Raw genomic sequence first — 72,089 nt, forward strand, 5'->3', positions numbered from 1 at the left:
AAAATGGTATTGCTGGCCCCGCCTACTCGTGTTAGCCCTGCCTTCTGTCAATTTGGACCCACCTACAACAAGGGGCTACTTTAAGTTCCCAGTCCGCCCCTGGCCATGTGTGATAATCGCCTGGCCGGGGTGATGTGATGAGGCTGTGTCCTGAGATATGGCTGTTATATTGGATTATGAATAAAATACGGTCTGGCTGCTGTATGAAGGACCCTGGAGTCCTCCCAATCCAGACCAGCTCTCTCTTGTATCTATCAATCCATATCACATCTATCTATCTATATATCTATCCAGGGGTGTAACGATCGTGGTCGCAGGGAGTGCGACTGCGACCGGGCCCGGCGGGGGCCCGCTGTACTAACATGTAATGAAGCGCTGTGGCGGGGCCCGGCATGAAGTACAGTGACAATGCCAGGGCCCCATCAGGGCGCTCCATTACATGTTTAATATGAGGCAAGGTGGGGGAGGTTTGCGCAGAGGGGGGGGGGGGGGAGGAAGAGGGGGGGTGCGCGCACTCACTCACATACAGTCCGCCCGGCAGTTCTTGTCACTGCCGGGCTGTATCCAGATCATCAGTGAAGCAGGAGCTCTAGCGCTCCCTCTGCAGGCCGCACATCGCGCTGCTGGCTGTGGGAGGAGCTCTGAAGGCCCGGGAAACTGCCATCAGCACAGGCAGCAGCACGATGTGAGTGTGGCAGCGCAACATCAGGGAAGAGGGTAAGTGTGTGTTTTTTTTTTTTTTCCCCCTAACTCTGCAGACTTGGGGCAAAGGGGAAGGGGGGTTTGATTGGCACAACTAGAGTGAGGGGGCACAAAAGTGGGCATCTCTACTGACGGGGGACCTAATATGCCATAACTACTGTGAGGGGGGCACATATAAAGGCATAACTATGAGGGGACACATATATTAACTACTGTGAGGGCGGCACATAATCTGGCATAACCGCATAACCACTGTGAGGGGCACATATGTGGGCATATCTAATGTGAGAGGCACATAATCTGGCATAACCACTGTAGAGGGGCACATATCTGGCATAACTACTGTGAGCGGGCACATATCTGGGCATAACCACAGTGAGGGGCACATATCTGGGCATAACTACTGTGAGAGGGCACATATCTGGGCATAACTACTGTGAGGGGGCACATATCTGGGCATAACCACTGTGAGCGAGCACATATCTGGGCATAACTACTGTGAGGGGCACATATCTGGGCATAACTACTATGAGGGGGCACATATCTGGCAATAACTACTGTGAGGGGGCACATATCTGGTAATAACTACTGTGAAGGGGGCACATATCTGGTAATAACTACTGTGAAGGGGGCACATATCTGGGCATAACTACTGTGAGGGGGCACATATCTGGGCATAACTACTGTGAGGGGGCACATATCTGGGCATAACTACTGTGAGGGGCACATATCTGTCAAATACCGTGAGGGGGCACATATTTGGTATAACTACTGTTAGGGGGCACATATTTGGCATAACTACTGTGAGAGGCACATATGTGGGCATAACTACTGTGACAGGAACAAAGGTGGGCATAACTGCTGTAAGGGGCCAGAAGAAGGACATAACCTTTGTAAAGGGACCACAATGTGGGCATTAGTACTGTGTGGTAGCACTTAGGGGAAATGTCCTAAATTACTCTGCTCTACATTGGCATAGCTCAGTCTACCAGGCCAGCACAGCGCCCCCTGCTGGTTATTTCACAGGGGCAGTCACCATCCCTTCCTTGTGTGATTATTCTTTTTTTCTGTATCACCACAGGGACCTTGTTCTGGATCCAGCGGACATCACGCGGACACCAGTGACACCCTGGATAAGGTAGGACCAGATTTTATTAGGACTGGGTGAGTGTAGCCATGCATTGGGCTTAGGGCTCTTTAACACGAGCAGATCCCGTGCGGGTAATCCGCTGCGTGAAAGAGAGCCAAGCCCCGCTCCGGACAGTAGAGGCACGGAGAAGTAACATGATTGATAATGCTCTTTGCCTATCTATGATCGTTTTGCTACAAAATCACGGTGACAACTTTATAAAGAGATCAGAGAGGCACAGAGCATTATCAGTCATGTTACTGCTCCGTGTCTCTGCTGTCCGGAGCCGGGCTAGGCCCTCATTCACGCAGCTGACTAGCCGCACGGGAAAGAGCCCTTAGTAAGAAAATCTGCAGCATCTTTGTAAAAATGGGGGGGGGGGGCGATCCAAAGTTTGCACTGGGGCCCATAACACTCTAGTTACACCACTGTATCTATCTATTATCTACCTATCTGTTATCTAATCTGCCTATTAATCTATCTGTCTCATATCTATATATCCTATCTATTTATCATATCCATCTATCTAGTCTGGCTATCTACATATCTATTTGTTATCTAATCTATCTGTCTCATATCTATCTACTTACAGATCTAATATCTGTCTGTCTATAGTATATGTCTATCTATCATATATCTATAGATCGATCTATCTAATCTATCGATCTCATAGCTATCTATTAATCTATCTATCCCATATCTATCTTTCTAATATTTGTATCTATATATTAATTTTTCTATCTAATATTGATCTATTAATCGATCCCATATCCACCTACCTACCCATGTACAGTATCTCAGTATCTGCCTCCTCTTCCAGTATATGTGCCGATCACCACGTGTAGTGATGAGGTGAAGGCACTGGCAGCTATGTACTGGGAGCTGCAGCCGTCCAGTGTCTGATGGAGGAATCAGCTCCGCCCCCAGCACAGCCCCGGCTCCACCCCTCAGCCTCTGCGTCACTCTGATCCCGGAAGTGTCTGCAGACTGTGCTCAGCAGCACTGAGGTAGAGGGAAGCTCGTGCAGAGACCTGTGTGCCAGGCAGGTAATGTACCACACGACCAGCTGCAGCTTCTGCAGTGCCATATGTCTCTGTCCTCAAGTCTTGTGTGAGGGGTGAGTGCTCTCTTGCCCTCAGTGTGTATGGTTATACCTCTGTGACAGGTAGGGTGGCCACTGGCTTCTCGCAAGACAGCCGGACCTCACCGGCCACGCCCCCAACTGATAAACCACGCCCACATAAGACATTTCTGCGGCGAAGGTGAGCTGGGGGCAACCGGGGCGCTCTCTCCCCCTCAGGGAGCCATGTCTGCGGCTCTAGTGACTGACTGGGGGTGAGAGAAGCCTCGGTCGGTTGCTGCAGCTCACCTTCAGACAGTACAAAGTCTGTAGAGGGTTAATAATCCACATGCCTCCCAGTGTTTATGTTCCCTCAGTGAGCTGGAAGGACTGCAGGGGTTAAACCTGTCCATGTTCTCCTGATCCTGTGTGATGTAAAACCGGGGGCTATTTGTCTTCTAATGTACAAGATAGATGTGTATGTATATATATTTATTTTCTTATATAGTGCCGCCATATTCCATAGCGCTTTACATCCAGGAGACCATATTTGAAGTATGTATAGATGGTCTAGGGACTAGGCAGTCATCTTTGTGTCATAGATGCATTATTATGGTATGTACAGTATGACACCTATTTATATATTCACTTGTAAGGCCTGATCTGCACCATAAAGCCGAGTGTATGTGTGTGTGTATATCCGCTAAAGGAATCCGCACCGGCGCATTTACAATCACGAAATTTGGCACACGGGTACATCAGGTGTCCGGGAAGGTTTAGGATATACCGTTCCTGAGATATTCCCACAAATGCTAATATGGCACATCACATGACCTACATTGGCCAATAGAAGCCTGCAGGTCTTTCTCTTAATATCCCAACTGCCATACACATGGTCACATGACCCTTATCCGCCAATAAAAGCTTGCAGGCCATTAGTCTCCACATACATACAGTTTTACTCCAGGTTTCCATAACAACCCAGCCATTTTTTTTTTCACTGCTGTAGGTCACATTTAAAGGGGCAGGGAGCTGTGGATGACAGAGCAGAGTTTGTGGAGGTCACAGTTCAGGGGCAGGTAGTGTGGCCATTCATGCCACCCTCAAAAAACGGACTTAACCCCTTAAGGACTCAGCCCTATTTCACCTTAAAGACCCGGCCATTTTTTGCAAATCTGACCAGTGTCACTTTAAAAGGCTTTGACTTATCCAGGCCATTCTGAGATTGTTTTTTCGTCACATATTGTACTTCATGACACTGGTAAAATGAAGTAAAAAAAAAAAGAATTTTTATTTATTAAAAAAATACCAAATTTACCATGTGTAAAAAATTGCAAATTTCCAAGTTTCAATTTCTGCGGCGATCGCCGACACGGGGTGGTCACGGGACCCCCCAGCGCATTTAGCCAAACTCAATGATTTGAGCAGGCACCGGGTTCCGATCACCGCCCGTGGGTCCTTAACCACTTCAGCCCCGCTAGCTGAAACCCCCTTCATGACCAGAGCACTTTTTACACTTCGGCACTACACTCCTTTCACCGTTTATTGCTCGGTCATGCAACTTACCACCCAAATGAATTTTACCTCCTTTTCTTCTCACTAATGGAGCTTTCATTTGGTGGTATTTCATTGCTGCTGGCATTTTTACTTTTTTTGTTATTAATCAAAATGTAACGATTTTTTTGCAAAAAAATGACATTTTTCACTTTCAGCTGTAAAATTTTGCAAAAAAAACGACAGCCATATATACATTGATAAAAAAAAAATGTCTTTGATAAAAAAAAAATGTTTGGGCAACAAAAAAAAATGGTTTGGGTAAAAGTTATAGCGTTTACAAACTATGGTACAAAAATGTGAATTTCCGCTTTTTGAAACAGCTCTGATTTTCTGAGCACCTGTCATGTTTCCTGAGGTTCTACAATGCCCAAACAGTAGAAAAACCCCACAAATGACCCCATTTCGGAAAGTAGACACCCTAAGGTATTCGCTGATGGGCATAGTGAGTTCATAGAACTTTTTATTTTTTGTCACAAGTTAGCGGAAAATGATGATGATTTTTTTTTATTTTTTTCTTACAAAGTCTCATATTCCACTAACTTGCGACAAAAAATAAAAAATTCTAGGAACTCACCATGCCCCTCACAGAATACCTTGGGGTGTCTTCTTTCCAAAATGGGGTCACTCGTGGCGTAGTTATACTGCCCTGGCAATTTAGGGGCCCAAATGTGTGAGAAGAACTTTGCAATCAAAATGTGTAAAAAATGACCGGTGAAATCCGAAAGGTGCACTTTGGAATATGTGCCCCTTTGCCCACCTTGGCAGCAAAAAAGTGTGACACATCTGGTATCGCCGTACTCAGGAGAAGTTGGGGAATGTGTTTTGGGGTGTCATTTTACATATACCCATGCTGGGTGAGAGAAATATCTTGGCAAAAGACAACTTTTCCTATTTTTTTATACAAAGTTGGCATTTGACCAAGATATTTTTCTCACCCAGCATGGGTATATGTAAAATGACACCCCAAAACACATTCCCCAACTTCTCCTGAGTACGGCGATACCAGATGTGTGACACTTTGCGCATCTAGGCTGCAAAGGTGCCCAAATTCCTTTTAGGAGGGCATTTTTAGACATTTGGATCCCAGACTTCTTCTCACGCTTTCGGGCCCCTAAAAAGCCAGGGCAGTATAAATACCCCACATGTGACCCCACTTTGGAAAGAAGACACCCCAAGGTATCCAATGAGGGGCCTGGCAAGTTCATAGAATTTTTTTTTTTTTCGCATAAGTTAGTGGAAATTGATATTTCTTTTTTTCTCACAAAGTCTCACTTTCCGCTAACTTAGGACAAAAATTTCAATCTTTCATGGACTCAATATGCCCCTCAGCAAATACCTTGGGGTGTCTTCTTTCCGAAATGGGGTCACATGTGGGGTATTTGTACTGCCCTGGCATTTGAGGGTCTCCGCAATCATTACATGTATGGCCAGCATTAGGAGTTTCTGCTATTCTCCTTATATTGAGCATACAGGTAATGAGATTTTTTTTTCCGTTCAGCCTCTAGGCTGAAAGAAAAAAATGAACGGCACAGATTTCTTCATTCGCATCGATCAATGTGGATGAAAAAAATCTCTGCCCAAAAAAAAAAATGGAGGGGAAAGGCGTCTGCCAGGACATAGGAGCTCCGCCCTACATCCATACCCACTTAGCTCGTATGCCCTGGCAAACCAGATTTCTCCATTCGCATCAATCGATGTGGATGAATAAATCATTGCCGGGATTTTTTTTTTATATATATATATATATATATATATATATATACAAAGTGTTTGCCAAAGCATAGGAACGCCGCCTCCTCCTCAGCTCGTATGCCTCGGCAAACGTATCTGTCACTGCAGAGGAGAAAATCCCGTCTTGCAGCGCCGCATACACTGACTTGCGTGTAATCTGACAGCAGCGCAATGCTTCTGTCAGAATGCACATCGGTGCTGCAGCTAGTAGATCGGTTGGTCCACCTGGAAGGTAAAAAAACTAAAAAAAAGAAAAGAAAAAACCAGGCCACAACGCAATAATTTTATTAACTTTGGAACAGAACATGTAAACTTTAACTTTTTGAACTAAACATTAACGTGTTTGCTTACTGGTGTTTTTTTTTTTTTTTTTTTTTTACCTTTATAGAACAAACCTCTCCTTCCCCATGGGTCAATGTGCAAAGCGCAAATCGCCCAAAGATGTGGCGAAGTGCGTTATGCACTTTGTCCCATGTGAAAGGAGACGTTTGCAGCAGCTGTGAGTGAATGGGCCCTAATAGCCCTGTGTGCCTATCCTGGTGAGATGATCCCTATGCTAGGTGTACCTGTGTGTAGTACTTTCGGAAACACTCCCCTAAGCATAGGGCAGGGTGGTCAGGACAGTCAGGACAGAAATAGCGGGTGTCACGCCTTATTCCACTCCTGCTACAGACACGACATCTTTTTCGGGGTGACGGGTGGGTTGAGGTACCAGCAACGACATTGGGGAAATGTCGCTCGTGTAGACGGCTAACTACACTGGTGGATGGGGCCACGGAACCTCCTGGATACAGGAGGATCTCGATGATCTCTTCCTGAAATTTGAGGAAGGATCCAGTTCTCCCAGCCTTACTGTAGAGAACAAAACTATTGTACAGAGCCAATTGAATTAAATATACAGACACCTTCTTATACCAGCGTCTGGTTCTGCGGGAAACTAAATACGGAGACAACATCTGGTCATTGAAGTCCACCCCTCCCATGTGAAGGTTATAGTCGTGGACTGAGAGGGGCTTTTCAATGACACGGGTTGCTCGCTCAATTAGTATTGTCGTGTCTGCGTGAATGGAGGAGAGCATGTAAACGTCACGCTTGTCTCTCCATTTCACCGCGAGCAGTTCTTCGTTACACAGTGCGGCCCTCTGCCCCCTTGCAAGACGGGTGCTAACGAGCCGTTGAGGGAAGCCCGCGCGACTAGTTCGCGCGGTACCACAGGCGCCAATCCGTTCTAGAAACAAATGCCTAAAGAGGGCCACACTTGTGTTGAAATTGTCCACATAAAGATGGTACCCCTTGCCGAATAAGGGTGACACCAAGTCCCAGACTATCTTCCCACTGCTCCCCAGGTAGTCAGGGCAACCGACCGGCTCCAGGGTCTGATCTTTTCCCTCATAGACACGAAATTTGTGTGTATAGCCTGTGGCCCTTTCACAGAGCTTATACAATTTGACCCCATACCGGGCGCGCTTGCTTGGGATGTATTGTTTGAAGCCAAGGCGCCCGGTAAAATGTATAAGGGACTCGTCTACGCAGATGTTTTGCTCTGGGGTATACATATCTGCAAATTTCAGGTTGAAATGGTCTATGAGGGGCCGAATTTTGTGGAGCCGGTCAAAAGCAGGGTGGCCTCTGGGACGGGAGGTGCTGTTATCACTAAAGTGCAGGAAACGCAGGATGGTCTCAAATCGTGTCCTGGACATAGCAGCAGAGAACATGGGCATGTGATGAATTGGGTTCGTGGACCAATATGACCGCAATTCATGCTTTTTTGTCAGGCCCATGTTGAGGAGGAGGCCCAGAAAAGTTTTAATTTCGGAAACTTGGACTGGTTTGCACCGGAAAGGCTGGGCATAAAAGCTTCCCGGGTTAGCGGTTATAAATTGTGTGGCATACCGGTTTGTCTCTGCCACAACTAAGTCTAAGAGCTCCGCAGTCAAGAACAGCTCAAAAAATCCCAGGGCCGAACCGATCTGAGCTGTCTCAACCCGAACTCCAGACTGGGCGGTGAAAGGGGGAACTACAGGTGCGGCTGAAGTTGGGGACTGCCAATCAGGGTTTGCCAGCACCTCTGGGATTCTAGGGGCTCTACGGGCACGTCTTTGCGGTGGCTGCGACGGGGTCACTACTGCACGTGCCACCGTACCAGCTTCAACTGCCCTTCTGGTGCTCGCTACTTCACCATGTTCTACGGCAGTGCTGGTACTAGGTCCAGGAAGGGCTGGGCTGCTGGTGTATGCCTCACCACGTAATCCGACAGCACCAGCCCCACTCTGCTGCTCTTGAAGCGGATCCTGCGCAACCTGCGGTCTAGCGACACGGGGCCGGGTACGCCTGCTGCTATCAGGGACCTCAGCCTCCTCGTCCGAACTTTGGGTCAGAGAGCCACTGCTTTCTACAGGTTCGTATTCTGACCCGCTGGATTCATCAGATGAGGGTTCTCACTCCTCATCCGACTGGGTCAGAAGCCTGTAGGCCTCTTCAGAGGAATACCCCCTGTTAGACATGTGGGCAACTAAATTTAGGGGTATTCCCTGAGACTACCCAAGAAAAAAAAAGCAAGCCTGTCTTACAAATGGGAGGCTAGCGAAGTACCGGAGGCTGCTGCGGTTGATAAAAAATATCAAAACTGATTTTTTTATCGCCGCAGTGCGTGTAAAGTGAATGTGCAGCGATCAAAAAAAATTTTTTTTTTGTCACTGCGGAGGGGCGGGCGTGGGCGAACGCACGTGTGGGCGACCGATCAGGCCTGATCGGGCAAACACTGCGTTTTGGGTGGAGGGAGAACTAAAGTGACACTAGTACTATTATAGATCTGACCGTGATCAGTTTTGATCACTTCCAGATACTATAAAAGAACAAATGCTGATTAGCGATACGCTAATCAGCGAATAACGGACTGCGGTGCGGTGGGCTGGGCGCTAACTGATCCCTAAACTACCTAACCAAGGGGCCTAAACTATACTGAAACCTAACGGTCAATACCAGTGAAAAAAAAAAGTGACAGTTTGCACTGATCACTTTTTTCCTTTCACTAGTGATTGAAAGGGGTGATCAAAGGGTTAATTGGGGTGATCTGGGGGCTAAGTGTGGTGTAGTGGGTACTCACAGTGATGTGTGCTCCTCTGCTGGAACCAACCGACCAAAAGAAGGAGCAGAGGAGCACAGCAGCCATATAACCCCATCATATTTACTAATATGTGGGGTTAAATGGCTGCTGATTGGATTTTTTAAAAATCAGCAACCTGCCAGCCAATAATCGTGGCCGGCAGGCTGCTGACGAAATACTCTGCTGCGAAATGCCGGCCCGCGAGATGACGCGCCGATGCGTCCAGGAGGAACAAATCAACCACCTCCCGGACGCATCGGTGCGTTAGGCGGTCGGGAGGTGGTTAAGGACTTGAAAACATACCGTACCGGTATGTCCTAAGTCCTTAAGGGGTTAAGAACTCCGCCACCAGGTCCCACTAAGCCATGCCCTTTCCCACTCCGCAGCCGACGGGGATTGAAAAAATGAAGGTAAAAATCTACTTCTGTCAGCTGCAGGGGTTTGAGGGAGGGTGACTTTCTCCCTGCAGCTCACGCTCAGACAGCACAGTGCTGCTGTCTGAGAGTGAGTTGTTCAAAAAAACATCCCTGTGTTCGTCTAGGCCCTGCGCCAGAAGGAGGACAGGGAGACTGAAAGCCAGACTGTCTGGCCTAAAACCAGACCTCTGGCCACCCTAGGGGCATGCTGCTGTGGAGGTCACAGTTAAGGGGGCGGTCCGCTATGTAGGTCAGTGTTAAGGGGCAGATTGCTGTAGAGGCCACTGTTAAGGGGACGGAGTGTGGTGGAAATCACTGTTAATGAGATGAGGTACTGTGGAGGTCACTAATAAAGGGGCAGCCGCTGTGGAGGTCACTGTTAAAGGGGCGGGCTGCTGTGAAGGTCACTGATAAGGGGTCGGTATGCTGTGGAGGTCACTGTTAAAGGGGCGGGCGCTGTGGAGGTCTCTGTTAAAGGGACAGGGAACTGTGGAGGTCACAGTTAAGGGGGCGGTCCGGGGAACTGTGGAGGTCACAGTTAAGGGGACGGTCCGCTATGGAGGTCAGTGTTTAGGGGCGGGGTGCTGTAGAGGCCACTGTTAAGGGGACGGGGTGTTGTGGAAATCACTGTTAAGGAGATGGGGTACTGTGGAGGTCACTAATAAAGGGGCAGCCGCTGTGGAGGTCACTGTTAAAGGGCCGGCTGATGTGGAGGTCACTGTTAAGGGGTGGGATACTGTCAAGGTCACTGTTAAAGGGGCAGGCTGCTGTGGAGGTCACTGATTAGGGGTCGGTATGCTGTGGAGGTCACTGTTAAGGGGTGGGATACTGTCAAGGTCACTGTTAAAGGGGCAGGCTGCTGTGGAGGTCACTGATTAGGGGTCGGTATGCTGTGGAGGTCACTGTTAAAGTGGCGGGCGCTGTGGGGGTCTCTGTTAAGGGGACAGGGAACTGTGGAGGTCTCAGTTAAGGGGACGGTCTGCTATGGAGGTCAGTGTTAAGGGCCGGGGTGCTGTAGAGGTCACTGTTAAGGGGGTGGGTGTTGTGGAGGTTACATTTTAAGGGAACTGAGCTTTGTTGAGGTCACTGTTAAGGGGGCGGGTCATTGTGGAAATCACTGTTAACGAGATGGGGTTCTTTGGAGGTCACTAACAAAGGGGCGGCCGCTGTGGAGGTCACTGTTAAAGGGGAGGGGTACTGTAGATGTCACTGTTATAGTGGATACTGTCGATATCTTTTAACGACCCACACAAACATCAAATGAAATAGATGAAATATACCCGTGCCAAGCTGGTTCTTCTGCTAGTGCTATCATATATGCTGACTTTGCCATAGACTTTCATGGGCAAATGTATGTCAAAGAACAGTCCATTTGGCACGTGTTCCGAGTCCCAGCTGTATTATGAACAGCTTGTTTCAATACAATGATATGCAAAAAAAATAAAAATAAAAGTTTTCAGTGTGTTTGAAGCAAAACAGTCTTCACACTCAAAAGGTATTCTGGTTATGGGGGGATAACTGTTAGACCGGTGGGGGTCCTACCGCTGCCCATCCTGAGGCTGATTGATCTGTACAGCCATCACAATACGGGCTTGTGCACATGACCGTTGCCTGTTTTGCGGTCTGCAAATTGCAGATCTGCAAAACACAGATACCGGCCTTGTGAGTTCCGTATTTTGCGGACTGGAACGTCTGGCCCCCGTTTTTTTTCTTGTCCATAATGCGGATTACAATAGGACATGTACTGTCTTTTTGCGGAACGGTCATTTCCATTGTTTTTGCTCCAAATTCTGGAAAGTAGCTATGTTATAAGCTGATTAGGCTCCATTCACACGTCCGTAACTGTTTAGTGGCCCGCAAATTGCAGATCCACAAAACACAGATTCCGGCTGTGTGTGTTACGCATTTTACGGACCGCACATGACCGGCCCCATGATAGAAAAGCCTATTCTCAACCTCAATTGCGGACAAGAATAGGACATGCTCTATCTTTTTTGCTGGGCCGTGGAGCGGAATTACAGATGCGGGCAGCACACAGTGTGTTGTCCGCATCTTTTGCGGCCCCATTGAAATGAATGGGTGTGCACCCGTTCCGCAAAATTGCAGAAAGGATGTGGACCCAGAACTACGGACAAATGAATGGACCCTTTTTCTACATTTATATCCATTCCCTTTCTGGACATTCACAGGTTGGTAATATCTAAATCAATGGGTAAGCATGCTTTCCACAGAAAATGCAGATACCACACGTCTGTGAAAAACGTAAATGTGAACGAGGCCTTAGGTTCTACACAGTCACGTGTTATTTGCATCCTGTCTCAGACAAATCACGTGGGAAAAAAATCGCGTGTGACTATTTTAGAGATTGACTGTAAAAAAAAAAAACATTGCAGAGAGGTTACAGAACCTGCAACCACAAATCTAACAGGGTTGGATTTTTGGTGACTTTTGCTGTAATTGGTGCCATAAACTCATCCATAATGGATTTACTAATGCGTTTGTGCCTAGAATCTGTCTAGAAAATGGTGCAAATTTCCACAAGTTTGGTGCAGTGTGGCGCATCAAGGGTTTCTCCAGTTTTATTCACCAGTTGCTTTCATTTTGTTCCTTCTGCATAATAATAAACCATGTTGTGAACGGTATGGCCTCCTTCTCTCCCTATTCCTAATTCTTCTTCCCCTTTGTTTATTGCTCGCTGTCAGGAGTTACGGCCACCGCAGCAGTGCTACAGCTGTAGCCGCGCTTGCGCAGTGTCCTCCGTTCCTTGATCTGGGCTGTGGTGGCCGGTACCATGGAAGCGAGCATATTCACGCATGCCCGCCACCTCTCTGCTTCTCTATAGAAACCAATTAATCAGAAAATGACTTAAACGTGTCATCGCTTAAACATATAATTGACTGCATTTATCCTACTATGACTCAGTCCATCCGAAGGGAAATAAGATCCTACAATATCAAGTTCTTGGTACCGTGGTCTGTAAGAAAATGCATCCAAATTAAAAACATATATCAGATTAAAATGACATTACCTCATAGTCCCTATTTAGGCCTCTTGGTTGCAAAGTATCCAAAGTGTGGATCCAGAAGGCTTCTCTTCTAAGCAGAAGCTTCTTTAAGTCACCTCCCCTTCTTGGCTGATACCCGTTCTATCACCTGATATTTTTACTGAGCAATTGAATGTTTTTGAGTGTGGAAATGGCGCAGGATCGGTAGTAGCTGATTTTTCTTACGTATATTGGATTTGTGTTTACTGATACGGTCTTTTACCATCTGCATTGTTTCCCCTATGTACAGCAGGCCACAGGGGCATTTTATCAAATAAATCACATTTTGGGTATCGCATGTGTAGTAACCCTTGATCTTATGTGGATGATAAAAGTATTGGCCCTTTTGTACATTACTACATTGCATACAGTGCAGACAGGGAAATGTTCCACTTTTTTGACATCTTAGGGTTTGCTGTATTCCTTCTTTTTTTGTACTACCTATATCCGCACATACCAACTGGTCCCTCAAATTGGGGCTACGCTTGTTACAAATAAGTGGTGGATTTTTAAATTCTTCCACCATTCTCAACTGCATGATACTTCTCTGAGAAAGAACAATCCCAACGTATATCGGTTGTGGATGAAGGTGAATAGAGAGAAGGGACTATGCTAAGACTGGCAGATATGGGTTTGCGATTAAAAAGTAACTTTACCCCTCCTAAAAGCCATCATCTCGTGGAAACTTTTGTACATCTAGTAACTATGGAAACACAACATACGCTGGAGATGGCTAGAAAGGGTGACTTACAAGTAAAACAAAATATAACAATGGAAGAAAGACAGGCTATACATGCTTTGATGAGTGATACATCATTGATTATTAAACCCGCCGACAAAGGCGGTTCCATTGTAATAATGGATAAAGAGAAATATGTATGTGAGCTTAACCGCCAACTCTCGGATACTGCCACTTATAAGATGCTCGATCATAATCCTATATTCCAGATAAAAAAGATCATGGATGTGGTGATGGGTTATAGACATCGGGGAGTTGTTGATGAAAAGTTATGTGATTTTTTTTTTTTTTTTGGTCAGCCGTTCACCAGTGACGCTGGTGCTTTATATCCTTCCGAAGGTACACAAAACCTTGATAGACCCCCCCTGGACGACCGATTGTGTCTTCGGTCGATTCTGAGTTGTCACCTTTAGCGATCGCTTTGGAGAAAGCACTAACGCCACTTTCTTCTTGGATACTTCACATTTCTGACAAGTGATCAGGGAATTGGGGAATGTCCCGAAAGATTGCTGGCTTGTGACTATAGAAGTGGTCAGTCTGTACACATCTATTGAACACAGTAAAGGTATAGAGGCGGTGATATCGATGTTACAGTTGAGCAATTATTCTGTTGAACAGCAATTTTTTGTTGACTTATTGAGGTTGGTCTTATATGAAAATTACTTTGTTTGGTGAAAGGTTTTCCTGCAGCAACGGGGTACGGTGATGGGCGCGAATGTGGCCCTGCCCTACGCAAATATCTTCATGTCATCTTTTGAGGAGCATTATGTTTATACTTATGAGTACTTTCAAGAGTCTGCAGTAGTCTGGAAAAGATTTATTGATGCCGTTTTATTTGCTTATGGGCAGGGCCACTCGCACCCCTCTTGCTATTTTTCGAATATTTGAATAACATATGGAGTGAGTTGAAATTCACGATCACTTATGACCAGAATTCTGTGCATTTTTGGGATGTAATGGTGAGGAAGCAGAGGGGTGGATATTTATGTACCGACTTGTACAGAGTGCGCATCTGATTTCTCTTAAAAAAGCCATCCCCAAATCACATTCATGAGGATTAAAAGGATAGTCTCAGATCCCGACACGCAGAATGTGAGGATGGAGGAAATGGAAACCAGGTTTTTACAAAGGGGTTACCCTGAGAAAGTGCTGTCAGAGGCTGGAAATAATATGAAGGATCAGTCGGTTCCCAATGTAAAGAATAAAAAGAACAATCGAATAGCATTTGTACATAAGTACCAGCCTTACAATCACCATTTCAACAATATTGTACATAAACACTGGCACCTTTTAGGCAAATCATATCCAATGGTGGAAGAAATTAAAAATCCACCACTTATTTGTAACAAGCGTAGCCCCAATTTGAGGGACCAGTTGGTACGTGCGAATATAGGTAGTACAAAAAAGGAATACAGCAAACCCTAAGATGTCAAAAAAGTGGAACATTTCCCTGTCTGCACTGTATGCAATGTAATGTACAAAAGGGCCAATACTTTTATCATCCACATAAGATCAAGGGTTGCTACACATGCGATACCCAAAATGTGATTTATTTGATAAAATGCCCCTGTGGCCTGCTGTACATAGGGGAAACAATGCAGATGGTAAAAGACCGTATCAGTAAACACAAATCCAATATACGTAAGAAAAATCAGCTACTACCGATCCTGCACCATTTCCACACTCAAAAACATTCATTTGCTCAGTTAAAATATCAGGTGATAGAACGGGTACATCAGCCAAGAAGGGGAGGTGATTTAAAGAAGCTTCTGCTTAGAAGAGAAGCCTTCTGGATCCACACTTTGGATACTTTGCAACCAAGAGGCCTAAATAGGGACTATGAGGTAATGTCATTTTAATCTGATATATGTTTTTAATTTGGATGCATTTTCTTACAGACCACGGTACCAAGAACTTGATATTGTAGGATCTTATTTCCCTTCGGATGGACTGAGTCATAGTAGGATAAATGCAGTCAATTATATGTTTAAGTGATGACACGTTTAAGTCATTTTCAGATTTTCTAATTGATGATCTCATGATTAAGTGATGGGGATTAGGTGTTTATATAAATGTATATGCTGTTATTCAGTATCATGCAGTTGAAGAAGGCTGGACGGGCCGAAACGCGTCCTGTATATCTACTTTATTATATGGCATAAAAGAATATCATGGATTGAAAAATCAACACGTCTGCTGGGATTACTCTTTGAATTATTTGATGGGGGTTGCCCCTTCCCGTGCAACGTAATTGGAGGATCGCGAGCTGTCTGATTTGCGTTTTGATTTTTTTAGCCTTAGGCCTCGTTCACATTTCTGTGTACATTTGGCATCCGTGAAAAAAATCAGTCCATTTTTTTTATCCGTGAAGATATACGTGTTTGGTCCTTGTGTACGTATTCCCATACACTGCTCAGATGAGAGTGTTTCCTATTAGTGGCCAATGAAAAACAGACCAAACACGGATGCAACATGGATGCCATCCGTGGTTTTTCAAGGACCCATGACTATAATGGGCTTTTTTGGTCCGCTTCACAGACCAAAGTAGTGCATTTCTCAGATTATTTTTTTCACTGTCCCATGGTCAATAAAAGAATACTGATATGTCAACAGACACATTAAAATGAATGGGTACGTTTTCTTAATTTTGAACAAGGCCTTACACTGTTTTTAATGATATATGAATAGTAAATCTACCCGCTGTCTTCAGTTATTACAGAAAATAGATCTATTGTATGTTCAGTTCATAAAATTCTCCATTTCCAAACACAATGTGGAGGCAGTAAACACATTTCTGGCCGTGTATGATTGTAATAGATCAGTAAATCCAATTTTACATAGTTGGGGCTGATATCGCTGCCATAGAAGCCAATAGAGCTGCCATGGGGCATGCTGTGTTGGTGGGCACAATGGGATCCGGACCATGGCCATGTGGGTTATTCTACATGCCTTTCCTTGCATACAGGGAATACTAGCTGGAGCTAATCACTCTGCCCCAAGCACTCACATACGCATGAAGCTGGCACTGGCAGCGCGGCACCCTGAGAGGCATGGCATGTTATCCCTCCAGGTAATTTTCAGCAATCTAGAAATAGCATAATCCATTACCGGAATGTGCCGCAGGATCTACAATAGAGTGATTTCAGCAAACCCCTCGTCTTCCCCTTTTCTCAAGTCTTAATGCACTTAGTGACATATTCTGTGAAAAGAGGTGTCAAAAGCCTACTCAAAGCAAAGTTACTCACGTGCATTACATATTGTTTGAAGAGAAAAACTACTCGTAAAGGATTCATGAAAAATATTTAAATACTTTAATTATTGTAATGGGAGAATTAAAAGCCCTTTGTACTTTCTAGCGTGCACACATGAACTAGTTATTGGTAGGTGGTGTCCTGGCCTGGAGTCCATGTACAGTACATAATGACTCCTGCCAGAATAATAGCAGCAACCTGTCATTATTCTTCCTTTAGTATGCCATGCAAAGAGCGGGTCTCTCAGGTTACATAGTTAATACAAATGAAAAAAGACATACGTCTGTCAAGTTCAACCAAGGGATAGGTGGGGACGCGAATCCCAAAAGGAAGTGAGACTCAGATTTCTACACGTTTTCATAAGCATTTATGTTTTTTACTTTTACAAATTCGTCTAAACCCTTTTGAAACTGTCCACTGTTCCTGCTGTGACCACGTCCTGAGGAAGTCTATTCCACAGCTTCACAGTTCTTACAGTAAAGAAGCTTTGACGCTTTGGAGAATGAACTTTTTCTTCTCCAGTCGGAGGCAGTGCCCCCTTGTCTTTTGAGCACATTTTACATGGAACAGCTTTTCGCCGTATTTTTTGTATGGCCCATTTATCTGCTGGTATAGGTTAATCATGTCCTCCCTTAGACGTCTCTTCTCAAGACTAAATAAATTCAACTCTTTTAATCTTTCTTCATAACTAAGACCCTCCATTCCCCTATCATTTTAGTTGTTCTCCTCTGTACTTTTTCCAGCTGTAGTGCGTCCTCTCTATGGACTGGTGCCCAGAAATGAACTGCATATTCCAGATGAGGTCGCACCAGCGCTTTGTAAAGTGGTAGTATTACATCCCTCCCCTGCGAGTCCATCCCTCGTTTAATGCATGACAATATCCTGGTGGCCTTAGAAGCAGCTGATTGACAATATGCTGTAATTGAATCTACCATCCACAAGGACACTCAAATCCTTCTCTATAAGTGACTTTCCCAGTGCTACATCACCTAGGACATATGAAGCACAGAGATTATTACTTCCAAGATGCATAACTTTACATTTGTCCCAGATGCTCTTCATGTTTCTTCAAATACTCCCACAATGGCTCTATCCGGTCACTTCTGTAAGAGTTTCTAAAACAGCCGAGCATGTACAGTACCTATGGAGAAGTCCATTCTCTTCCAGCTCCTTGGCTTCCTTCATTGTTCTTCCAGTTCCTAACTGTATACCTGTGGACAACTGGTGTCACATGCACTGCCACAGCCAATGACTGGCCTCACTAGTAACGTGTCCACAAGAAGAGTGTCACTGCTGGGTCACTTGCCACTTGGAGACACATGACCTATGCGACCAGTCATCAGCTGTAGTAACACACGTGACCCTGTATGTCCTAAGGTTTACAGACTGGGATCGGAAACCGAGTGAGTTGAACCAGAACATTGGGGAGCAGGTGAGTATGATTTCTTCCACAGGTACAGCAGGCTGAGGTTGAAATAAAAAAAAGTAAAAAAAAAAGTTGGGAAATCTTTTAAAGGGGCTGTGCAAGAATGGGGGTGGGGGATTTTGGTAACCCTTCTACTTGGCTGGACTTGTATAGGGAATCTTACTTGCCTGCTTCCCAGTACTGGTTCCTCGCTCCTCCTTCCAGCCTGTGATGCTCCACTGGGCTCCTATGCTGTAAAAATTCAGTTTGACATCACCACAGCCAATCACTGGCCGCAGCGGTGACCGGCTTCCCTTACGTCATAACAGATGGTCGCATGGCGTAAGGGGATCCGATCTCTGTTGCAGCCACACATTGGCTGTGGCGAAGTCAAACCGGATGTTTATAGCAAGGGAGCTCATCACCGTTTCTCCTTTCCGTTCTCCGGCTCCCTTGAGGAGCAGGAGAACGGAAAGGACGGACTCTGCAGATAACTGAGACCTAACTGAGCGTAACGCATGACAGGTGATTTGCTTGGTCACATGACCCTCCATCAGCAGCCATATTATGGACAGGACCTCTGTGTGGACAGCACAAGACTTTCGTCTCCGCTCAAAAATCATGTTCTGAGCGGACACCAAACGGACCCCATCATTGTACATGGGGTCTTTAGGCTCCGTTACGCTCAGTTAGGTCTACGTTATCTGCAGAATCCGTCCTTTCCGTTCTCCTGCTCCTCAATGGACCCGGAGAACGGAAAGGAGAAATGGTGATGTGAACGAGGCCTTAGGTGAGTATTTTACTATGATAACAGCTGTTACCACGTGTTCATGTAATAATGGTTAGCAGCCTTGTTTCTTTAGAGTAGAATATTTTGTCTCCTCTTAGTTATATCCCGGCTCCCAGTAAGGACGCAGTGCAGTCTGTAGTGTCCCATCCTGACCAAGCTGCTGACATGGATTTGGTATCCCTGCAGAAAGCTGCTCGTACCCATTCATTGCCCGGCCCTTGTTCCACAAATCTGTTTGTACTGAGAAATTTCCAAAATAAGCCATAATAATATACATACATTATAATACATGGAGTGGAGTGTACAGACACATGGAAGCATGAAAGAGGTAGGACAGTGCAGAGACACGTATGGTGCGATACAATAACAAGCGCAATACCCGGTATTATATGGTTACACTGAAGATAGAAAGCTTATTCAGAGGTGCCATAGCTTCAGACGCTGGTCCTCTGTTTCCTCTTCACTACTTGCCAATTCCTCTTATCGAGCCCCTGTGACTTGTGTGGAAAAGTCCTGTCTTGCCAGAGGAAGGAGGCATTTTGGTGCAGTAAGCAGTGCTGTAGGAATTTTTCTGGAAGCAGGCTTTATCCTGGCACTCTCTGACTACTTGTATATAACATTTTCTATATTTCATAAGGTATGCCCCCTTGTTTGCCAAGTCTTTTGTGCTGTCCAGAGGACTTGTCCATAAAATGGCCGCTGATAGAGGGTCATGTGACTAGGCAGATCTTGTCCATGTGATGCCTCCTCCATTCTGACACACTGTATCTGCACTAAACTCCCAACAGTGCAAGTGCACATGGCAGCTACAGTATTTGAACACATGGCATGGAGGTTATTTGCTTGGTCACATGACCCTCCGTCTTGTGGACAGCACAAGACTTAAATAAGGGGGCATACCTAATGAAATATAGAAAATGGTGCTGAGTTTTAACCAGGGCTGTGGAGTCGGTAGATAAATGCTCCGACTCCGACTCCTCAGTTTTTTGTACTTCCGACTCCGACTCCCCGACTCCGACTCCCCGACTCCTCTGTATTTAATATGCGAATGTATTTTATACATTCCTTGAAGGAAAGAAAGAAGTTCTTCTAAGCTCTTCTAGCACAGAGAGGTAGTTGGGCAGAAGCTGCTGCCTTCTCCTTTGTGTGCTGATCTTCTGCTGAAGATAGGGCAGTGGGAGGATCCAGGAAGGGACATTTATTTTAAAACATGATTTCCCTAGAACAGTGATGGCGAACCTATGGCACGGGTGCCAGAGGCGGCACTCAGATCCCTCTCTGTGGGCACTTGCACCCTGGAAAAGTCTATGGTGTACCAATATGCCTTAGGCCTCCTGCACACGAACCCCGTGGCCGTGCTGCGGGCCGCAATGCAAGAACACTGACCATGGGGCAGCCGCAGTGGATCACGGACCCATTCACTTTAATGGGTCCACGATCTGCAAAAAGATAGGACATGCTCTATCTTTTTTCGGAACGAAAGTACGGGATGAAACCCCATGGAACCTCTCCGTAGGGTTCCGTTCTGTGCTTCCGTTCCGCACCATTCCGCATCTCCGGATTTGGCGGACCCATTAAAGTGAAAGCGTCCGCATCCGTGATGCGGAATGCATTTGGAGCGGTGCCCATGTATTGCGGATCCGCAAATGCCGTCCTCAATATGGCAACGGGACACCTACAGTCATGTGCAGGAGGCCTTAGACTTTTCCTGCCATTCATCAGCGCAGGCGTACTATGAACACCACAGGCAGCGCACTGAGTGTAAACAGGCTTTTATAGCGAAAAGTACATGGAAGATATACTATACTGGACTGTAGTATTCAGGGGAAATTCCCATGTTGGCACTTTGATAAATATGTGGGTTTTGGGGTGCAGTTTGGGCACTCGGTCTCTAAAAGGTTTGCCATCACTGCCCTAGAAGAATCCCATAGTCATGTTTAAAGTTTAAGATAACATTCTGAGTTTACACGTTTTATAGCCTTAGCTGAATGACAGCAGTTTTTCCAATGGTTTACAGCTTCAGTCTTGAACTATTGACCCTCCATTCCCTTCACTTATACAAGTGTCTCTAGTCCTGCAAAACACATATTTACTTAATCCCTTATCAGTGAGAGGCTAGGTAAACCATGGGCATTGTGTTCCCTGTAACATCAGAACACAACACAATGGAAAGTATATGTATTGCCACTCCTAATTGTGCATTGCGTGCCATATAGTGAAGCATATGAAAAGCATGCTTCTTCACATCACTGAACGCGTTTGTTTTGCGGTTACGTGAGGCACTGCATGCATTGGCCTTCATTCTTACAGTAGAGAAGTCATTAATTATAACTGTTTATGAATTCGGACATTTAAACTTGCTTTTTTTTTTTTTTTTTTTATTATTCCAATTTAAATGTAGTAGGAGTCGGAGTCGGTTCATTTTTTGCCGACTCCGACTCCAGGTACCCAAAATTGACTTCGACTCCGACTCCGACTCCACAGCCCTGGTTTTAACAAAGGCTATATTAGTAAGTGCCATATAGTCATCCTACATACAAATTGGTCAGCAGTAACCAGAAAGTGGCCAACCCCTATAAAGAATCAAGATCTTCCTTTAAGTCTATGGCAACTCTGTGCTGGAGTTTACTATAAGATGTTCATGTAATGTGCATCTTTGGTCTTTGCGTCTTTTACAGCCTAGAATGAATGGAGCGGTGCCATCATGACAAGATTCCGTAGAAGAACCTGTATCACCTTAGCAGTTTTTATTTTCATTGTTTGTGCTGTTATGATGGGCTTGAAGTCACTGAGACCAGAAACATCTACTTTTGGAAATCCTTTTGGACTCGGCCTCTTACCAGAACGCCAGAAAGGCACCGCATTAGATAAAAATTCAGGCAGTAAAATGACTAGCCAACAACACACCAAAGAGCACGAAGATAGAATTCCTTCACCTAAACCTGGTGACCTGGACACAGACTTACCTGCTCCTAATTATGACTTTCATGTTTTTTATTACACCTGGTATGGAAATCCTTCATTTGATGGAAAATATATTCACTGGAACCATGAGAAGCTGAAACATTGGGATGCCAAGATTGCGAGCAATTACCCAACTGGAAAACACAATCCTCCTGAGGACATTGGATCTAATTTCTATCCAGAATTGGGCCTGTACAGTTCTAGGGACCCTAGCATTCTTGAAGCCCACATGAAGCAAATGCGATCAGCAGCTATAGGTGAGGTCGTAAACCTATGATGTGTGTGTTTGTGTATATCTATATATATATTTATGTGTTAATGTTCTTCAGGGTTTTGTTCTCGTTGTAGTAACATATTTCTAATGACCTACTCATTACCAGTACAGTCGTTGTTCTATACATTGGCATGTGCTCAGTACAATGAATAGGGAGCAGATTTTTCTAAATTTCCTGTTCTTTTTCTTGCATTTAGTCTAATAACAGTTTGAGTTCTACCAGATGTTTGTTTTTGGTGCTATTAATTTTAGCAGTTGTTCATTTTGAATATAGTCAGATTGGCACATGAAGTAAGGACAATAGATTGGCACATGAAGTAAGCACAATAGATTGGCACATGAAGTAAAGGACAATAGATTGGCACATGAAGTAAGGACTATAGATCAGGGAGCTCTTCTGTGCCATTTTACATGCCTGCATATTGTAAGTTTGTTTATAGGGAAACTGCTTAAGGCTATGTTCACATCTGCGTTCAAGCTCTCCGTTCCTGTAGTCCGTCCGGAAGTAGAAAAAAAAATCTAAAAACGTATCCGTTCAACCTCCCATAGAAACTAATTGACGTATGTATGCATACGTTTGACTCCGTTAGTTGGTAATACGTTCGGAATACGTTTTTTCAGACGGAAAACAAAATCCTGCTTGCAGGATTTTTTTCTACGTTCAGAAAAGCGGATTCTTGACGGAGCGTCAATTCACGTTCATTGTAGTAAATGAGAAACGGATTGTTCAATTTTTATTTCGCGGACATAGCGTTCCTAAAGTACGTTTTTTTTGTTGCTGAACATGCGCAGAACAAACAGGAACTTACAAACGAAGACAGGAAAACAAGGGAGTGTCATGTGACAGTCACGTGAGCGCTACTCCTCACCATTTCTGAAGGCTGATGTGCAAGTTGGAGAAAGTCTCAAGAAAAGGGTATGAATTGATGCAATTGAAAAGTATTTACTTCGATCATCTACTGGTGCATGCTATTTGGCTACTGGGGGCTAAAAATGAAGACTGGAAAAACTTTCACCACTAGCCAGAAACATACAAAAAAATTAAATAAAATTTAACATAATTGTTACACAAATACTATTCACAATAAAAAAAACTGCAGCAAAACAACTTTTTGGATTGTCCCACAAGCAATTGGATGTCACAATATGGCACAATTTTTATATAGCATGCAGATAGGGGAGGGACAACGGAAAAAAAAAAAAAAAAGGAAAAAAACGGATCCGTTATCGGAGTAACTAAACGGATTGAATGGACATTAACTGACATTTTTAATCCGTTTATTAACGTATCCGTTAGATGGTATCCGTTTAAAAACGTAGCAAAATATGTCCGTTACGTTCCGTTATGAATGAATCCGTTTCAATTTTGAAACGGACGCAAGTCAGAACGGAGAGCCGAACGGAGGACTGAACGCTGATGTGAACGAGGCCTAAAACTGATATTTGCAATATGTCCCAGTAAAGTTTTTCATGTGTCAGCATGATACAGACTTGTCCTTTCTTACATTATCTCTTTGCTCAACATATCCCCAAATCAAGGTGCGAGATGACCAGCTTTTTAAAAAAGATAAACATAATTTTGTCACACTGTGTCACAAGATGTCTATCCTAACTGTTTGTGTGTGGCCACCCAGGGGTTGTGATCATGAGGACAGGGGCCCCATACTCTGTGAAGCCCTCACCCTGCTGAATGAACAGAGTAGCAGGTCGGACATGCTTTCAGCTGCTCTATTAATTTCTATAAGAGTTCCCGGAAATACCTTAGTACTCGGCCATCTCCCGAACTCCCATAGAAATTAATGGAGCAGATGAGTGCATGCCTGACCAGCTGCTCTGTTCATTTCGGGAACCTCCACAGGGTACAGGGCCCCCGTTCTCATGATCAGTGGGGATTCCACCAATATTAATATAACCAGAATACCCCTTTAATATGTTTTGTGTAAATTTGGAATCCTTAAAGTGGTTGCCCGGGGCTGTTATTATTGATGACCTATCCTTCCCTTCACACAGCTGAGCGGCAGGGATGTTGGACCCCTGCCGATCCGATATTGGTGACCTATAATGAGGATAGGTCATCAATATTAAAAGCCTGGAGAACCTCTTTAAAGCGGTTTTCCGAGATTTAAATACTGATCAGTGGAGTTACACCGAGGATCCCCCCTCCCCCAATCAGATGTTTTGAGCTCAGTAGCGCTGCAGCCTTCTCACAGCTTAGCCTAGAGGCCATTAGATGTCACGTTCATCTGTCACGTCGCCTAGGCACAGCTCAGCCCCATAGAAGTGAATGGGGCTGAGTACGATACCAAGCACAGCCGCTATACAATGTACGTCGCTATGCATAGTAAGCACAGAGATGGCGGGGGTGCTCACAGGAGTGATCTCACAAAATCCTGACCAAATTCAGGTAAAGGTGGGGACATCTGCCTCTATTATTAAGTATGAGATCCACCAAACTGGGGCTGTTGCATAGCAACGCTCTGAATCAGGCCCTGGTGACAATGCCACCTCTCCATGTACCTATGGGGATACCTCTGTGTCAGGACTTCCTGTATGATGTCACTACAAGCTTTAGCCTCAATGTCACTGTCCCACGCAGTCTCTGACCGTCTTATTGTTCTTCAAATAGAATTTTTATTTTATTTTTTACCAATAGTGAGTCCTGGTTTTGTAATGAGAAATACAACTGTACATTGAGATATGTTCATGAAAATCCCATAGCAACTAGCCAAACTACGCCTGTCTTGCTACAAAATGAAGAAATGATCTGATTGGCTGGTACGGGCGCCAGGCTCAGATTTCTCAGCGCACTCGTTTTCATTTCTGTAAATCGTAAATGAACGGTGAAGAATTATAATATGAATGCCCATAAAACCCATTCCACAGGCCTGCAGAGTGAACGGCTGGCATTAAACTCCTTTCAAACCATAGATTCTGCTTCTGCATTTCAGTCTACAGTCACTGGCGCCTCCCGTCATTGGAACAGTATGAGAAATTTTCAGGGCAGTTGAACATTGTAAGGACTTCCATTAAAACAGTGTGAAGTTATAAAGTGCCACTGGAACTGCAATTGTGATGCATTGTTAAAATTAAAAGAGTTCAATGGCCCATGAGGGAAGGTCTGTGAGAAGAATACTTGGATGAAATACAAGATTTGGTCTCTGCCTACAGACGTAGCGCGACTGCTTTCTGATCTTTACCACTATTGACAAGCACTGCCGGGTTAGGAAACCTTAGAAATGGCCTCTGAAGTGTGTTTGAAAGAGCCATCCTGTATTTCACATCAGGCATGCTTAAAGGGGTGGTTCACCTTTTGTGGAGCTTTTCTATGCACCGCACAGTGTGGCCAGACCCACGGTAGTAATCATACTTACCTGATTCCATCGCTGCACCACCAGCTTTGCAGATCTCCCCACATCAACATCTGGTGCCTGCTGCAGTCACAGCAATGCATCGGAGATCAGGTAAGTATAACTACCACCACGGGTCTGGCCATGCTATGGGGTATGTAGAAAAGTTCCACAAAAATGAACTACCCCTTTAAGAAAATGTACAGTATTTACATTGTATAACAACTGCCAGTTTAATAAGACCTGCTTCTTAGAACTCTGTGTCGTGCAGGCCTCTGGTACTCCTCTGAGAAATGTAGGAGTGAATTGACAACCAGGTGTTACCAGTTGGGAGTCTGTCCCTGTGTAGTCAAGGCTGCCGGTCCTAGATTGCGTAGGGGCGCACCTCTTTGACAAGGGGAGCGTTAACCCTCCGTTATCAATTCTGTCACACAATTCCAGAGGGAATAACAGAAGAATTGCAGAGGTTTAAGAAAGGATGACGTGTTATGTCATATGGGGAATATAAGTATTTACTAAAGCAGACATGTCGGGAGCAGTGACAGGTCGGCTTGAAATCTGTAAATGAGTAAAAATAAATGATATCTCCATGCTGAAATCATAGCAGACTTCAAGTAATTGTAGTAAGATGTAGGGAAATGTGGTTGTTTCCTGGGAAGAGTAAAAAATGGTGCCTCTGCTCATTCGCTAACAGTGAAGGTAGAAGAAATAAGAATTATTGATGGCTTCTGTGACAGGAGGATCAATGCCCATTTCAAGCCTTTCCTATATTTACAGGAGTGATCTCCCTGTCCTGGTATCCACCACAGACGAGTGATGACAGTGGTATCCCGGCTGAGAACTTGGTACCAACTGTTTTAGATATTGCTCAGAAATATAGCCTAAAGGTAAGTGGGGGGGAGTGGTGGAGCTGTTGTGACCACTAGGGGAAGGGGCCCTGGCGGAAGAGGGACTGAATTTGGGTCCCTGTGCAGTTATCAGACAGTATTATTATTTCATGCCATAGTTCCACAAGCTGTAGCCACAGAGGTAGAATCACACAGCTTCATTTTATACTCCTGCCTTGCCTCCATGGACTGTCAAGCATTACTCACCTTCATGGATCCTCCACCGCTGACATACTAGTGCTGCTGTTGTCCCCACTGCGCTGAAAAGGCCCGCTTAACCAATCGCTGACACCTCAGCCAGTGATTGACTAAGTGGGCCTTACTTGGCATTTTCTATCATGTTAAGTGGGGACGGAGCAGCATGAGAATGGCAGTGACAGGGGATTAGTGAAGGTGAGTAATGCTACTTTGTTATATTTAAGGCTAGTTTCACACTAGCGGTAAACAGATCAGACAACTACCTGAATGCCCGCAGCAGTATTTGTCTGGTCGGCATATTTGCTCGGTTGCAGTCTGATCTCTGATAAGGCTTCATCCAGTGGGCGTTTAGAGAGCTCCAGCAAGCTGTTGCCTAGTGTGAAACTAGCCTAATATTGTGTAGCTTTTTTTTTTTTTTTATAAATGTTTTCCCCTGGAAAATCCCTTTGACATGGGATGCATTTATTTTATTTTGTCCTATTATTACTGTAAATGCCAATGTTCAGTCAGCATTTCCTGTAGTATATGGGTGTTTAGCCGGTGAGTATGCAGTGACTGCGCACAGCTGATATCAGTCTCTAGACGTATTTCCAGACTTGACTGGCCTCTAACACATAAAGACCCCTTTCACACGAGCGAGTATTCCGCGCGGGTGCAGTGCATCATGCGAACGCATTGCATCCGCACGGAATCCTTACCCGTTGGTTTTCACGCGTCACTTGTGCGTTGCGTGAAAATCGCAGCATGTTCTATATTCTGCGATTTTCACAAGACACTGACCCCATAGAAGTGAGTGGGGCTGCGTGAAAATCGCATCCGCAAGCAAGTGCGGATGCAATGCGTTTTTCACGGATGGTTGCTAAGAGATGTTGTTTGTATACCTTCAGTTTTTTATCACGCGTGTGCAAAACTGATTAAATCGCATTGCACCCGTGTGATAAAAACTGAACGCAATCGCAGACAAAACTGAATGACTTTGTTTGCAAAAACACGCATTTTTCACTGAACGCATTCGCAACGCCTCCGGACTAAATCCGCACACTCTCGTCTGCAAGGGGCCAAACTGCTCTGGTCTCCAACTTTAATCTTTTACATTCATGATTGTTTTAATACAGATTTACTTTATAGGTTACATTTCACATTGAGCCCTACAGAAATCGAGATGACCGCAGTTTACATGACGATGTAATATATATTATTGACAAGTAAGTTTTTATTTAACTTTACCTCCAGTTTTTTTATCTGTTTTATTTTGTCCTATTTGCAGTTATTGTAGCCTCATTCAACATATACAAAGAATTAGATTATGAAACTAATAGCTGTCAGCCTTGAAGAGGACATGCATAAATGGTACCCAGGCAAAACTTGCAGAGAGTTTTCTGGAATTTGAAATTAAGGGCTCATGCACACTGCCATATGTATTTTGTGGTCTGCAAAACACGGATCCGCAAAAAATACGGATGACGTCCGTGTGCATTCCGTATTTTGCCGAACGGAGCAGCTGGCCCCTGATAGAACAGTCCTATCCTTGCCCGTAATGCGGACAATAATAGGACATGTTCTATTTCTTTGCAGAACAGACATATGGAAAAGGAATGCACACAGAGTAACTTCAGTTTTTTTTGCAGACCCATTGAAGTGAATGGTTCCGCATACGGTCCACAAAAAATGGAACGGACATTGAAAGAAAATACGTTTGAGTGCATGAGCCTCAATGGACTATCTTTAAAGGGGTTTTTCTTCCTGAAGGTATTAATGGCCTATCCTCAGGATAGGCATCAGTATCAGATTGTCGGGGGTCCAACAGCCGGCTCCAGCACCCATCAGCAGCTACTGGCACTGGAAACTAAACAGTTGAGTGATTCGTCTGCTTCCGGCTCTATCCACTGTTTAAGTGCCAATGGCGGCTGAAAACAGCTGATCGGTGGGTGTGACAAGTGTCAGACCCCTCTGATCTGATGTTAATAACATATCCTATGGATAGGTCATCAATATGTCCAGTCTGGAAACCTCTTTTAAAGGGGATGTCCAGCCTCAAAGCCTGCAACTCCATAGGGACTCCCACACAAATTTCTATTCTCTGACCTGTTGGAAAGGTACATGATGTAAACTGTAATGAAGGTAATCTTCTTACCAGTGACTGCATTTGTGAGTTACACCCTCCCTTATGATGCTCAGCTGTGTCATGTGACCAATACTCCGGATCGTGGGAAACGAGAATGGGTGTGTTCATTCTTGGCTCGGTTTCCATGCGAAATGGGACTAAGTCTGTAGACAGATCTGTAGCACATAAACTCAAAATCTGAGCTAGAAATCCGAGGGGCAGCCCTGTGCCAGACTTTACTATGCATGCCGTTTCATTGGAATTTGCGCACTTACTCTTTATGTACAACACTATAGAAATCTATTTCACTCCTAAATGCAAGCTTAGAAAGTGTCAGCAAAGGATTGTAGGGGTTAAAGGCTTTAAATGGGTGATGTGATAATGATGATTTAAGATCTGTATTAAAGGTAGTGAGGTGTGAGAACAGCAAGATGAGCGGCGATGTAGATGGAGCCTAAGCAATGCTGACAGACTTCATAAGTTTATGTAGCAACTAAATAAGGTTCTTCGGCCTAAAATAACTTCCAGTTAACAGATGGGAGAAAATCTAATGACACTAGTGATTGTTACTTTATGCCTTTGCTCTGTGTGAAAGTATTATCCTGGAAACCCTAACCAGCCAAATCATGTGTCAGTATCAATCTAACAGTTTTACATGAAATGAAGCAGAATATGAGGAAATGATGATAAAACTGTGTACTATCAACAATGGAGCGAATTTCTTTCTGTCCCACTCAATAGACGTATTTAAAGGGGTTCTGCAGTTTGTTTTAACTGATAATCTATCCTCTGATCATTCAAGTGAATGGAGCTTAGCCGCGCCCAGGCAGTTGATCCTAGTCGTGACGTCACTGGGCAAGCAGTAAACAGTGAGAAGGCCGCGGTGCTGCTGGAGCGCCGCTGCCTTTTCAATCAGCTGATTGGCGGGGGTCCTGGGTGTCGGACCCCACCGATCAGATGCTGATGATCTATCGAGAGGATAGATCATCAGTTAAAACGAACTGGAGAGCTCCTTTAATTTCTGTGCCCCTTCTATACACAGATATTGTTTTATTATTTGCTTTATATCAGGACAAGAGTTTAAAAATGACCATCTTCAATGATTATTTATTTAAATGTGTATCCTGAGACTGATGATTTTTATTTCAATTCCCCCCCCCCCCTATTACTGCGTTTACTAACCTTTTAACCCCTTCACGTATTATGACATACATGTACGTCATAATGCGTGAGGGGATGTATGGAGCGGGCCTCTACAGCAGGCCCACTCCATACGCGGCGGGTACTGGCTCTATCATACATCCGGCACCCACACTGACAGGGAGCGGCAATCGAGCCACCCCCATTTAACCCCTCAGGTAAGTGAAGGCAGATGGATGCGGCTCCCTCTGCCTTCCAATCTCAGCCCATGCAGTGAAATTGTGGGGCTCCGATCGATTGCCATGGCAGCGTGGACACTGCTGAAGTGATCCAGGCCTGTCATTGCATTCTTCATACTGAGCTATGCATGAGGCATAGCTCAGAATGGAGAGTGTAAAAATCCTATTCAACCTAATAGTAATTAGTATGCCATGACGATAGCTCAGGAGCTGGGCCCATGCCTTTGCCTACAGATGTCAGCTTTATTATACATTTGCCACTCAACTCGCAGTGGCATCTGAGAGTTTAGACAGAGGGAGAGAGCTCCCACTGTCCTCTGATCAGCCCCCTGCAAATGCACTTGTGGCGAGTTGAGTACTTGTCATGGTGGGGAGTAGGAAAAACTCCCCACCGTACGATGATGGGTGTGTGGGGAAGCAGCTAGGCCAGGATGCCGGGATCAGGGAGCAGGTCACCTCCTAAAGCGTCCCTAATCCTCACCCTAACTCCTCACTGTATGAGCGGACCTGGATGGTAGGACATACCTAGAACCCTAAGTCGCCCTGATAATCCCTCACATAGGTGCAGGGGAGAGACGACCCGTTCGTCCAAGACACGGAAGAGCAGGAGTCTCTGCAGGCCAAATAGCAAGGAAAGGAAGCAAAGTGGAATGGCAGGTAAGTATCCAGTGGCGGGGATAACCACTGAACCAAGAACCCAGGAAGGCATGGTAACTTACCTGCCACAACTGCTGGACAGCACAACAGAAGACCACACCAAGGTAAACTGGAACCCATGCAACCGTACTGCAATCCGAACACCATACCGGACTCAGTATGTACAGACACACATAGGAGCCAGCACTCCAGCAACAGCTCACTGACTTGACTTTTGGTTCCCCCTCCGGGGAACCATGAGACCCCCTTCAGGAGGACACAACAGACAGGGGAAACGTCAAGCAACAAACAGGGTACGACTTGCATACATGCCGGACATATAACACCAACTGACCAGACATGTAACAACAGCAAGACAAGACACCACACCCTGCACATAAACCCTAACCAAACACCAACACAGGGAAGGAGGGGGAAAAAGGAGGAGAAATAATGAAAACATCGCTGGAGACATTGATGTCCCATTAGGTGGACCTTACACTGGAAGATGGAACATTCAGACAAGGAGCATAACTCCAACACACACCAAGGCTGGAGTACAACTGACTCCTGGCCATAAGCCACAGGTATAAGAAGCGCCTAGTGACCACACCCAGCAAGGTAGTTAACCCCTCCAGCACCAGACAGAGGAGGATCCAGGAGAAGGGGAGAAAAGCACATACAAGCCGACATCAACGCGTTGCCCCTGGCAACCGGCATACACGGCAAACGTGTCACAGCGCACAACACCGAGGCCGTAACACATGGCAGACGGGGGGTTTTGGAAGTCCTCCAGGCATGCCAAGTCCCAGCCGCTACTACCACCTGCCTGTCAAAATGACAATGCACCGTAGGGAAATTGCATACCTTGAGGCTCTACGCTGCATAGCTCCCATACTCTGCAGAGTGCCAGCCTACTCTGCCTTTTCCCTGGTGGGTTCCCAGTGAGATGGGACGACCCCTTTAATACCACGTACTGTTGATCGTGAAATAACTTGGAGGGAAGAAATTTTATGAAATGAGTTGTTACAATGCTGGCATCCTATTACAATACCACTCTGGAATTCACTGAGCTCTTTAGATTGACCCCATTCTTTCTCAATTGTTTGTAACGGTAGACTGCATGGTTATTTGCTAGATTTTATACTCCTGTGGCACTGGATAAAACACCTGAATGCAGTGAATAAGAGGGGTGTCCCCAATACTTTTGTCCAAATAGTGTATCTTTAAATGCTGTTAGCAGCGATCAGAAAAAAAAAAAACGGATTAACAGATATGTACTGTATAGGCGAATCATTCCCTTTAAGAACTTCTAAATTGCATCTACGGCAATTTCTTGATATAAACTTCTATCTCCAGCACTGTCAATTGAATAGAGCCCCCTTTATTATGTCAGTGGAGAATGAGGGCTGTATTGTGCTGATCACAGAAGCCCTTCTGTATTGGAGGTTGGTGACTTTAGAGAGAGCAGCTACAGATAATTTGATTTCTCTGCACCTTCTCTCCCCTATTATCCTTGTTATTTGAGTTAGGGTACTTTCACACTTGCGGCAGAGTGCAAACCGACAGTATTTGTAGACGGATCCGGATGCGGATCCGTCTGACAAATTCATTGCAAGAACGGATCCGTCTGTCCGTTTGTCATACGGACAAACGGAACCGTTTCTATTTTTTTTCCACATTTTTAAAGGTCTGTGAATGCGCAGACCGGAAGGACGGATCCGGCATTGTGGTATTTTTAATGCCGGATCCCACACTATACATTTCAATGTAAATTAATGCTGGATCCTGCATTCCAGCAAGTGTTCCGGAATTTTGGACGGACATAAAACCGCAGCATGCTGTGGTATTATCTCCATCCTGAAAAGTCAAAAAGACTGAACTGAAGACATCCTGATGCATCCTGGACGGATTACTCTCCATTCAGAATGCATGGGGATAAAACTGATCAGTTCTTTTCCGGTATAGAGCCGCTAGGACGGAACTTAGCGCTGGAAAAGAAAAACGCTAGTGTGAAAGTACCTTATAGTTATACATTACGGAACCAAGTTTTACCAAAGAGAAACACATTTGTATTTCGTAGTAATGTTATTAGGACGGAATTCAATATCTCCTTTGTTTTCATAAAAAAAGAAAAAAATCATAAGGGGTTGTCCGACTTCCAGATATAATGGGTTAATGGTGGGAAACACAATAAAATAATGAAAAAGCACTACTTACCAATTCGATCCTGCTGTGCTGCTCCAGGGATTTGTTTACCTGGCTGCAGCAATCACGTGACTGCTTCAGCCAATTACTGGCCTCTGTGGTGAGCCGCTGAGACCAGTGCTTGGCTGCAGTAGTCATGTGTTGTTGACGTAACGTCCTCCCTGCAGCCAGGTAAACAAGGCTAGGAGCGTCATCACAGGATTTAATTGGTAAATTATGCTTTGTTTCATATTTTACTGTGTTGTCTGCCATTGTCCAGTTTTGACTTGAATCCAGGAATATAGTCATGAGGAACAATGTGCATTTTCATTTTCAGATACTCAGAGGGTCATTTATTCTGACCAATGTTTTAGACACCAGTCTTAATAAGGCCCTGCTCTGGCAGTGCATCCGCCGAAGTTATGTAGAGCTGCCGGATCCACCGCCATTTCTAAATGTACGCCAATAGCTGGCGTAGATTTAGACCATTTTCTACACCTAAAACAGGCTTAGAAAATGATGTATGAGACAGGCCCCTTTACCCGCCCACTTTTTTAGACCTGGCATGAGTAGGGAAAAGTCGCAATCTGCTCAAGAAATACGCCTATTCTTTTAGTAAATAGCCCCATTACTGTATGTATTTCAATGTTTTTTGTCTTCTGACTTGTATTTTTAACACGATTTTATATTGTAGATATGGGGAGCACCCGGCCTTTTACAAATACAAGACAAGAACCGGTAGAAGTCTGCCAATGTTCTACATTTATGATTCCTATATAACACCACCTGATGCATGGGCTAAACTCTTTACAGCTTCGGGATCCCACAGCATTCGCAATACCAAGTATGATGGCATTTTTGTGGCCTTGCTTGTAGAGGAGAAACATAAGTTTGATATCCAAAGAAGTGGTTTTGATGGAATATACACTTATTTTGCCACAAATGGTTTTACATATGGTTCCTCTCATCAACACTGGCAAAGTTTGAAAGATTTTTGTGATTCCAACAATTTGATATTCATTCCAAGCGTTGGGCCAGGCTACATAGACACCAGCATACGTCCATGGAACTTCAAAAACACCAGGAATAGAATAAATGGAAAATATTACGAGACTGCGCTAAATGCAGCATTGCTAGTGCGTCCTAGCATTATTTCCATCACATCATTCAATGAATGGCATGAAGGAACTCAGATTGAAGCAGCTGTACCTAAGAAGAATGCTGAGATGAAGTATGAGAACTATTTACCTCATAAGCCAAACATGTACCTGGAGCTCACTCGGAAATGGGCCGAAAAATATATGAAAGAGAAAGAACAATGGCTTGTTTAAGGGACAGGGACGTTGTTCAGTTTGAGTTTTTATTACTTGGTATTGAATATCTTAAATGGTAGTCAATCAGCTTATATCCTATCCAAAGGGGGAACATATTCTCGTGATCGGCGGGGTCCCATCTGCCGATTTGACACTTATCTTTTATCCTGTGAAGCTGTTATGGGACAGTCACAACCACTTTTTATACACTGGAATTGAAAGTAAAGTTGACTAGTTTACTTATATGACACTTTCACCCTTTTCATAGGCTAATCTGGTCTTAGGGTACTTTCACACTAGCGTTATTTTTTTCCGGTATTGAAATCCGATAAAGGGTCTCAATGCCGGGAAAAAAACGCTTCAGTTTTGTCACAATGCATTCTGAATGGAAAGCAATTCGTTCAGTATGCATCAGGATGTCTTCCATTCTGTTCTTTGTACAGTATTTGACCGGACAAAATACCGCAGCTTGCTACGGTATTTTTTTCTTGACAAAATTCCGGAACACTACTGCACTTGCCAGATCCGGCATTAATTTCCATTGAAATGTATTAATGCCGGATCCGGTGCCAAGTGTTCCGGAAATTGCCACATCCAGTATTTCAATGAATAAGTCTAACAGATCCGGGGGAAAAAAAGATATCCGTTTGCATACAGATTTCCGGATCCGGCAACGAAACTGCCTGCCGGATTCTAGCAGCGCTAGTGTGAAAGTACTCTGAGAGTTATGTCTATAAGATTTTCTTTTGGAAATTCAAACTGAAGCATGACTATTATGACACGTTTAAACTTTAATCTCCTCTTCTGGTCTATACGTATATTGCCAGCGAAATTGCTCTTATAGAGTTTCTAGCAGTCTTATGGTAGCCATATACATTAAATAATTATGAGGCAAACCCACAGATTTTTAATATGGCACATTTCCACTCTGAGAGGTATCTGGTGAAAGACGGATCAGACATGTTGCATTTCAACATGCTCAAAACTTTGTCCCATGGGATGCACTGGATTGGTCCCTCTTCCCACTTTGAAAAAAACAGGCTGCTCAGCTGGCATATTTCTGGTCACCCGAGAGAGCATTCAACCTACAGCTATATCTTCAGCAGCTGACTTGTCTGCAGATAGGCAGTAATGAGTGGGCAAAGCCCTCGCTGAAGCTCCACCCCCTGGACTCTTTCAGAGACAGGACTACCTGTTCGTAATATAACATTCATTGTAATGTTGTACGGCTCTCCGCGGATTGTCACTTGTTCTCAAAATTTAAAACTCTGAATAATCAGAATATATATTGGGAAATAATTGATAATGCCTTTCGCTTTTATAGTGTCTCCCAACGGTTTGGCTTCAGTTTGAGTGGTAGTAATAACGGTTATGTATATTGCTCCAACATATTCTGCAGCACTTCTCTCAGGGGGCGCAGTTTACATGCAAGGCGACAAACAGCACTTCCTAAAAAAATGAAATATATAGGCAGGTGAAAATCTGATGTGACTGCAGCAAAGAATGAGAGAAAATAAGACCCTTTTCATCCGCGCCTACATTCTCAGGGCAGGTGCACAGGGCTGATTGTTTTCCTTTCGAAAAATCCACTGGGGGATTCACAGTAGAAGTGAGGCTGACCTTTGGATTTCTGTCATGGATTTGAAGTTGTACATGGCACAGATCCAGATTTATCACCATTTAATCCATGCAGAAAGATCTGTAAGACTGAGCATGTAAACAGGTTTTTTTTGTGCAATCCATGCACGTAAAGATCTGTGCCGTATGACCTATGCCGGGGATTACCATAGACGACATTGAGAGTTGGATCCTGCACCAGAAATGCTTTTTAAATTGTCAGTTTAATATCCTTCAGAATTTTCAACTACAGTCCATACGTTATATTCTGATTCAATATGAAAGTGCAAACATAAGAAAATGCTTTCAGCACAGAAAACAAGTTATCAGGTCCACACGGAGCAGGTAAATCAGTTAGCACATTCATTTATCTGAAGCAGTGGAGAAACTGAAAAGTGAGATAAAGTCCAACAGTCTCTCTACATAGATATGTATGCTCACACTAGCCTTAGGTTACCTTACACTAGTTTCATACCCCCCAGCTGCTATAATTCAAATCCATTTTCTGGGCACAGTTCAGACATCAACTAATGACTTCATTCTGTACGCAGAGAAAAAACTGTTTATCTGAAATGCTCAGCTGTTGGATTATTTGTTGCTCTGTGGACTCTCCTGATTGTGCTTTTACCGTTTTTCAATCTTTGAATTACTGTCAGTTTATGAGATTTTTCATATTGAACTTCCATTAAAGTCCACTGCCTCGACCCGTTCAGCATTGCTGGCCTTTTTCCGACAAGCTGGAATTATCTGCTGGTTTGTGTTAGGCTACTTTGTACACTTGCGTTGTTAATTCTGGTATTGAGATCCGACAGAGGATTTCAATACCGGAATTAAACTGATCCATTTTGATCTTGCACATCAGGATGCATCCGTTCCGTTAGGATGCGGTTGTGTAAAATCAAAACTGAAAAATCCGTCACTAAATATATTGGGCTCCTAAAAAAGTACGGATCTGTCACCATTGACTTACCATGTTTTCAGAGCTGATTTTTTTTTTTTTCCGTTTTTACGACCGGACACAAAACCGCAGCTTCCTGATGCATCCTGAACGGATCTTTTTCCATTCAGAATGCATGAGAACTAAACAGAAACATATTTTTCTGGTATTCTATCCTCTGCAGGATCTCAATACTGGAAAAAAAATAGCCTCAAAGCCTGTGAAAATAGCCTCAAAAGTGATTTACTAATCGGAAGAGAGGGGAACAAGGTGACTTATTCAGAATCGTGAATTTATTAGGTAATCATGTTTAGAGATGGGCAAATCGATTCTATTTAATCAAATTTTTGATTTTCCCCAAAAATTCGGATTCTACTCATAGCTATACATTGTCACTTTACATTACTAGGGCAATTCAGGTAAAATTAATTCTTACCCAAATGGAACCTGTCGATCATTTTGTACACATTGGACCTGAAATGAGTTTCCAGATAACTACTCGTCTCTAGTTGTGTGACATGGATGTGTTTAAAGGATAACTGTCATATTTTAACTCAAAATTCAATTTTCACATATGTAGTTACTACTGAGGTGATAATCCATAATCACTCATTTTTTTTCTCACATACCCTATATTTAAGGAGATTCCGTCCATAGCAACCGTTATTCACCAGACTTCATTCTGCCTCTCCTCTCAAGATGGCCGCCGAGCCCTCACCCCGAGGCTAAGCCCGCCTTCCCTCACTACCCAGAATGCATTGCGCTAATCTCGGGAACGCGCTGCCTGAGTTGTCCACACTTCACATCCTCTTCCTCCTTAGAGCCCATACATTTTAGCAAGTGGCTGTTCAGACACATAAAAACAATGGTAAGCATTAACCCAGGCATCTAAACGGGTGCTAAAGACACCAGAGCTGTCAGGGTACCCGGCAGAGGAGCAATCACATCGGTCCCTGCCTTTGGACTCTGATACCCTCATTGAGTGTTTTGGAGATAGGGCTATGCTGTTGTGTTTCTGTGCCCTTATCTCCCGTTCAGCATGGCCGAGCCGGAGAAAATGTTTATTTCAGACAGGGAGGCAGTCCATCCCCCCACCCCTCCTCTCCCCTGCAATTGAACAGGATGGTCGAGTGGTTCAGTAGATTGTCAGCTGTATGTCATGGTAGGTAAGATAAGGGAAGGAAACCGAACACGGCAAAGCAAACAAAACAACTGACTAGGCCCCAAATGCTAGGGAACAAAGGGGTCACCTCCTAACAATCCCTAAAACACTTTCCCTAAGCTGCTATGCCCATGTGCATATGTCAATGGTAGATATGCACATGCCCACGTACCTAAGACTATAACACACTGAACCAAACCCTCAGCTGTAGGTAAGAGGGAAAGAGGCACCCAGCTCCTTCAACAACTGAAGGAGCTAGCATCACCCTAGAGGCCTAGTCAAAACAGACACAGAAGGAACAAGGGAAAAGGACTTATCTAGAGATGTGTTGGAGCAGATGATTCACCAAACTTCCAGAGCTCACACAAGGCAGAACTATAACCCGCAAAGACTATAGGGAGAGGGAGGAATAAATAGCCTCACCAATTACCTAAAGAGCAACACCTGGGAGGAGGTGGGATTCTGCTCAAACCCACAACAAAACAAACTGTCAAATCGAGTCACATGCAGAAACTCTGACAGATCTCCTCAGAACACCCACAGGGCAGGGCGTGACACTGTAACATACAGCTGTCAATCTACTGTAACTGCGGACTTCAGTGGATGTCTGCCGTTTAACCCCTACCTTGCTGCGGTCTGTAGGGACCGCTGTATGTAAGAGGTTAACTGTGAGAAAGGTCCCCCCTCCCCTCACTTCCCAGCACTTGGCTTCTCTGCTGCAGCAGGCTCCGGATTCTACATAACAAGTTGGGAGCTCCCTCCTTTCCCCCTCCCATCAGAGGCTGCTCTGCTGTGGCAGCGTGTGATGGTTACCATGGCAACTGGACGCCATGCACAGGCTCGGCCATCCTGAACGGGAGATCAGGGCACAGAAACACAGCAGCACAGCCCAATCTCCAAAACACTCACTGAGGGGATCGGAGCCGTGCTGCTGAACGTCAGTGCAGGGGTTTATGTATACTTCCTTTTTTTACACGTGGCTGGGTACCTAGTGTAATGCTTAGAATGTGATTTACAGCTCTCTATGCCTGAAGTAACTTCCTGGTTCAGACGGGAGTGAGCATGCAGGGTGAGGGACTGCCCACTTCTACGTCCTCCGTCTTCTGAATAAAGAAGCTGGGAGACGGAGGACACCTAGCAACGCTCTTTTAGCAGCAAAGCTAAAATGCCAGAGGGAGGACCAGACATGCAGGAATTACATGGTAATTTAGTACCTAGCCAAAAGTATAAACTAGGGAACTAATGTAAACACAATGAGACAAATCCAATTATCTAAAAAAAAAATATATATATATATATATATATATATATATATATACAGTACAGACCAAAAGTTTGGAAACACCTTCTCATTCAAAGTTTTCTTTATTTTCATGACTATGAAAATTGAAGATTCAAACTGAAGGCATCCAAACTATGAATTAACTCATGTGGAATTATATACATAACAAAAAAGTGTGAAACAACTGAAAATATGTCATATTCTAGGTTCTTCAAAGTAGCCACCTTTTGCTTTGAATACTGCTTTGCACACTCTAGGCATTCTCTTGATGAGCTTCAAGAGGTAGTCACCTGAAATGGTTTTCACTTCACAGGTGTGCCCTGTCAGGTTTAATAAGTGGAATTTCTTGCCTTATAAATGGGGTTGGGACCATCAGTTGCGTTGTAGAGAAGTCAGGTGGATACACAGCTCATAGTCCTACTGAATAGACTGTTAGAATTTGTATTATGGCAAGAAAAAAGCAGCTAAGTAAAGAAAAACGAGTGGCCATCATTTCTTTAAGAAATGAAGGTCAGTCAGTCTGAAAAATTGGGAAAACTTTGAAAGTGTCCCCAAGTGCAGTCACAGAAACCATCAAGCGCTACAAAGAAACTGGCTCACATGCGGACCGCCCCAGGAAAGGAAGACCAAGAGTCACCTCTGCTGCAGAGGATAAGTTCATCCGAGTCACCAGCCTTTAGAAATCGCAGGTTAACAGCAGCTCAGAATAGAGAACAGGTCAATGCCACACAGAGTTCTAGCAGCAGACACATCTCTAGAACAACTGTTAAGAGGAGACTGTGTGAATCAGGCCTTCATGGTGGAATATCTGCTAGGAAACCACTGCTAAGGACAGGCAACAAGCAGAAGAGACTTGTTTGGGCTAAAGAACACAAGGAATGGACATTAGACCAGTGGAAATCTGAGTGAAGGCAAAAGGGCCAACAAGTGCTAAGCATCTCTGGGAACTCCTTCAAGACTGTTGGAAGACCATTTCAGGTGACTACCTCTTGAAGATCATCAAGAGAATGCCAAGAGTGTGCAAAGCAGTAATCAAAGCAAAAGGTGGCTACTTTGAAGAACCAAGAATATGACATAGTTTCAGTTGCTTCACACTTTTTTGTTATGTATATAATTCCACATGTGTTAATTCATAATTTTGATGCCTTCAGTGTGAATCTACAATTTTCATAGTCATGAAAATAAAGAAAACTCTTTGAATGAGGTGTGTCCAAACTTTTGGTCTGTACTGTGTGTGTGTATATATATATATATATATATATATATATAGAAGTAGAAAAATAGTAAGCAGCACTCCAGATTAGCAAAGAAAACTTGTGGTTTATTGACCCAAAAGTCAAGCGACGTTTCAACAGCTTGTTGCTGTCTTTATCAAACCTAGTGCACATGTGTTACAAGCATGTTTTATATAGGTACATCAATGAACCAAAGATTAACATTAATTAAAAAAATTGCAGTCAAAATCAATAGATATAGTGATACATATGATTACATGAATACATATAAACAACCACCACAACCTGGCAAGTATAGTGCATATAAATAATAAATAATTAATATAACCTCCTTTACATTATGTGAAAAAGATCATAATGAGTGCAGGTGAATACATTAATCACGTGAAATTAAAAAACTCACTGTCAGCTGGGTGACTGTATGTAACTTGAATCGCGTGCTCGACAGCGTTCCCATTCACTCACCGCGCATGCGCGGGAGTGAAAACCACACGTTTTCTTTTCTAATCTGGAGTGCTGCTGGCTATTTTTCTACTTCTAGTTCATTGGACCTAGGTGCTGGTCCACATTGGCCGGACGTGCACCCCTCGTGTTCATAGTGTGCTGCATCCTCATTTTTCAAGGTTCATATATATATATATATATATATATATATATATATATATATACACAAACCGGATTCCCAAAAAGTTGGGACACTATACAAATCGTGAATAAAAACTGAATGCAATGATGTGGAGGTGCCAACTTCTAATATTTTATTCAGAATAGAACATAAATCACGGAACAAAAGTTTAAACTGAGAAAATGTACAATTTTAAGGGAAAAATATGTTGAATCATAATTTCATGGTGTCAACAAATCCCCAAAAAGTTGGGACAAGGCCATTTTCACCACTGTGTGGCATCTCCCCTTCTTCTTACAACACTCAACAGACGTCTGGGGAACGAGGAGACCAGTTTCTCAAGTTTAGAAATAGGAATGCTCTCCCATTCTTGTCTAATACAGGCCTCTAACTGTTCAGTCGTCTTGGGCCTTCTTTGTTGCACCTTCCTCTTTATGATGCGCCAAATGTTCTCTATAGGTGAAAGATCTGGACTGCAGACTGGCCATTTCAGTACCCGGATCCTTCTCCTACGCAGCCATGATGTTGTGATTGATGCAGAATGTGGTCTGGCATTATCTTGTTGAAAAATGCAGGGTCTTCCCTGAAAGAGATGACGTCTGGATGGGAGCATATGTTGTTCTAGAACCTGAATATATTTTTCTGCATTGATGGTGCCTTTCCAGACATGCAAGCTGCCCATGCCACACGCACTCATGCAACCCCATACCATCAGAGATGCATGCTTCTGAACTGAGCGTTGATAACAACTTGGGTTGTCCTTGTCCTCTTAGGTCCGGATGACATGGCGTCCCAGATTTCCAAAAAGAACTTTGAATCGTGACTCGTCTGACCAAAGAACAGTCTTCCATTTTGCCACACTCCATTTTAAATGATCCCTGGCCCAGTGAAAACGCCTGAGCTTGTGGATCCTGCTTAGAAATGGCTTCTTCTTTGCACTGTAGAGTTTCAGCTGGCAATGGCGGATGGCACGGTGGATTGTGTTCACTGACCATGGTTTCTGGAAGTATTCCTGAGCCCATTCTGTGATTTCCTTTACAGTAGCATTCCTGTTTGTGGTGCAGTGTCGTTTAAGGGCCCGGAGATCACGGGCATCCAGTATGGTTTTACGGCCATGACCCTTACGCACAGAGATTGTTCCAGATTCTCAGAATCTTCGGATGATGTTATGCACAGTTGATGATGATAGATGCAAAGTCTTTGCAATTTTTCGCTGGGTAACACCTTTCTGATATTGCTCCACTATCTTTCTGCGCAACATTGTGAGAATTGGTGATCCTCTACCCATCTTGGCTTCTGAGAGACACTGCCACTCTGAGAAGCTCTTTTTATACCCAATCATGTTGCCAATTGACCTAATTAGTGTTAATTGGTCTTCCAGCTCTTCGTTATGCTCAAATTTACTTTTTCCAGCCTCTTATTGCTACTTGTCCCAACTTTTTGGGGATTTGTTGACACCATGAAAATTTGAATCAACGTATTTTTCCTTTAAAATTATACATTTACTCGGATTAAACGTTTGATCTGTCATCTACGTTCTATTACAAATAAAATATTGACATTTGCCATCTCCACATCATTGCATTCAGTTTTTATTCACAATTTGTTTAGTGTCCCAACTTTTTGGGAATCTGGTTTGTACAATAATAAAAAAAAATAAAAAAAAATGAACATATTAGATATTGCTGCATCTGTAATGACCTGCTCTATAAAATATCTCATGTTCTTCCCTGTCAGATGTAAAAATAATAAATGAATACTGTGCCAAAATAATGATTTTGTGGTCACAATGCCTAACAAAAAGTGTAATAGTGATTGATCAAAAAGTACTATGTACCCCAAAATGGTACCAATGAAAACGTCAACTTATTCCGCAAAAAAACAAGCCCCCACACAAGAGGATCGTTTAAAAAATTTAAGGAAATATGGCTCTAAGAAAATGGCAACACAAAAACAGGATTTTTTTTCAAAAAAGATTTTATTGTGTAAGATTACAAAAAAATAAAAATAGACAAATTATGTATTGTCGGATCCATAACGACAGCTATATAAAAATATCACATGATCTACGCCGTCAGATGAACGCCGTAAAAATAAAAAATAAACTTTGTTAAAACAGTAATTTTTTGTCACCTAGCCTTACAAAAAGCGTAATAGCAAATGATCAAAAAGGTCTATGTACCCCAAAATGGTACTAATAAGAACATCAACTCATCCGCAAAAAAATGAGCCCCCATGCAAAACGATTGGCAGAAAAATAGAAAAAAACATGGCTCTCAGAAAATGCTGGGTAAAAGTGGCAAAATGTAAAATAATATATATATATATATATATATATATATATAATTGGTATCTCTTTAATCGTACAGACCAGCTGGATATGAAATGTATGATTGTCAGAAAATTACTGTACTGGTCTCCAGAGGCTGATTAATGGCAACATGGCGCCTGTAAACCTTTCCACCAAAATCTGCCCTCCAAAAACCATATGGTGTTTTTCTCTTCTGATCCCTGCCGTGTGCCCAAACAGCAGACCCACATATGGGGTGTTGCCGTGTTCAGGAGAAAATGCTTACCAAAATCTTGGCTGCTTTTTCTCCTGTTACCCCTTGTGAAATTGAAAAATGGGAAGCTTATGCAACATTTTATTGGAAGAAATAAAATAAAAAATTCCACAGCCAGGTGTTTCTAAATTCTATGAAACAACTGTGAGATCAAATTGGTCAGTACATCCCTCAATACATTCCTTGAGGGGTGTAGTTTCAATAACCCTTAGGTTCTCTTCAAATATGACATGGCACCCGAAAACCATTTCAACTTCATGGTGATCCTTTCCTTCTGCGCCCTGCTGTGTGCCCATAGAGCAGTTTACAACCACATACGGTGTGTTTATGTAAATGGCAGAATCAGGGTAATAAATATTAAGATTTGTTTTGCTGTTAACCCTTGCTGCCTTACCGGAAAAAAACAGTAAAACGGGCAAAGATGAAATTTTTAAATGTTGTCTTCATTTTCCTTTAATTCTTGTGAAAATCAGCTTTGATTAACTTGAGGGTGTCGTTGGGTGGTTTCTACTACATAAGGCCCACAAAGTGACTTCAAAACAGAATTGGCCCTTAAAAAAGTAAGTTTTTCTATAAATTTTGGATTTTTAAAAATTATAAATAAAAGTGAAACATATTGAATCAAATTTACCACTAACATAAAGTACGATATGTCATGAGAAAACAGTCTCAGAATGGCTTGGATAAGTAAAAGTGCTCCAAAGTTATTAACACATACAGTAAAGTGACACGTTAAATTTCCAACAAACGGTCTGGTCCTTAACGGGTTAGAGTTTGTCAGGGTCCTTAACGGGTTAGAGTTTGTCATCGTCCCCAAATCCTGTTAAGGCCTCATTCACATAACCGAGAAGCCTCCATGCCTGTGTTGCTGCTCATTGCAATGCTCGAGTGCTCAAGTATAATTTAAAACAATGAAAGTCAATGGAGACCCGAGTATCAAACCAGGCATCCCCTGCTCTGAAGAAGGTTAGAAATTGATGGAAACCCCATCAAAAGGGTTTGGAAACAGCATTAAGAGGATGGTTAGATGTGTCTTGGACTCCTATTATCTATGACATACAATAGACAACCACACAAAGGCTATATGCCAAAAGTCAGGTATCTGGCAGCCAGCAATCTATCCATGAGACAGATAACAGTCCGCATACCCTACAATGGCTGCCTTGTGCACTATGAGACATTCCAAACCAGCTCTCATCTGACTGGCAACCAGTAAGCCTCAAAGTTGCTTCACATTTGTTGGATGGTTTGGGTGGACATGCACACAGAGATCAATACCATTAGGGTAACAAAAAGTTTTCTGATTGTCCTAACATAATATTTAATAACCTTTCTATACAGTTTTGTAATGTAAAAACTAATTTGCATAAACATGGGCATGGGAAAGACATGCAAATGAGCAGAATCTGCTTTGTTTTTCATCTGAATCCATTTGCATGGAAAATTCTAAACAACTCATGAACAGCGCCATCTATTGGATTCATAGTCTTGTCTTGGTGCTGTTTATTAGTCATTACAAGCAGGGCAAAAGTCCTCAAATACACCCTAGCAAGCTTATATTACCGAAGATAAAGTGCTAGAAGATGTGTGAATGATAGCAGCAATACGATATACACCACAGTGTTAGCGCAGGCTATTATAGGCTGAATGCTACACGGTGTGTGGACTCTGTGGAGCAGGGTGCCTCACTTACTGTCGCCCCAACAAGATGAACAGCGCCATCTATTGGTTTTATAGTCTTATGACAAGACTAATAGTCTTGTCATAAGACTATGAAACCAATAGATGACGCTGTTCATGAGTAGCGTAGATCGCGAATTTTCATGTCTTTCCCATATGCCCATGTTTATGAAAATGAGTTTTTACATTACAAAACTGTATAGAAAAGTTATTGAATATTATGTTAGGACAACCGGAAAACTTTTTGTCACCCTAATGATATTAATCTAGGTGCGCATGTTCACCCAATCCATCCAACAGATGTGAAGCAACTTTGAGGCTTACTGGCTGTCAGTCAGATGAGAGCTGGTATGGAATGTCTCATAGTGCACAAGGCTGCCATTGTAAGGTATGCTGACTGTTATCTGTCTCATGGACAGATTGTTGGCTTCCACATACCTGGATTTTGGCATATAGCCTTTATGTGGTTGTCTATTGTATGTCATAGATAATAGGAGTCCAAGATGCAGCCAAACATCCTCCTAATGCTGTTTCCAAACAATTTTGATGGGGTTTCCATCAGTTTCTAACTTTTTTTATATGCTAGACACACCCTCTTCTCTTCCAAGCAGGGGGTGCCTGGGGTTCTACCATTGACTTCCATTGTGTTCGGGTGCTCGGTAGAGCACACGAGCATACCGATGTGTTCGGCCAGAGCACACAAGCACTTTGGTGCTCTATCAACACTAGTAAGGACTATCCACCTATTATTTAGTTATCTGGAGCAAGTGCCTGCAGTACTACTTGTGGTCACGTGCTGTATACCTGTACATTACTGCTGCAGTCTTGTATACAAAGAACAGAAGGAAAACCATAGGTGCAGGGGAGAAACCAGCATTTAGTGGCATGGGGCAAATTTGGACAACATCTTTAATAGTGTTTGGGGGAGATGACATACTTACTTTAACACATTACTATGAATGAACTTTTCTTACCCTTACTACTTTTTTCTTACTGGATTTCTCACTGTGTGTTGTTTATTTTAGATATTCCAACTTTTCTTTCACTAATGAACGTATATTGAAGGACAGCAGATGGTTTGTCTAATGATAGGAATGCATTAAACAGCATCTTCTGAATGCAAAAGGATTTCTAGGTACTGTGCAAATTTCAAGTAATTTAGTTTATGAGGCACACAGCTGAATAATTCTTTCTATACATGTTTATCCTTGTCTTTTTATTTCTTAGTCATAATCCCAATTTAGAAAACTAATTCCGAAAGTTGGGGCTATTCTTAAGAATATTGTTTTTATTTATTTTATGTTTCATTTAGCATTTTCTATTTTACATTATTATTTAAAGACTTCCTGTTCTGTACAGATAAATGTTCATCAGTCATCTCATTCTCATCACATGCAGGATTACAATAACAGATATCACCTGTGTATAGATTACACAGGGTGTACCAATTACCACCACTGACAATAGATGATGTCACAACTTATCTACTCCCTTCTGAGCTTTGCACAGGTCACAAAGCATGTCTAGAAAACTCTCCCATAGAAGTCAATAAGGTTATCTGTATTCCATTGTGTCTATGGCCTAGTGACTGCTGTCAAATAACATGAAGCAATAATATATCTTGGGCCTAGTAGGCTGCGTTAAAATCACGTGATTATAGGGGACATAAACGTTTACTGAAAGCAGAGAAGGAGCAGCAGTACTTCGTAGACCTCTCTGCGCCTATCACATCGGCTCTGCTTTTCCAGAATGCGGAGTACAGATCCATAGAAAGTTTATAGAATATGTACTCTGCATGCTGAAAAAGAAGAACAGAACCGATCCAAGCCCAAGGTGCAGATCACTTTGATAAATGCTGCTGCACCTTCAATTCTTTCAGTTAAGGTTTAGGTCCCCTTCAAATGTAGATACTCACTTGGAAAATTGGAAAAAAATAATCTAAAACATATTTAGCTTCATTTAAACAATAGGTCATTTTCTTTCATAATTTTCCCCTCACCCATGACGGCACCCTGTGCGACTCAGGACCTCCCATCAGGACAGGAAACCTGAGAAGATAAAAAGGACACACCTCCACCCAACACCAGTTCAGGTTTCCTGTCCTCCAGATGGGAGATCCTGAGAAGCAGCGCAGGTCGCTGCAGAAGACATACCTCAGAATAGACACCAGAGCTGGGGAAGGTCTGTGGCTAAGTGCCGTGGGAAGTCCTATCCCTGGGGAGCGGTAGTTCTGTGGCTGCGCCAGAAGCCGCTCCCCACAAGTCTGCCTGCGCCTGCCCTCTCTCCGGCCCTGCGGGGAGCCGCTGTGGCCGTGTTCAGGCGGCTCCCCACGCTCTTCCTCGCTCTTCCCAGTTCCAAGATGGCACCCGCGCGTCCGTGCGCTTATGGGGCCATCTTGGAACTGGGAAGAGCAAGGAAGAGCGTGGGGAGCCGCCTGAACACGGCCACAGCGGCTTCCCACGGCTCCCCAAGGGGCCGTCTCTTGGAGATGATGTCAGGGGGCAGGGCTTCGCCAGTGCAAGACCCGGAAGTGGAGTGCCGGAGCGCGTCCTTTAAAATACAAATACGGCGGCAGGTTCAGGCAGCCAGCTGGGGCACAGTTTTGGATATGCTGGGTAGCGATACTGCTTTCAAGCATGTCGGAGCCTACAGAGGGATGCGCTGAACCCCAGGAACCCTTCAGGCCTGCAAGTCCGGTACTGGTCGGAGGATGGGGGAAAAGGAAAAACTTCAATGGGTGAGAGCGTTCCTTTTTATTGCTAATGTGGTGTTTCATATGATTGTTTTTAGATCCCCAAGCCACCTAAAAAGTCGTCTTCCAAGACAAAACACAGGGAGTGTGCGGAATGTAAAACGTCCCTATCTGCATCTTATCAGAAAGCGTTATGCTCAGCGTGTATAGATAAACTAGTAGCAGAGCAATCCCAGACCCTTACTAAATCCATGAAGTCTATTATCAAGGCATCCTTCAAAGCATTCAGTAAAAGCCGTGCCAGGTCCCCAGATAAACCAGGGAGAGATACAGAGTACGACAGTATAGAGTTGGACTCATCCGATGATGACGGAGAATCCGGACAGCTATTTGCTAGTAATTCGGACTCCTCGGACCAAGATTATTCAGGGAGATCCTTCTTTTCCCCTGAGGATACGCAGCCGTTACTAAAAGCGGTCAGAGCAACCATGCAGTTGGAAGACGTTAAGCAGACCAGATCAGTTGCGGAGCAGGCCTTTCAGGCATTAGGCCCTAAAAAGCATAGGGTCTTCCCTATTCATGAAAACATGCAAGCGATTATTAATAGAGAATTGAAAAATCCTGACAGGAAATTTTTCCTACCCTCCTCGGTGAAAAGAAAATATCCTTATGAGGAAAAAGTCTCCTCCAGCTGGGATAGGGCCCCTACGGTAGATGCTCCAGTCGCTAAGATAGCAAAGAGATATGCCCTCCTCTTTGATGATCTGGGTTGTCTTTCGGACCCGTTAGATAAGAAAGCAGACATATACCTAAAACGGGCGTGGGAAACTTCTGCTACTTGTCTTAGACCCGCAGTTGCAGCCACTTGGGTATCCCTGTTCTTGAGATTGTGGATTGAACAGCTAGAGGCACATCTTAAAGAGAAAAAGCCTAGGGAAGAAATCTTAGCTTCTCTTCCCACCTTTGCTAAAGCGGCGGATTTTTTAACGGATGCTTCTACGGATGTTATGCGTTTTGCCGCCAAATCCTCAGCTATGACGAATGCGGCAAGAAGAGCCATTTGGCTTAGATCATGGAAGGGTGACCAGGGGTCTAAGGCCAGACTCTGTGCCCTTCCGTGTGAGGGCGATAGGTTGTTTGGGTCCTCCCTAGATGACATCCTGGAGAAGGCATCCGACAAGAAAAAAGGATTTCCTGTCCCTCAGAAGAACCCCTTTTTTCGTAAACCCCAGCAGGGTTTTAGAAGAATGAGGGGTAAGCCAAACGATAGGAAGGAGAGGGATAGGTTTCAAAGAAAAACTAGCGGCTTCCTTTTTAAATCCCAGGATAGCAAACCAAAGGACAAGCAATGACGCCAAACTCCAGGTTGGGGGAAGACTCTCTGCTTTTCTCCCGGCTTGGTCGAACGTCACCCAAAACAAGTGGGTTTTGGGAGGGATAGCAGAGGGATTCAGTTTGGAGTTCCGCTCCTATCCCCAAGTTTTTTTCACCCACACTCCAACGCCGAAGGATCCTCTAAAGTCCACAGTTCTGGAGGGAGAGGTTCAGTTATTGTTGGACAAAGGAGTTGTTTGCCAAGTCCCAAAGAAGGAGGCGGGCAAGGGGTTTTACTCCCCACTCTTTTTAATAAAGAAACCCAACAGTTCCTTTCGGATGATTCTGAACCTAAAGCGTCTAAACAAATTCCTGAGGTACAAGAAGTTTCGGATGGAAACTATAAAGACGACTTTAGACCTGTTATACCAAGGTTGCTGGATGGCAAGTATAGACTTAGAGGATGCCTATTATCACATCCCAATTCACTCTTCCTCCCAAAAGTATTTAACAACGGCTGTTCAAGTAAGGGGCCAACTTCTGCACCTGCAATACAGGGCCCTCCCGTTTGGGGTCTCTCAAGCCCCGAGAATTTTCACCAAGGTCGTGGCGGAGATGGTGGCATTCCTTCGATTGTCTGGGATAGTAGTAGTACCCTATCTGGACGATTTTTTGTTCGTAGCCCAAACAAGGGAGCAGTTACAAACAGAGCTTGTCCTGGTGTGCTCTCTGTTGAAGGATCTGGGGTGGAAGATGAATCGGGAGAAGTCTTGTCTAACCCCCTCTCAAATTTGCACCTTTTTAGGAATGCAGCTAGATTCCACGGCTCAGAAGACATTCCTCCCTCAGAAGAAAGTGTCCTCAACAATAGAGCATGTTTGGTTCCTTTTCCGGTCCTTCCGATGTTCCATCAGAGAGGCGATGGCAGTACTGGGGCACCTGACTGCTACAATTCCAGCCGTACCATTTGCGCAGATCCACGCAAGACCGTTACAGTCGGACATCTTGAAGAATTGGAATGGTCTTCCACAAACACTAGAGGAAAAGTTTCATCTCTCCTCCAGAGCAAGGTGTTCCCTTCTGTGGTGGACGTCCGAGAAGAACCTTTCAGTAGGAATGCCTTGGTCCTTCATGGAGCCCATGCTGATAACGACAGCTGCCAGTCCGTGGGGTTGGGGAGCTCACTCAGAGGGAAAATACTGGCAGGGAAAAACAGGAAGACAAAGAGATTCTTCTCCCTAAATTACTCAGAGAATCTTACAGCGGTAGACAGTCTGGCTCAGGATTGGAGCCAGGAACTCGGCTATGCCTTCCCACCTATTTCCCTAATTCCGCAGGTTCTGAAGAAAGTGCGGAAGGAGGGAGCCACCATAATCATGGTAGCCCCAAAGTGGCCCAAGAGAGTCTGGTACTCCACCCTCTTAAGTCTAGCCAGAAGCCCTCCCTGGGTGATCCCTCCAAGGGAGGATCTACTCTCCCAGGGGCCCGTATGGCATCCCAATTCGGGGATTCTTCATTTGGCAGTATGGAGATTGACAGGGACATCTGGTTGAAGAGAGGGCTTTCTAGCAAAGTTGTTTCCACCCTTCTAGGTAGTAAAAAAAACTTCAACAGCCAGGAAGTATAATAGGGTTTGGAATGTCTTTTCTTCCTTTCTAGGTTCTAGCCCTGATCCATTTAGTCCTCCAGAAATCCCTAAGATTTTAGACTTTTTACAAGCAGGGTTAGACAAAGGGCTCAAGGCCTCCACCTTAAAAGTTCAGGTGTCGGCTTTGAGCTACTTTTTTGACTTCCAATTAGCAATCCACCCGTGGGTCAAGCGTTTCCTTTCTGCCGCTGCCAGAATCTGTCATTCTGTAAGACCTCTTTCCCCTCCTTGGGACCTGAACAGGGTCTTGACGGCCCTAACCGATAGACCCTTTGAGCCCTTATTAGAGATCCCAATTGACATTTTGTCCATTAAAATGGCAGTCCTCCTGGCTATTACCTCTGCTAGGAGGATCTCGGAGATCCAGGCCTTCTCGGCATATCCACCTTATACTATCATCTAGGATAACCAAATAGTTATCAGGCCCCTGCCTTCTTTCCTTCCCAAGGTTTTCTCTGCCTTCCTTTTTTCCTAACCCCTCCAATAGCTCGGAAGAAAGGTTTCATTGCCTGGATGTTAAGAGATGCTTGTTGGTCTACCTAGATGTTACGGCTCCTTGGAGAAAAGACGAGAACCTCCTGGTCCAGTATTTAGGAGGGAATAAGGGGAAAAAAGCATCCCGCGGGGTTATTGATAGATGGGTGAAGAAGGCCATAGCTAGAGCTTATATTTCCCTGGGTCTCCCCCCTCCTTCAGGTTTTGGGGCCCATTCTACTAGGGCAGTGTCTACTTCGTGGGCTGAGAGAGCTGATGTATCTTTAGCTCAGATTTGCAGGGCGGCTACCTGGAGCTCCCCGCATACCTTTCTCAAACATTACAGATTGCAGCTCCATTCTGATGCCCTTTTTGGGGAAAAAGTCCTTCAGGCTGTGGCCCCCCCCCCAGGTTCTACTTATAGTTTATCTCGCACAGGGTGCCGTCATGAGCTTACCGGTAATCGTTTTTCTCGATACCCATGACGGCACCCGATATTTCCCTCCCCATGTAGATATATATATATATATATATATATATATATATAGCAAATAAAGGTTCGCAGCACTCCTTGAAAGATAAAATGTGCTCTTTTATTCATACATATCAAGTGACAATGTTTCGGTTCTCTCACAGAACCTTTCTCAAGTCAGGTGACTTGTCACTTGATATGTGTGAATAAAAGAGCACATTTTATCTTTCAAGGAGAGAGAAGGGGTCTTTAATCATTTTTCACTTCTCTCCGGAGAACAATTTATTTCTTCCACTGGTGTTGGGTGGAAGTGTGTCCTTTTTATCTTCTCAGGTTTCCTGTCCTGATGGGAGATCCTGAGTCGCACAGGGTGCCGTCATGGGTATCGAGAAAAACGATTACCGGTAAGCAATGTTGTTTTCTTCTACAACTTAAAATATTTTTTTAAAACAGGACTTCAAAGTAGGCTCTGGTACCGGCTGGTACCTCGGTACCAAAGCCAACTTCGGATTCCTGTTTTTAAATATGTAGAATCAAAGCCAAAGTTCTTCACACTTCGGACTTAACAAATTTTGCTCAACACATACATTTCAATTCTGTACGGTGTCTATACAGCATTAAAACGAAGTTGATGAACGAATTGACCTCGGATCTTGGATCTGAATCGCGATTCACTCACCCCTAATAACAGCAATTGGTGCTTTATACTGTAGTTCTATAGGGATACAGTATAAGCCATTAAAAAAAATATATATTATAATATATAATGGCTATTGTAGCCTTCTTGAGGGGCTACAAAAAAGTTTAAAAAATATATATTTTAAATCACCCCTTTGCCTAGAATAAAAAAATAAATACATAAACAATAAAAAAAATATAAACATCATGCGCATCACCGCATCCAAAAACGCCAGTACTGTTAAAATACAAAAATATTTATCCTATGTGTAGAATGGCATAATGGAAAAAAATATGAAAATTAGGCATTTTTTAATCATTTCTCTTACCCAATCAAATTTAATACAATGTGATCAAAAAGTCACACACTCTCCAAAATGATATTAATAAAAGCTACAGATCATCCAGCAAAAAAAAAGCCCACACACAGCTCCGTAGATATAACTATAAAAAGTTTATGGGGGTCAGAATTTGGCAATGTAAAAAAAGACTTTTTTTCAAACGTTATTTTTTCAGTATTAAAACACACACAAAACACATGCAGTGCCTTGCAAAAGTATTCACCCCCTTGACTTTTTTCTCATTTTGTTACATTACAGCCTTACGTTCAATGTTTTCTTAATCTGAATTTTATGTGATAGATCAGAACACAATGGTCTAAGTTGGTGAAGTGAAATGAGAAAAATATATAAGTAAAACTATTGTTTAGAAACAGAAAACAGAAAATTGCCATCTATGTATATATTCACCCCCCTTTGTTAGGAAGCCCATAAAAAGCTCTGGTGCAGCCAATTACCTTCAGAAGTCACATAATTAGTGAACTGATGTCCGCCTGTGTGCAATCTAAGTGTCACATGATCTGTCATTACATATGCACACCTTTATTTAAAGGCCCCAGAGGCTGCAACACCTAAGCAAGAGGCATACTAACCAAACACTGCCATAAAGACCAAGGAACTCTCTAAACTAATCAGGGACAATGTTGTTGAGAAGTACAAGTCAGGGTTAGGTTATTAAAAAAAATATCCAATTATTTGATGATCCCCAGGAGCACCATCAGATCTATCATAACCAAATGGAAAGAACATGGCACCACAGCAAATCTGCCAAAAGACGGCCGCCCACCAAAACTCACAGACTGGGCGAGGAGGGCATTAATCAGAGAGGCAGCACAGAGACCTAAGGTAACCCTGGAGGAGCTGCAGAGTTCTACAGCAGAGACTGGATTATCTGTACATAGGACGACAATAATCCGTACGCTCCATAGATTTGGGCTCTATGGCAGAGTGGCCAGAAGAAAGCCATTACTTTCAGTAAAAAACAAAAAGGCACGTTGTGAGTTTACAAAAGGCATGTGGGAGACTCCCAAAAGGTATGGAGGAAGGTGCTCTGGTCTGATGAGACTAAAATTGAACTTTTCAGCCATCAAAGAAAACGCTATGTCTGGAGCAAACCCAACACATCACATCACCCAAAGAACACCACAGTGAAACATGGTGGTGGCAGCATCATGCGGTGGGGATGTTTTTCAGCAGCTGGGACGGGGCAACTGGTCAGAGTTGAGGGAAAGATGGATGATGTTAAATACAGGGATATTCTTGAGCAAAACCTGTACCACTCTGTGCGTGATTTGAGGCTAGGAGGTTCACCTTCCAGCAGGACAATGACCCCAAAAACACTGTTAAAGCAACACTTGAGTGGTTTAAGGGGAAACATGTAAATGTGTTGGAATGGCCTAGTCAAAGTCCAGATTTTAATCCAATAAAAAAAAATTGTGGTCAGACTTAAAGATTTCTGTTCACAAGCACAAACCATCCAACGTGACAGAGCTGGAGCAGTTTTGCAAGGATGAACGGGCAAAAATCCCAGTGGTAAGATGTGGCAAGCTCATAGAGACTTATCCAAAGCGACTTGGAGCTGTGATTGCCGCAAAAGGTGGCTGTACAAAGTATTGACTTTAGAGGGGTGAATAGTTGTGAACATTGACTTTTTCAGTTATTTTGTCATATTATATAATATAATATCTAAATAATATTGTAGATTCTCTTTTTTTCATTTTTTTTTTAAATCATAATACAATTTTACATTTTAGCATTTCTAGACAGGTGATACTAGGTGACCACAACTAATAGCGGACATTACTGTGCTCAGCACAGCACTTTCCACAGACCTTGAGCAGCATATAAATCTTTCTATGCAGAGTTACTGTCTATAACTGCAGATTTTTCGGGCTACTCTTGGCTCACTGTAATGACTGCCTTGAGTAGGTGTCACTTTGTATCTCTTACAGCTATAGAAATACAAAATTTCACATATTACAACTCAGGAACTTCCAGTCAATGTGGATTTTAGGGATTAATGCTGTTTAATGTACATTAATGTGAAATGTAATATACCATCAAGAACGACACCTACTACGCTGCCATATTTTTTCTGATTTTACTAGCTTTAAATCAACATAGCATTTAAGCAAGCTTTAAAATTCCCCTGAAGCTGCAGACCAAAAAATGAATGTGTAATGCTATTGAATTACACATCCAACGTGAACACCAGTGATTTAGTAATTGAGATAAAATTGGTGAAAATTTTTTCCTGAGCTTTGTAAACCCTGATATGCATCTCTGATCCTCTGCTCCATACTCGCAGAGATCCCTGGAATTGCTTATGTTATGTCCATGGAAGCCTACATTAGTAATTGAATACAGTTTTGTATTATTGGCATGCATGCATTACATAGGGGATAATTGCACCCCTACTGTAATTTATAATGATATGGGCAGTCAGCGAGAAGTTTTGTGACTATATGTGTAAATGTCCTTTACAATTTAGGACGGTAATTGCCGGCAACTGAAACTTGCCATATACTGACAGGTCACTGCTGCACGTTGTGAACAAGCAGAGAAAGAGCTGGAGAAAGAGGTAAGTGTAACATAGTAGTACACCATTTGAGGTCTTGTCGAGGATTTTTAAAGTGTACCTAACCTTTTAACAAACATTGCATTAATCAATGGTACAGTGTGTCTACATGAGGACCAAGAGGGGCCCAGCCTCTCCATAACTTCGGCAGATCCACCGCTGACTCTAAATGAAAGACAGCCTGCCTGTCCTCTTTCCTGCCCACACCACTCCTACTTATTTAGACCTGGCATGAGCGGAACAAAGTTGCAGATTGTGGCTCAACTAGCTGCGATAACGCCGCCACCCATCATTGTACCCCTCAGATGCCGTGTTCATACATAATTGCGACATCTGAGTGTAAAAACTGTGTAAAATTAACATTAAAAAAAGAATTGAATCAAACTTACTGCCTCCATTTGCTCGTGACGGTTCGGCCATCGCCTTTTTCTTGAAGATGTGGCGCAACATCACGTCATCACTCAGTCATTTGTCACCACGCGCGGGATTTCAGCTGAGATGTTCAATCAAGATGGTGACTGGCTGTCCATCGCGAGCAAATGTAGGAGGTAAGTATGATTCTTTTGCACTATTTCAGGTTAAATCGATTCGTTAACATGGAGCACAAGGAAATTCGGCTTTGAGGCGAAACAAATTTATTCTGATATTCAGATCAAATTCCACTTCATGGGTTTCGATTCGCTCATCTCTATCTCTAACCAAGAGGTATACTACCCAAAGGTACCCTCTTAGAGCCTTTTTATATGACAGCAAGGAAATCACTTTTCTACCCTCCTGTGGCGAGACCCAATGTCAATTCAGAGCACATCTGTAATCATTTATATGTCTGCCTGAGACATAACTGCATGCCAAATTTTGCAGCAAAACCAATATTTATATCTGGGTACGTTATATTTTTTTTACCTCAGTCAGTGTATAGGACTTTTAGCACTCACATACAGTATTTAAAGTCTATAGACACTTTTTAGTGCATTTTTTAAATATTATTGCATTGCACATATCTTGGACTAAAAATTTTAAAAATATTTTTTTCCAAGAGGCATTAAAAGTTATATCAACAGTTTGTCTTCTACAGCCTTTAGTTTCCCTTTCCTTCTCTTTTTTAGTGAACTCATCAGGTAACTGCTCTGATAGCTGGATCTTTAGCCCTTAGGGCTCATTCACACGACCCTGTGTGCCCTGTGCCCGTGCAAACTGCAGTCCTCAGTGCATGGGCACTGGCCGCGTGAATCCCGTATTTGACTTGAATGGGTCTGCAATCCACAATATACGGCAAAAGATAGGACATGTGCTATTTTTTGCGGTGCGGAGGCACGAACCCTAAAGCCATGGAAGCACTTCCACCCTCAGCAACTATAACCCATACATCCCATATATTAAAGTTACCCTTACATAAAGAGGACATCATAAAAAATAAAAAAACATTTACTTGCATGTTGTGCTATTAACAAATACATTTTAAAAAGCTGTATATAAAATAAAAATGTCATAGAAATAAAGCCCCATTTATAAGTGAAAAAGCGTGCAAAAATGATCTGGCAGCTTTAAGCATTCAATATTTGATTTTTGTGACTCTGGTTTGTTTTACTAATCCTGTTTAAAATATAGAAAGTGTAAATTTAGAAGTCGATCTAAAGATGCATCAAATTTATTAGAGGTTGGCGCTGTAGGGTACATTAATTTGGTGCATGGGTAGCCACTTTTGTCTAATGTTGCACCATTAGTTGGCTTACTTTGCAGCAAAATTTTGGTGCACGATGTTGGATCTTAAGCCGCACCCCCTTGTTAAGATTGGCACAGTAGATTATTCCTTTTGTTGTATTTGCTTAATAAATAGGTTTAAAACTTGATTCAACATTATGTACAGGAAATGCACACATTTGTGGTGCATTTTACAGCAAGATCTAGGAGCTATCACATTAATAAATGTGCCTTTTTAATTATTCAGAATTAGAAACATTCAGATAATTATTTAAATGCAAAATGGATTTGCAAATTATAATAATTTTATCCTTCAGAGAGTTACTGGCATTACGGTTGCTTGAAGGGATAATAGAACATAACCTAGATATGTCCACTCTGATACATATTTTTGTTTCTCTGCGGAGATAAATTGGAGAAAAGACTGTCTACTGAGCATTTCAACATTTAAATTATATAGCATACGAAAACTTCAAATATATCAGGTTTATTTAATCTAGAAATGTATGTATGTTCATTCAAAAACTTTCTGAAATGAAGTTAGTTCAGAAAAGTATGCTGATTTAGCTGTATGACTTTAGCAAAAAAAATACATTTTTCTTTAAGAGGTTCTTCTATATTTATAGTATGATCATGATGTTGGCTTTCCACCATCATCTTTGACCAGCAGAGCTGTTCTACCTGAACAATAGCTTTGTTTTTAATGATCCATGGGTCTGTAAGCGATATACACTACTCACAAAAAGTTAGGGATATTTGGCATTAAGGTTTTGGGGTAAACAGTTACAAGCCTCTACACCGGGGGTGCACAACCTGCGGCCCTCGATATCATTCTGTGCGGCCCCCAACCATCTGGTGACAGACATGTATGTCTATGTCTTGTGGCTGCTCATATGCATTTTTCATGTATTCTCCCATTAGATGTGAATCCTGGAGGTGTAACCAGACATTTATAGTATATACTGTATGTACAATATGCAATAAATACAGTATATCAGTTGGTAATACCCCTTTAACTTTTATTTCCGTCCCTTGGTATTCCTTCAGTCTGACAATGTGACCCCCAACCAGAAAAGGTTGTGAACCCCTGCTCTACACGGTGACTCAGCTGATCTCATAGGTTTTCAATGGGATTTAAGTTTGGAGAAAGTGCAGGCCACTACATTTGAGGTACCCCAGTCTTCAGCAGCAGTTCCCTAATGAGCTGGCATATTGTCATCCATGAAGATGAAATTAGGCCTATGTTGTTCATGCAGAGGCATAATGACTGGATTAATGATGTTATTCAAGTATTATGGGCTGTCACTGTACCATTCACAAAGTGTAGGGCAGTTCTGTATTGTCTAGACCCACCTGCCCACACTGTAACACCACCACCAAAGGGTCATCTTGTGACAACAGCTGCTGATGCATAGTGCTCTCCTAATATCCTTGGCAGCCATCACTTCTTTGGCGTGAATCGACTTTCATCAGTGAACAGCACTGGTCACTTGTCCAGCATAGATGCTCCCTGGCCCAAGACGATGACGCCTATGCCTGGTGGTGTGGTCAGATACCCTTGCAGGTTGTCTAGCACGCAGACCACGCTGATGTAAACAGTTTGGAATAGTCTGATGTGACATTCGGGTGCCTCTCACTCTCACCTCCCTCAAATGTGCCTGGAGTTGTGTGGCATTTATCATCCGGCTCCGCAGGGCATTGTTTACAATGAAGCAGCCATTAGTGTGGGATGTGGCCAAAGAACGTCCACTTCTATGACTTTCTGTGACTCCTCCAGTCTCTCAGTGTCTCTGTTGCAACCTGCTGATGACACTCTGTGACACTCTAAGCTCAGTGGCCACTTCCGTCTGAGAACATCCTGCTTAAAGCCTTGCAATGGCGAGGTATTGTTGATCAATTATTAGGTGTCTTCTTGGTCTCATGACGTCAAAATGTGAACAGCATGATGAGGAGGACTGTTTAAATATCAATTCTAATTGAACCAGGAAATTTAATGGGCGATTATTGGATCAAACATCTGTTGTGAATTTTGCAGTTAAGCTCCTTGTTAGAGAACAGGAAGTTGTGCAAAAAGTACTGAAACATTGAACAGTTGGACATGTACATTCAAAATTAGAGTAAAGATTAGAGTGTGTTTTAGGTTCATCCTGAAATTTCAACCACAAGCCAAATATCCCTTTTTGTGAGTAGTGTACATATTATTTTTCATAGTTTTTTTCCCTCTAACTTTTTTATAATATGAAATGCAGTTGAAAAGTCTCTTCTATCAGATTCTTGTAATCTACCTAAATATAAGTTCTACCAGATCTTGGTCAATAATATCTGCACCCAGCAGAAATAAATAAATGTCAACTCACCTGGCAGTAAGTATCATGACGAGGATGATGAAGTCCTCTTACCAAGTTGCTCTGGTGCTGAAGTACAGTACTGCTACTTATCTTTTTTTATTTTTTTTATTTTTTACTTAACCAGCACCACTACTTGCAGTGGCTGTAACTCATCAATGAGTATGAGCATTTGGATGTGCCAAGCAAAAGGGGAGTAAAAGTAGGGAGCTCAGAAGTTAGTCACACCCAAGTTAGGTGGGGGTGTCCTTTATTTTAAATGGTAATAATCTCAGTCTTTATAAATTCATGCAATTTTACGTATTTTTTATTTATTTTTTTCCTTACATTGACTTTATATTTTGGCCAGAAAGCTGCAATGAATGATAACATGTACGTGAGATAAAAAAAAAGTTTCTATTTTAATCAGAAAAAAGGAACATTTATCCCACCCTTTTTCAGTTAAAACGTGACTATTGTAGCCAGTAAAATAGGGTAAATTGACTAAGTGCTGTTCAGAAGCCTCACTCAGGGGAGCATCAAAGCAAATTCCTCAGGAAATTAATCACATGTAAGCCCTACAGGTCACACCACTAACCCCAGCTGTACTTTTAAAATTGTGTTCCCCTGTAGTGATGAGCGGCAAAGGCAATATTAGTTTTCATGATATTTCTTAAATTTTTCGCATAATATTCGCAATAAATTTGCGAATTCTAGAATTCGTGATCTCCAGTCATTGTTTTCGGGATTGTGCAAATCAGCACTAATGATGCGCATATTTTTTTCACAATACATGCAACTTTACTTTTTATCAGGTCTGAGTAGATATTACTGATTGGTGCACTAAGTATTGTTGTGACATCACAGCACTATGTCTGTAGCATATACCGTATGTATGGACAGCAGAGAAACAGTAATTCCTATCACACTAACACCCTGCACGGCTACACTATATCACTGTCTAACCTACACTGACTATCTCCCACTAACTATCTGTATTTTATATATATATATATATATATATATATATATGAGATAACTAACTATCTAATGTAATTAAATAAGGATCCAGAGTATTTAGAGCTCACTTATAATAGTTAATAGATGTGCTGACTTCATTTTAAGCGAATCATTAAAAGTTACATTTTATTATCTGGGACAAGAAAGGAAATTAGCCTGTAGCTATGTGATTGTGCAAAGCACAGAGCACAGTAATGTCACTGCTCTCTCTCTCTCTCAGAACTGCAAAAAAAAATGCAGACAATGGCTGCTGGGGAGGTTCTTATATAGTAAGGGGTAGGCAACTTTCTTATTGGTTACTAGGGATGTTGCTAAGCTCAGACAAAAACATTGCAGCCTTCTCATTGGCCCACAAGCAAGAAGGGAGGTTACTGATCAAAAAAAAATCTAGAATATTTGCGATTACGAATATATAGCACTATATTCTATATCTTCGCGAAGTGCTGATATTCGTGCTAAAAATTTGCGAGCAGAATATTTGCGATCAATACTATTCCCCTGGTGCCCAGGGCTTATGACACAAATGATTGCGCCCACAGCAGGGTCGCAAATTACATACTGTGCCTTACAAGGGTTATCCAAACTTAAAAAAAAGTTTAGAAAACTAATTTTAGAAAATTACAAAAAGCTATAAATACCTCAGCTATGGAAATAATAGTGCCAGTAATAGCACATGTGATAGCTGAAGCCACTGATTAGCTGTAGATGTCACATTTGAGCTGCTTGTAAACAAGGACTGAGGGGGTGACTGGAGCTTCTGTGCCAGATCGGCAGGGGGACTGGAGAGAAGTATTTTTTGTTATTTTATTTATAGTTTGGATACCTCTTGGCCACCTACAATGTTCCATTTATAATAATTGTGTTATGTGGCAAAGGGGCCTACAGGCCTAGGTGCGACTGATACCTCTGCATTCTTTATAGCTACACCCATGACAATATTCCACAATCAAATATTTTCAGTACAGTAATAATATCCACATGGAATGGCCCATTGTGTACACCCTAGGGAATTGCTACATATTGCGCACAGAGTAGTTAGAACTGCAATATCGTCTACAAGGAGCACCCCAATTACATTAGGTATTTCCACTAATAGAAACTTACATTAGAACAGTCAGCAGCCACTCGTATGAATAGAAGAAATCTATCTCTTTTATCTAGGGTAGGTGTGTGGCATTATGGATCTGTATTCTGAAATCTGAAAAATATTAATATATGGTTGAGCAGTTGGGAGCCATTCAAAAGAGACTCACAAGCCACAACTTGTCCACCCCGGTTATATACTGTAGTATTACTAACTGTATCATAGCAATGAAATGGAATGGTGTAAAACAGGAGTAAAATTTCTTTTGGATGTGCACTGTTGAAGTTTAACCACACCAGGACCGCCGTACGCGTCCTCCCGCGAGAGCCGAGATTTCCTGTGAACGCGCGCACACAGGCGCGCGTGCTCACAGGAACGGAAGGTAAGCGAGTGGATCTCCAGCATGCCAGCGGCGATCGCTCGCTGGCAGGCTGGAGATCCAAATTTTTTAACCCCTAACAGGTATATTAGACGCTGTTTTGATAACAGCGTCTAATATACCTCCTACCTGGTCCTCCGGTGGTCCCTTTTGTTAGGATCGACCACCAGAGGACACAGGTAGGTCAGTAAAGTCGCACCAAACACTACACTACACCCCCCCCGTCACTTATTAACCCTTTATGAACCCCTGATCACCCATGATCACCCCATATAAACTCCCTGATCACCCCCCTGTCATTGATCACCCCCCTGTCATTGATCACCCCCCTGTCAGGCTCCGTTCAGACGTCCGTATGATTTTTACGGATCCACGGATACATGGATCGGATCCGCAAAACACATGCGGACGTCTGAATGGAGCCTTACAGGGGGGTGATCAATGACAGGCGGGTGATCACCCATATAGATTCCCTGATCACCCCCTGTCATTGATCACCCCCTGTCATTGATCACCCCCCTGTAAGGCTCCATTCAGACGTCCGTATGATTTTTACGGATCCATGGATACATGGATCGGATCCGCAAAACACATGCGGACGTCTGAATAGAGCCTTACAGGGGGGTGATCAATGACAGGCGGGTGATCAACCATATACACTCCCTGATCACCCCCCTGTCATTGATCACCCCCCTGTAGGGCTCCATTCAGACTTCCGCATGTGTTTTGGTATCCATGGATCCGTAAAAATCATGCGGACGTCTGAATGGAGCCTTACAGGGGGGTGATCAATGACAGAGGGGTGATCACCCATATACACTCCCTGATCACCCCCTGTCATTGATCACCCCCCTGTAAGGCTCCATTCAGACATCCGCATGTGTTTTGCGGATCCGATCCATGTATCCATGGATCCGTAAAAATCATGCGGACGTCTGAATGGAGCCTTACAGGGGGTGATCAATGACAGAGGGGTGATCACCCATATACACTCCCTGATCACCCCCTGTCATTGATCACCCCCCTGTAAGGCTCCATTCAGACGTCCGCATGTGTTTTGCGGATCCGATCCATGGATCCGTAAAAATCATACGGACGTCTGAATGGAGCCTTACCAGGGGGGTGATCAATGACAGGGGGGTGATCAGGGAGTCTATATGGGTGATCACCCCCCTGTCATTGATCACCCCCCCCCCCCCTGTAAGGCTCCATTCAGACATTTTTTTGGCCCAAGTTAGCGGAAATTTTTTGTTTGTTTTTGTTTTTGTTTTTTCTTACAAAGTCTCATATTCCACTAACTTGTGTCAAAAAATAAAATCTCACATGAACTCACCATACCCCTCACGGAATCCAAATGCGTAAACATTTTTAGACATTTATATTCCAGACTTCTTCTCACGCTTTAGGGCCCCTAAAAAGCCAGGGCAGTATAAATACCCCACATGTGACCCCATTTCGGAAAGAAGACACCCCAAGGTATTCCGTGAGGGGCATATTGAGTCCATGAAAGATTGAAATTTTTGTCCTAAGTTAGCGGAAAGGGAGACTTTGTGAGCAAAAAACAAAAAAAAACAATTTCCGCTAACTTATGCAAAAAAAAAAATTTCTATGAACTCGCCAGGCCCCTCATTGAATACCTTGGGGTGTCTTCTTTCCAAAGTGGGATCACATGTGGGGTATTTATACTGCCCTGGCTTTTTAGGGGCCCGAAAGTGTGAGAAGAAGTCTGGGATCCAAATGTCTAAAAATGCCCTCCTAAAAGGAATTTGGGCACCTTTGCGCATCTAGGCTGCAAAAAAGTGTCACACATCTGGTATCGCCGTACTCAGGAGAAGCTGGGGAATGTGTTTTGGGGTGTCATTTTACATATACCCATGCTGGGTGAGAAAAATATCTTGGTCAAATGCCAACTTTGTATAAAAAAATTGGAAAAGTTGTCTTTTGCCAAGATATTTCTCTCACCCAGCATGGGTATATGTAGAATGACACCCCAAAACACATTCCCCAACTTCTCCTGAGTACGGCGATACCAGATATGTCACACTTTTTTGCAGCCTAGGTGGGCAAAGGGGCACATATTCCAAAGTGCACCTTTCGGATTTCACCGGTCATTTTTTACACATTTTGATTGCAAAGTTCTTCTCACACATTTGGGCCCCTAAATTGCCAGGGCAGTATAACTACGCCACAAGTGACCCCATTTTGAAAAGAAGACACCCCAAGGTATTCCAGTGAGGGGCATGGCGAGTTCCTAGAATTTTTTATTTTTTGTCGCAAGTTAGTGGAATATGAGACTTTGTAAGAAAAAAATAAAAATAAAAAATCATCATCATTTTCTGCTAACTTGTGACAAAAAATAAAAAGTTCTATGAACTCACTATGCCCATCAGCGAATACCTTAGGGTGTCTACTTTCCGAAATGGGGTCATTTGTGGGGTTTTTCTACTGTCTGGGCATTGTAGAACCTCAGGAATCATGACAGGTGCTCAGAAAGTCAGAGCTGCTTCAAAAAGCGGAAATTCACATTTTTGTACCATAGTCTGTAAACGCTATAACTTTTACCCAAACCATTTTTTTTTTGCCCAAACATTTTTTTTTATCAAAGACATGTAGAACTATAATTTTAGCGAAAAATCTATATATGGATGTCGTTTTTTTTTGCAAAATTTTACAGTTGAAAGTGAAAAATGTCATTTTTTTGCAAAAAAATCGTTACATTTCGATTAATAACAAAAAAAGTTAAAATGTCAGCAGCAATAAAATACCACCCAATGAAAGCTCTATTAGTGAGAAGAAAAGGAGGTAAAATTCATTTGGGTGGTAAGTTGCATGACCGAGCGATAAACGGTGAAAGTAGTGTAGTGCAGAAGTGTAAAAAGTGCTCTGGTCATGAAGGGGGTTTCAGCTAGCGGGGCTGAAGTGGTTAAGGGATCGTCCAAGTGAAAGAGCTTTGGCAGTCTGTAAATTGAATAAAATGACAAAAGAATTGATACCCCTTTTCTCCCCTACTTCATCCATCTCTGCCTTCTGGTCCTCCCACTGCTGATGCCATCTTTTTGGTGCAGCGTTGACGCAAGCCGCTGTGCAGCCAATCACTGGCCTCAACAGTATATGGGTTGTCACTGCTAAGGTCAGTGATTGAATGCAGCAGTGACCTGTGTACACGGAACGTCTGTTCCTGCCAGGATACACCAGCAGAGAGGGTTGAAGCGCAGCACAAGAAGTAGGGGAGAATAGGGTTTTGATTCTTATTTTATTTGAGAACATTTACAGGGGCTATGGGAGTTTTTATTTAACTTGGATAACCCCTTTAACAAGAGATCCAACTAGGAAAAAGTAGATGTGTAGAATACAATTGCAGAATTCATGAAGGTTTAAAGTATCATTTCTACATTTTCTAATATTTCAGACAGAAGCATATGCAATGTATAGAAAAGCTTTTATATATTGTAAAGTTTTAATAGAAGTCCTTTGAGCTTGCTTAGAAGTTACATGAAAAATAACCACCTAAAATGGTATTCTTACAGTCTAAGAGTTTCCAGGCAATTCAAAGGGCCATTTAAATGATACATCTTCACTCCTTGTAAAGCCTATATTTTGTTCAGCTGCATTTTGCAGTCAGTAACCATAGCTCAATGTTCCAGTGTTCATTGTCATTTCTCAAAAGAAGGACAGGATCTTTTTATATGTATTACAGCTATCCTTTTAATATGATTAATGGAAAGGAAGAATGTCGGAGCACTTATGTATGATAAAGGAAAATCTAGCAAATTCTTTATTTTTGGAGACATATTCCTTTAGAAAAAGTGTAAGGACTACTACAATACAATGACTTACTAATTCAACAATCAAATATAGTACTTTATATGAATTTCATGTATTGTTCTACTATATTCCATCTTTACTATTATAATGTGTACATTAAGAACTTAGAGTGCACTAGTTCAGGGAGGTCATCATCTCTATATTGGAATTTGTCCATAAATTGTGCATGGACTTTAGACTTAATTGCGGGTCATGTCAATCTACGATCTAATTTTATAAACCTGGTGTCAGACACTAAAGTGTGAATGGCAGTATAACATTAAACTAACATATAACTTCAAAAGTGATATTCGAATTATTATATTATTTAACATTTACATTTTGTTAATATTTTTAGTAACCTTTATTTTTACAAATCTCCAAAAAATTGAACACATGTAAGTTGAAGCATAGTCAGGGATGGCCTTAGGTAACAAGTGCCGTGTGTACCGTACTTTTTTTTTTTTTTTTAATGCAATTTTTTAATAAATGAATGCGTGGAAATAGTATCAGTCCAAGCCTACAAATTCAAAAAAGCTGAAATAATACAGATTCAAAATAAAAATACAGTTCAAATATAAATATAATATATAAAAATATAATACAGATGCAGAAATAACAATGCAATACAGTATCCAAATGATAACGCTATTCAAAGTAAACAAAATGTACGTTACCAAAATAATACACTTGGGCTCCTATTCTCCACCTACCATACATTGGACCTCCACCTACCATACATTTATTTATACTTTTCTAATTGACAGGTCATAGAAATAAAGGGCAGCAGACTGGCTCTGCGGTTAGCATGGTTTCCTTGCAGAACTGCGATCCTGGGCCTTAATCCAACCAAGAGCAACCTCCGCATGGAGTTTGAATTTTCTCACCTTTTGTTGTATTACTTTCCTCCAGGTCCTCCAGTCTTCTCCCACAGTCCAAAAACGTACTGTCAATTTTGAAAATTTGATTGTGAGACCCAATGGGGGCAGGAACTGGTGTGAATGATGCTGATTTATGGCTCATCTATAGGATATGCCAGAAAATGTCTGATAGGTCAGTGTCTCATGTCAGGAACGCATTCATATCTCAAGAATGGGGTCCTGTTGTGAATGGAAAGAATACTGCACAGACATGGCTTGCTCTTCTTTCACTTTTGGGCCCTGTTTTTGACACTTGGGGTGGGCCCCAGAGGTGAGAGCTGCACTTCTTGGATATTTATGGCATATCCTATTGATATGGGACTAACCCTTTAAGGAGCAGAATCTGGCAAAATAAAATGTAATAACTTACTACTCATGATAATAAAAACTCCACAAAAGTTTTTTTTTTTTTTTGCACTATTCTCTCCAGCCCCTACTTACTGCTGTCAGCAGTTTAGTATGGTCAAAACTGGTGACAGATTCCCTTTAAAGCTCTGACTAATTTCCATTCATATATTTTATAATCAATGGGATAAATAATTGCTTAGCTATATTTCTGTCAATCTGTTAATAATAAATAAAATGAATGTACCATTTGGCATTTAGCCCAGGTTGTGCACATATAAATGGCAAGATTAGTGTTCTTAAGCTTTTACGTGCCAAAATGAAACAGTATTGAAAAATTAATGTAGAAAGTTAACTTCAGGGAGATATATAAAAAAAAATGTATCAACTGATATAGTTGGCAGCCCAGAATTACCAATGATATATAAAACAGTTCTTGTGGTAATTCAAAATATATATCTATTGATTACTTTGTAAAAAAGTGGGAAAATATCCACAGTTAATTAAAATTAATTAAATAAAATATCTACTTCCAGTGATTAGATTTACATTTCTTTACTTAATTCATTTGAAAGCTCACCCCCATAGCATTGCCTAAAATTAAAATTCCATTAAAGTCTTTCTGATATTTTATTACAGCAATGCCCTTGAATTATGTTGTACTGATTTAATGAAAGTTAATTGCGTGTTGACTACAGACAATGTAAATCTGTTTTATATTGGCATAATATGATTATGCTGGTTTTCACTTTAATGTCTCAATGCATGCTATACGAACCAAATGAAACAGTTTGAATCTGAACAATAGAGCTATTAAGGAGAGTTCATACAGTCAGATACTTTTCATGCACCCATGTTCCAGGGTAATGAACTGCATAATTAGCAAAGCTGAGGAGCTCATTTAAATAGGAGACAATGTCTCTGGGAATCCTGTAATGCATCATAATGGTATGAGTTTAGTTGTGGTATGGTATTTTTCACCACAGTTCGCTGAGTTTCACGCACTCTATTTAAGACAAGTTATGGAAATGTGAACTAAGTTCCAAATACACAGATGGTAAAAACCTGGGAGCTGAGAAAAGATAAATGTTGGTGGTTTTCAGTATATAAAATGGACTGTAATTTATCATCTGGGCATTGTGAATCTATATAGTCTGTTAGGTCTGACACTTAAAAATGATATAGTACCACTTCTGGCACAGATGCATATCACTTTGAAAGAACTTATAGTACTGTGCAAATGTTTTAGTTTTATTCTGCAGCAGGACAAAGACTCCAAACATACAGCCAATGTTTTTTTTTTTTTGTATTATTGTAGGTGTTATCGAGGCTACTTGACTGGAGTTCCTTAGCGCACCTGCAGAGCTCAGTTTTATTTATTTTTTTAAATATATTTTATTTTCCAAAAAATAATGTACAACAATCTTCTATTTCAATATCACAAAGCGATAAAGTGAGAGTGCAATAATAGTTTCATCTAAACCTATACTAAGTTTCCATTTTATTTATAAACCCCCCCTATCCCTCCCTCCACCCCCCCCCTTTTTCTTTCCGCGGGGCTGCCGTGTCTGCATCTTTAACATTGTTATTGTTTCCAGTTGCCAGTGACCCCCCCTTCTCCTCCACAAAACCGCCGTGCCCACATCGACTGTCGTTATTTCCAGTTACCCCAGATCCGCAGCCAGGCTGCCTTTTTCCGTGCTGTTTGGGCTAGAGTGTGTTCATACTGCCTAACTCTGTTCATCCACTCCAACCACTCCTGAAAACTAGGGTATTTCATGGTGCCCCAATGTTTCACAATTATTATTTTGGCTAGTGCGATGCCCCGAAACCACAGTATCTGCTCTGTTTTATTTTTGTCTGTCTCTGGGAGTGTACCCAAGATGGCATAATCAATGCATGCCTGGTACTTCATTGGGGAGTGGTCCTGCAGTTTCCGAAATATTTTTATCCAATATTCATTTATCCCTGGGCATTCCCACAACAGATGTTTATGATCTCCTCTGTCTTTGTTACATTTATAGCAGTTCTGTTTCCTATCTTTATAAATGGTGTGCAATAATGCTGGTGTATAATAGAGGCGGTGTATGATTTTCAAAAGAATCCATGCATGAGCGGGTGAGACGGTCGATCTTTTAATGTTTCTGTACACAGTGTTCCAGATAATAGGTTCCCCTTTATGTAGGTCTCTTTCCCATTTAGCCTCACCCCTAAATGTGATCGTTTTCTGTGTGTTCATATTTTAACTTAGCGTATATATGTGATATAGAAGTGTTAAATGTCATGTCTAGACAAAGATCTAAAAAAGTATTCCTTACTATCTTCAAATAATTCTTATTCTCCGTGTATTGTATAGCGTGACGTAATTGTTCGTATCGAAATTTATCAGTAAATCCTAATGTAATGTCTGGTAATATTTCATTTAAGGGCTTAATCAGTCCCTGATGAAAAAATTGTGCAATTAAATATATCCCATTTTTTCCCCAATATTCAACGTGACCTAGTTGCATAACTTGTGGTAAGTGTGCATTCCCCCACAGTGGGGTGTACTGAACTGCTTCAGATACGCCCGCCATATCTCTAATTTGTTGCCAGATATACCCGAGCATTCTACAAAACGGATTTGTTATTGTTTTCTTCTTAAAAATACCGGTTTCAAGAATATGAAAAAGATCCGACCATGGTCTACAATGCTCCCCAAAAAGAAGGCAGATGCATTTATTCCTCCGATTCCTCACACACCATCTCAATTGGGCAGCTAAATAATATCCTTTTAAAAAAGGGATGGACATTCCACCCTCTTCTTTATACAGATACTGAATCTTAATTCTGACTCGTTTGCGGCCCCAAATCAGTTCGTTAAAGAGGGTCTCTAGCTTGTTGAAAAACTTGTCTTCTATCGTGATTGGACTGGCGTTGAAAACATATAGTAACATTGGTAATAATGTCATTTTAATAAGCGCTATTCGGTTAATTTGTGACAGAGGGAGCTTTAGCCATGTTCTAATTTTTTCCCTAACTTTATCTATTATTGGGAGTATATTCAGTTTCAAATAATGTTCCAGTTTGGTCCCTATCTGGATACCCAGGTACAGTAGGGAGTCTGCTGGGGTCAATATACTAACCTGAAAATTATGTATTACAGTCAATGTTTTTAAGAAGTATCTTCAGCGTAAATAATATAAGTGATGATATAGCCCCCATAGAGACCTAATCTCAACATCATCCAGTATGTCTGGGATTACATGAAGAGACAGAAGGATTTGAGCATGCCTACATCCACAGAAGATCCATGGTTAGTTCTCCAGGATGTTTGGAACAAACTTCCTGCCGAGTTCCTTTAAGAACAGCGTACCTAGATGAACTGATGCTTTTTTGAAGACATGATGGTCACATCATATATTAATTTGATTTAGATTTCTCTTTTGTTCATTCACTTTGCATTTTGTTCATCAATAAAAACAAACTATTAAAACTTCTGTTTTTGAAGGCATTCTCATGTTGCAATATTTTCCCCAAAATTAAACCATATTAAACTATATTTCAGGTCTTGTTTTTTGTTTCTTAAAATTTTAGTGACTCAGGTTTACAGCATTAAAACATAATTGGGGGGGCTTTATCAAATCAGATAGGTCAGGTTTTTGGTGTAAAAGTGTGGCACGACATGCCGATTTAAGAGCCAAGTCTATGTTTAAGGATAAAAAGTGAGATTAGACCTGGATTATGGCGCATTTAATATCTGTGACACTTGAAATGTCACAAAAAAGTCACAGCCCCTTAGTGTATTTTTTTAATACAGTCATACAACACAATGCGGTTGCACCAAACACTACACACGAAAAGTGCAGTAAATTAGGTGCAACTACAAAATGCAAAACCAGACTTAAAAGTGACATGAAAATGATCTCAAATAAAAAATGTCTCCATATATTTTTATACCACAGAGTGACAAGTAGTGATTGAATAGAGTTTACAATCACGTTTCAGTTGGCACCCTTGCCCCTGGTTGTTCCTACCCCTTTTGTTGTAGTTCAAGGGTAGAGATGAGCAAAGTTTTCAAAATTTTGATTCGGACGCTTTGCTGAATGTTTCCCCCAAAAATTCTTAGTTCCAAATTAACTTGTCACTAGGTGTGTTAAATCCGCTATATCCCAGCCTGCAGGAAGAGTGTGTCTTGGTGTAAATCACTGTGGATTGCAGCAACCTGCATAGCCAGTCCTTTCTGGTAGCGAAACAGTTATTGCGCATACTCTTAGGCTCAGTTCACACTTCACTTATTTGGTTAGTTACGGGTCAAAACACAGAGGCAGATGTTTTCATGATACTTTATCTGAGAGAAGGATTGGCTCCTGATGTTGGCTCACCATATTGTTACTGCTCGAATTAACTGACCAAATAACTGAAGTGTGAGCTCAGCCTTACAGGTCAATGTTAGCATCAGGTATAATGTACTTAACTGTGCACAAAGTGAAAGAGCTGTCTCATTTTACACCGTCTGCTGCTTCCACATAGGTTGATAGATAACCTATTTTTTGGGCCACTGGTACAAGTGGCCCATGACAGAGTGGGGAGGGTGTCAGTAGTAATTTTCTGTTGACATCACTGTTTATTTTCCCTTTCTTCTGTTCCATCAGAACAACAACCCAAAAAACTTTAATCCTGTCTTTTGAGCATCTGCCTTCACAGGGTAATGAGTATTTGGTCAGTAATTGATAAGTGGAAATATTTGCAAGGCTTCTGCTTTTGGCTTCCAAATTATGATCAAATCCAGATTCAAAATACTGACCATGTGATAGAGGCCTTATGGATGCTCCAAAGGCAAGATCTGTTGTGTCTTTCATTTTTTAGTTCTTCTGACAGATCAGAAGAAGGGTAAAATAGACAGTGATGTCAGCAAGGCCAAACAGGGGCACTAGTGGCCTGTCACAGAGTCGTGAGGCTGGCAACAGAAAGAGGAGTCAACATAGTGGCCCAGTCACAGAGTGGGGAGGGTGACAA

The 72,089-nt window shown here is 42.6% G+C and overlaps 1 protein-coding gene across 1 annotated transcript; it reads left to right on the forward strand.

The window, feature by feature from the left end:
• The first annotated feature begins 2,802 nt into the window (after positions 1–2,802).
• MANEA (mannosidase endo-alpha) lies at positions 2,803–34,617 on the forward strand. Its single transcript, XM_044273611.1, has 5 exons — positions 2,803–2,877; positions 21,608–22,150; positions 26,292–26,401; positions 27,728–27,804; positions 33,600–34,617. The coding sequence occupies exons 2-5, from the start codon at positions 21,634–21,636 to the stop codon at positions 34,234–34,236; spliced, it is 1,341 nt and encodes a 446-aa protein (XP_044129546.1). The 5' UTR covers positions 2,803–2,877; positions 21,608–21,633; the 3' UTR covers positions 34,237–34,617.
• The last annotated feature ends 37,472 nt before the right edge of the window (positions 34,618–72,089 follow it).

This window comes from Bufo gargarizans, unplaced genomic scaffold, assembly GCF_014858855.1.
Source record: "Bufo gargarizans isolate SCDJY-AF-19 unplaced genomic scaffold, ASM1485885v1 fragScaff_scaffold_796_pilon:::fragment_2:::debris, whole genome shotgun sequence".
Taxonomy (NCBI): Eukaryota; Metazoa; Chordata; class Amphibia; order Anura; family Bufonidae; genus Bufo; species Bufo gargarizans.

Bases quoted from the DNA above. Each gene is read 5' to 3' on its own strand.
- MANEA (XM_044273611.1), top strand. From the start codon at position 21,634: ATGACAAGATTCCGTAGAAGAACCTGTATCACCTTAGCAGTTTTTATT. The intron at 26,402-27,727 runs GTAAGTGGGGGG...TTTACTTTATAG, and splicing joins CTCAGAAATATAGCCTAAAG to GTTACATTTCACATTGAGCC. The intron at 27,805-33,599 runs GTAAGTTTTTAT...TTTATATTGTAG, and splicing joins GTAATATATATTATTGACAA to ATATGGGGAGCACCCGGCCT.